The 52,190-nt window shown below is 52.7% G+C and overlaps 2 protein-coding genes across 5 annotated transcripts; one reads left to right on the forward strand and one right to left on the reverse strand.

Annotated features, from left to right (window-relative positions):
- The first annotated feature begins 2,808 nt into the window (after positions 1–2,808).
- ERRFI1 (ERBB receptor feedback inhibitor 1) lies at positions 2,809–8,968 on the forward strand. Its single transcript, XM_029949731.1, has 3 exons — positions 2,809–5,197; positions 5,517–5,593; positions 6,402–8,968. The coding sequence occupies exons 1-3, from the start codon at positions 4,944–4,946 to the stop codon at positions 7,562–7,564; spliced, it is 1,494 nt and encodes a 497-aa protein (XP_029805591.1). The 5' UTR covers positions 2,809–4,943; the 3' UTR covers positions 7,565–8,968.
- On the reverse strand, positions 8,870–46,688 carry PARK7 (Parkinsonism associated deglycase). 4 transcript variants are annotated; one of them, XM_029949735.1, is made up of 7 exons: positions 46,207–46,342; positions 45,276–45,377; positions 43,407–43,508; positions 41,276–41,335; positions 39,209–39,278; positions 35,205–35,291; positions 8,870–9,099 (listed from the first exon to the last, which is right to left on the reverse strand). In XM_029949735.1, the coding sequence occupies exons 2-7, from the start codon at positions 45,363–45,365 to the stop codon at positions 9,038–9,040; spliced, it is 471 nt and encodes a 156-aa protein (XP_029805595.1). In that variant the 5' UTR covers positions 45,366–45,377; positions 46,207–46,342; the 3' UTR covers positions 8,870–9,037. The 4 variants fall into 4 exon arrangements, with proteins under 4 accessions (XP_029805595.1, XP_029805593.1, XP_029805594.1 ...); XM_029949733.1 differs by lacking the exons at positions 8,870–9,099; positions 46,207–46,342 and adding exons at positions 29,970–30,463; positions 46,597–46,688; XM_029949734.1 differs by lacking the exon at positions 8,870–9,099 and adding an exon at positions 29,970–30,463 and having other exon boundaries at positions 46,293–46,356.
- Between the last annotated feature and the right edge of the window lie 5,502 nt (positions 46,689–52,190).

The following is a 52,190-nucleotide window of genomic DNA, read 5'->3' on the forward strand; positions in this document are numbered from 1 at the left end:
GGGACCATTTTAATTATATTTTATGTATTAACAATATGAAAGATCTTTCGTTCTCTACACCTTTAATATGAAGCCATTCGTGCTTCTGCAGCAGCAGGGTACCCCAAAGGTGACTCCTGAGCCTCCCCTCACCCAGATCATAGTTTGTGAAAGGGAAATCTGAAAGAAGCCTGAACTAGGGCCTTTGTGAAGAGTCCTTTGCTCAGTAAGTCAACTCAGATCACACAGCACCATAGCTGCCATAAACACTGAATGTGTTCGATGAATATTAAATCAGTAAGTTTCTCATATTATTAATAAAAGTCACAATTCCTTAAAACAGCTAAACTAAATGTTCAGTGTGTCAAATGGCTTTGGACCCTGATCATAGTAAAAATGATGTCTCATTTTTCATGTTCTGAAAGGTGATTGTTTTAGGCATTTTCAGACTGGAGATAAACACGCAGATGTTGGTTTATTTGGTTGGCTTATCTAAAATCAAGGAATTTGCCATGCTCCAAAATCGTTTTTTTTCTACAAAATTTTGGCTCTAAGTGGGATTGATTATCTTCTGTCTTCCCTGGTAAGGCAGTATCTCCCTCAGTAAGGAACATGTCATGTAAGTAGTTGTTAAATAAGGTTGAAAAGACCATTTATCACCCTGAATAAACAGAAATCAGGTTCTAAAACCAGATTGAAAGAAGGAAATTACATCACACTTTTAAATAAGGAAGCACTGGGCAGAACTGGATGAGTTGTATGACAAAAATGTGCCCTCCCCCTCCCGCGGATTGCTTCTGAGATTTATTAATGAGATCTGGTGGCAAGGTAAACACATCCAGGTCACCCTCTTAAGGTAGGCTGGCGCAAAAAAAAAGTCTTCAGAGTGACTTCCTTCAAGCTAAAGGCATGTGATTTCACCTTAATAAAGCTTGTACGTGTGCTTTGTGGGGTAGCCTTGATTTGTTTTGTTTTGTTTTTTCAGGGAAAGTGACCTTAAATTTAGCAACAAAAACAGTAGGTGCAAAAAGGAAGAGTGTGGGAGAGAAGGTGAAATCCATTACTTTCAGAAAGCTCTTCCCTGGTTGCTTCAGTAAACACACAGTAACAGAAGCCAATTTAGAGAGTTACACTGTTCACCACTCTGTCTTGGAGTTTTTACCCAGTCTGCAAATGGTCCACTTCAGATTTTGGAAAGGAATTTAATGAAAATTGCTTGCCTCCTACTTCCCTGAGCTTGTTACATTGTTATCAGGAGGCTTAGTTTGTTCTTTGGTGATTTACACTCAACATGAATCTGTCCCGTCATTCCTTTTTAAAAAGCGAGACGAATCCTTTCTCAGTATCTATTTAGTAGATATTGATTAGAAATGAATGACCTCAGGATCTACCTAGGATGGAGAGGGAAAAGTCCCAAAAGATTTGGAGGATGGGCGAGGAGTCGGGGCACGACACAAAATAACCCAAGAATACGGAGACCCTGCTGTGGCTTTTCAGAAGGGAACAGGCGAGTGGAGAAGGGGGTGTGACGGATGGCCCCTAGGACAAGGTGAATTCTAACAGATTTGGGGAAGAGAGACGCCAGAGCTTGGAAAAGGTGGGTCAGAGTCTGCCTTGTTTCAGAGGCCTTAACCTGAAGAGCTTTTATTTAGAAGCCTTTGGAGTTTTTTGAGCGGTGGAAGCCGGGAATCTGCTCTAGTCTAGGGATATCGGTCTGGCCCTGGTGTGCAGGGTGGGTTAGGGGTTTGCGCTCCCAGGGCCAGCCGGCACCAGTGGACGGAAGGGAGCCGGCCTGGGAAGCGGGCTGTGGAACCTGGTAGTTGAATGGGGATCTGTTGTAACTCAGGTTAAAAATGGCGCCTCTAGAAGCCTGATCCTCTGAAGATCCTCGCAGACCCTGCCCCTGGCCTGATCCGGGAAGGGGGATGTGGAGTGAAGTAAGTGACAGGGCTGTGGCCTCCAGAGCTAACAGATGCCAGAGGACCATCCGAGTGGAAAGATAATCACCAGACAATAGGAAACGCAAAGTGGAAGCCGAGCCGAGATTCCAGAGATTGAGGAACTGCTGTGGATCAAAACTGGGGGGGGGGGGGGGGGGGGGGGGGGGGGGGGGGGGGGGGGGGGGGGGGGGGGGGGGGGGGGGGGGGGGGGGGGGGGGGGATTGCGAGGAGAGAAGAGAAAGGGCTGCCGCAGGAACCAGGAAAGGGGGTATTACATTTTGTCTTGAATTTTTGAAACTGTGATGTTAATAACAAGTCCTTCCTATCTGGGATTGGTATTTAACTGATTTCCTTCATGGGTTTTAGGAAGGTTCTCACACCCAAGGTCATTTAGAGCGCTGCCTGGGTGTGCGTTCGCTTTCATGCGTCCTGTTTCGGGACAGAATGCCATCTTGTACTTAGAGACCCGGATTCGCCCACGTGCGGGCACTTCCGCAGTTCCTTTCCTAACGAGCTGTCAGGTGGACTCGTGTGACACGGGCTCCGCGGGGTTTCTTTCCCACGTGAGGTGGACCTGGCTGATTTGCCCCTCGGAGGGGTGCCTGTGGAAGACTTGGGGAGTTCCGAGAGAAGGGGGAAGAGTTGCAGGTGGCTCCCTGCCTCCAGGCCTCCCCCGGACGCACCGGAAACGCTGGCTCCCACCCTGCAGCAGGTCCCCCTTCCCGAGTCTGCAGTTGGGAAGTTATTTTCCAAAAGGGAACACGAAGCTGCATTTCCCTCCTCGCTTCTCCGAGCGAGCAAGGAGAAGCCCGGACAGTTTCATAACATGTCCCATTCACAATTCCCCATTGAAATGTGGAGTCAGGTCACCTTCCATGAATACACAAAGACACTATTGTGGACGGAAGTGAGCTGGCTCAGTGAACACAATTCTTTTTATACTAAAAAAATTTTTTGCTTAAGAAAGCTAACAAGTCGGCGATGGACACAATGAATAAAAAATAACTTTCGAGAACGTATACAAAATTTCAAGGGGCCCCTGAAATGTGCATTTAGAATTCTGAGGCCATTCCAGTAGAGGCGATAGTTACACAATCCTTCTGTTGAAAGCAAAGATTTAGGTGGCGTTAGGCGGCTGACACACAGTAATTACCAGAGCACTGGCGGCTGCAGACAGGTGGGGGCTGGGCCTCCAGAAACCCCCGCAGCGTTTTCCTGTAATCTGGATGAGTGATCTCCAAACGTGTGCTTTCAAACTACTTAAATACCATATTCTTCTTCCTATCTGGCCTTTCGGTTTTACTTCGCCCTGCACGCTTCCTCTGCGGTCTTGCCCGAGCTTGTAGGGCGCTCCGGGACGCCACATACCGACGGGCCGGGGGGCCCCGGGAGCGCCAAGCAGGGTTTTCTAAAAATGGGCTTCACATTTTGGGGGGTCGATTTCCTTAATCCAGGTGAAGTAAGAACACATGGATTTGATTTCAATCCTCTAGAGATCAAAAATGAAAAATCAGAAGATTATCTGCCAGTAAGTTAGATTTCTTAAAAATTAGAGCCCCCCCTCGTTCTTAATCCTGTATCTCTGAGTGACTGATCCAGAAAAAGGATGCTTGACTCTTTGAAATAATATTTGAAACCTATTTAAGTCTCTGCCTAATGTACAAGCAGCCGGCTCTAGGAGGGTAGAAAGCAGAGGACCAGTAGCCAGGACCAACCGCACTTTGTCACTGAAACATTACTGCTGGCTCTCCGTTTCTTGCTGCGTGAAAAACAAACAGTAAACATGTGCAGTGTACTTTTTTGGCTCTGTAGCTTAAAAAAAAAAAAAGACTGTGCCTTAATCATCGTATACATTGGATATTGACGATGGTAAAAATCAGCTGAGGATCAAACGGTAATTCGCCCAGCAAGCATTCACTCACTTCTTGAGCGCTTCCGATGTTCCAGGCGGTGATGGCCGGGCCCCAGCCTCCTTCCTGGACTTGAAGTCCAGCGAGGGACAGATTTGTCCACAACAAGACAAAATGGCCTGCGTCCCCCCCCGCATGGATGTGTCGCTTGCCTGAGTCCCCCCAGTTCTCGGGGGGCGGCACGTGCTTGGAGAGGGAGCAAGAAAGCCTCTCCAGGTGTCTGTGCCCGTTCCAGGAGGGCTCACAGATCGTGTCCTGGTGTGTACAAGGAAAACAAGCCTCGACTGACTGAGCAGACCGGAGTACATGAAGAACGCGGAGACGGGTGCTGATGCACACTTCCAGAAAGAGGGCGCGGGGCCTGGGGGACTGCAGACGCAGGACGTGGGACAGGGGAGGGCCCTCACACTGAGACCCTGCCGGATGGAGAAAGGCTTTACTTCTCTTCTCTAATCCTTGCCTTGCAGCAAATCCCCAGGCACTTGGTACAGAAGAATGTGAAGAATGTGCCTTTAAGTTTGTCTTTCTAGAGGGAGGAGGAAGCTGTCCAGGCCTCCGAAGCTAGTGGCCTTGCAGAACTTGATTTTTACAGAATAGTGGAAATTAGCGTGGTCCCCTGGAACTCCTTCTTTATTCTTGAACAGGCAGCAGCTGGAGAATTGGTCCTCCTGGGGCCAGGCCTGGAATCGAGCGTGCAGGCAGATGCCGGGCTGGAGGGTCACTGGGGCCGCTGTAGGATCTCGTTCTGTCGAGGTGCTGGGTTGTAGTGAACGCCCGTCCAGCAGTACTGAGCGCAGTACTCTCTGGGATTGCGTTGTTGGCTTGGGGGACAGCTGAGCTGCATGGCCACGACCTCGGCCCCTGCAAGGTCGGGTGGGGTGAGAGAACCGTGTGCTGGGGACAGGTGGGCGCGAGGGGTCAGGCAGCCGTCCGGCCGCACGTCATCACTCATTCGGCTGAAAACATTTCAAAGCTTTGGATAGGATTCCCCCCGCAAAAAAATTGTTGATTAAAGCACCATTGTGAGAAATGAGAATTAGCTTGTGCAAAACTGTCAGAATCAAGTGAACGTCTGTAACTAAGGCTTTCTGCCCAGCACCCCCCGAAATTCCCGATGCGAGCTAGCTGTGGGCGCTGCAGAGTTGTTCATGCTGTCCTCTTACCCCCCGCCCCCAGGGAACGCAAGCTGCTGGTTGGTGACAGAGCCCCAGGCGCCCCCAGCGAGGAGCCTCCGGAGAAAGGCATCATGTCCACGGCAGGAGTTGCTGCCCAGGAGATTCGAGTCCCGTTGAAAACCGGGTTTCTGCACGATGGCCGGGCCATGAGGACCGTGAGGGCCTGCTGGGGCGGCCGCAGCGAGTTTGAGGAGTAAGTGCGAGGCCAGGACGGCCTGGGCCTGTGGGCTTATTTTATTTTTTAATTTGTAGCATGTATTATTTTTGAGAAAGAGACAGTGGGGGGCGGGGGAGGGGCAGAGAGCGAGGGAGACACAGAATCTGAAGCAGGTTCCAGGCTCTGAGCTGCCAGCACGGAGCCCGACTCGGGAGATCATGACCTGAGCTGACGTCGGATGCTCAACCGACTTAGCCCCCCAGGCGCCCCTGTAAGCCGGTGATTTTAAAACGAGATCGAGAATATGATGGCTACACACTCACAACCACGGTGTTCTTCCTTCCTTCCCTTTCAGTCACTTTTTGAACATCGACCCGATAAGCATGGCCTACAGCCTCAACTCTTCGGCCCAGGAGCACCTCGCATCCCTTGGTACGTGCCCTGCACCTCCCAGGGGAGGGGCTGGGGCTTCCAGAGGGAGTGGGCGGTGGGGATGGTGCTGGCGGGTCCCCCAGGGTGACATTTAAGTGAGGACAGACCAGAACTGTTTCCAGCAGTAGCCTGACCCCTAGTGGCAGCAGGTTCTGAAGAGAACCGAGTTGGGCCCTGGGCCACCCCGCCTTCACCCCGGCGACCCGTGTGCCCTCTTTCACAATCTGTGGGTGCTGAGCCCGGCTCTGTCCCATATTTAACTTGGGGAGACCCGGGACCAGATCCCTCCCCTCTCTCACTGGTGCTGGAGGCCCGTGGCAGGGAGGTCGGGGCGGGGGCACATGTTCCCTGCTGTCCAGCGCGTGTGACCTGACACCGGGGTCCTCGGCCTCCTGTTGAGAGCGCTCAGCACATCGCGGACAGGGCGCCGTGCCCCCCTGAGGCCGGGTCGGCGCCAGCCGTGGGGACCTGGTCCTCTCTCCCTCACGCCCGGCTGCCTCGTATTGTCGAGTCTTGTAAATGGCTAGGCTGGTGTGGTGTGGTATTCCCGTAAATTACATGCTGCTCTCTTCTGCGAATTTTGCACACGTCACCAGACCTGCCCGAGCGTGTGGGTGTGCACCGTGCGCACGGCCAAGGAAGATGGGAGAGATAATTTGTTCTTTGAACCAGATCGTGTGCATTAGCAATCCTCTGGCCTCTAATTACACCCGTGGCCGTCGCCCGGGTGTCCTCAGGATTGCCGCGGCCCGGCACCCTGGCGGAGAGCCCTCAGCCCGCTCGGTAACCTCGCTCTCGTACCTTCCAGGGCGCACCACGACATCTGCGCCAAGGAGCAGCGGCCACTTGGCGGAAAACGGCCCCTCCCAGAAGCCCGGCGTGGCCCCTCTGGTCCTCCCCCCGGGCGAGGAGGAGTGCATGGCGTGCGGCTTTAAGAGACTCTCGGTGAACGGGGTGTGCGCCTCTCCCCCTCCGCTCACACCCATCAAGAGCCCCCTTTCCCCCTTCCCCTGCACGGCGCTCGGGGAGCGCGGCTCCCGGCCCCTGCCGCCGCTGCCCATCTCCGAAGACCTGGCCCTGGACGAGACTGACTGCGAGGTGGAGTTCCTGACCAGCTCGGACACGGACTTCCTCCTGGAGGACTGCGCGCTCTCTGGCTTCAGGTACGACGGTCCCGGCAGGCGGAGCTTCCGCGGGTGTGGACAGATCAACTACGCGTATTTTGATTCGCCGGCCGTCTCCGCGGCAGACCTGAGCCAGGCGCCCGACCTGGACGGACCTGTGCCCAGCTCGAATCCTCCTCCGCCTCAGAGCCACCGCAGGCTGAGAAGGTCTCATTCGGGACCAGCCGGCTCCTTCCACAAGCCGGCCATCAGGATATCCAGCTACATCCACAGGGCCTCTCCGAACTCCGACGAGGACAAACCCGAGGTGCCCCCCAGGGTCCCCATACCTCCTCGGCCCGCGAAGCCCGATTACAGAAGGTGGTCGGCGGAGGTGACGTCCAGCACCTACAGCGACGAAGACCGGCCTCCCAAAGTGCCGCCCCGGGAGCCGCTGTCACGGAGTAACTCCCGCACGCCGAGCCCCAAAAGCCTCCCGTCTTACCTCAATGGGGTCATGCCCCCCACGCAGAGCTTTGCCCCCGACCCCAAGTATGTGAGCAGCAAAGCTCTGCAGAGACAGAACAGCGAAGGGTCCGCCAGTAAGGTCCCTTGCATCCTGCCCATCATTGAGAATGGGAAGAAGGTGAGCTCCACACACTATTACCTGCTCCCTGAGAGGCCGCCGTACCTGGACAGGTTCGAGAAGTTTTTCCGGGAAGCAGAGGAGACCTCGAGCCCCCAGACCCAGCCGCTGTCCGCCGACTGCAGGACGGCCTCGGCCGCGGAAAAGCTGGACTCCAAGACGAGACTGGATGCGGGGGGCCACGGGAAGCGGAAACACTTGTCCTACGTGGTTTCCCCTTAGGCTTCGGGGTCGCGGTTCGGTGGGGACCCCGTAGGGGCAAATGGGTCCCCAGCCGCTCTCCAGGCCGGTTGAGGCTCATGGGGAGAGGTCTCGAATCGCAGAAGAAAACGGTGGAGCCCTCGTCCGTCTTGGGAAGGGTGGGGGGCGGTCGTGGGGCGAGCTCAGGCTGTGGGTCCCTGATTGTGGGGGCGTTGGAGGAAAGTCTGTCATGGTCCCTAGTGGAAAGGCGGCCGGGGACCCTTCGCCACGTGCACCCACGATGGGCCTGTGCAGAGACTCGTGCTGCCCCATAGGCCGCAGCTGCGGGTTAACCCATTAGTTGCTGCCTTAGAGTAATATATATTCAGAATGGCAAGGTGGTAATGCTAAGGGGGGAGGGGGGACTCCCGAATGAAAATTGAGCAACTGGAAGAAAACACAGTATTGTTTAGATCAGAATCATAAAAAGAAAAAAAATTTTTTTTTTTTTTGGCTTAGTAACTTTGAAACAGGCTCTCAGGCCTGCGATGGATGTTCTGCTTTAAACTGCGCAAGCAGCCTTTGTCCCCGAGGGCGGGACGCACGTCCCTGCCACAGCCCCTCCGGCCCAGCGGTAGGTCGTCCTGCCGCCACCGGGTCCTCCCTGGCTCTGTTTCCTGTCTCGTCCCAGGACGGTGCTGTACCCGGGCGTGCCCCGCCTCTCGAAAGACGAGAAGCTAACGGAACTCGTACGTCATTTTTCCCTAGGGTCCCTGCTCTCTCCTGCCCGCCACGGTGGCCCGGTCTGGCGGGTGCCTCACTCCCCCGGACCAGCGGACCGGTCGCCATGGCTCAGGGTGTCCGCCGGCAGCGAGCGTGACCCCGCTGGCCACATGACCAAGTCACGGGTGGCGGGGGTGGCATGTGTGTGTTTCTGTGTCCGTTTTTGTCGACTGTGTGAATGAACACGGACAACGCAAGCTGGCCTTGTGTTGCTGGTTCCCGTTCAGTATTTCCTGGGGGCTGTTTGCTTTCCACGTAAAACACTTCTGCCCAGTAGTGCGGTGTGTCAGTGCCACAGGCCGCGGCCGCGGCGTTCTGCCTCGGGGACTCTGCCGGTCGCCGCGTCCCTCGATCCGGCGCCGCGTGTGTGTCGTGTGGACGGGCGCGAGCGACCAGGTGCTGACTAACGGAGGTGCATTACTGCAATGTTCTCTTAACAGTTACGCTGTTTACAGTTCAAACTGCTGAATGACATTATCGAGCTATTTGGAGCTTGTACTTAGTATGAACTACATGAAGGTTAAGACACGCTTTAGAAAAATGCACTGATTTCTGCATTACGTGTACAGTGTTGGACAAAGGATTTTATTCATTTTTGTTGCATTATTTTGAATATTGTCTTTCCATTTTAATAAAGTTATAATACTATTTATGACACCGTTAGCCACGTTTCTTGCCTAAGCTCTTCTGTAAAAGTTGGCGTCTCCAGGACGTTCATGACCATGACCGTCTTTAAGCACTGGGGAAGGGGTTTTTTTGCAGCCTCATAAATGCTTGAAGTTTACAGTCCTTCCCTAAAATAAAAGCAGTTTGAGTAACGAATACTTACTGTTACACAAATGCACAGTGAAGGGAGCAGTCTCCCTGTCCACGCGAGCCCTGCCTGGGGAGGGAGGAGCACGTGGAAGGAATGAGAGTGGATGCAAACTGGATGGGACTTTGGGTTGCAGGACCTGGTCTGGGTTGAGCGGGGGGGAACCCTCAGGAGGCTCTGCTTCTTGGTGTAAAGCCACCAAAGGAACCCCGGCCTGCCCCAGCCCCTCACAAGCGCAACGGACCTTCTTGCAGCTTCTGGATGCAGGAGGAAGCTGGCCTCTGTGCTCGAGGGCCCCCTCTTCGGTGCCATGGGGCTCCAGGCCTGACTCTTCCCTCCCCTGGGCCCTGCAGCCAAAACCCAGCTGCTCTTACCACTCCCCGGGCCCCTGGGAAACGGTGAGACTCCCCATGACCTTGACTGAGCTTGGCGTCCCCCACAGTCCGGAGGGAGGCCTGGCCTCGGAGGTCAGTGAGCTGGGCTGGAAGGCCACCTCCACCTCCGTCTGTGTTGGGCAGATTCTTTGTATTTTTATTCTAATCTTTATTTTTGAGAGCTCAAGCAGGGGAAGGGCGGGGTGGGGGTGAACGCAGGATCCAAAGCGAGCTCCACTCTGACAAGAGCCCAATGTGGGGCTCGAACTCACGAACCAGATCATGATCCGAGCCAAAGTCAGACGCTTAGCCAACTGAGGCACCCAGGTGCCCCAGTGCTGGGCATTGTCTTTAAAATCTCTGTCCTGGGGTAAAATTTGGGGTGGGGGTAAGGGTCACGATACCCCATGATGGGCAAAGATCCAAGACAATTGCATGGAAGCCACAGCAGCTGGTACGCGGTGAGGGCCCCCTACGGGGATGGATTTGTGGCCATCGGTTACTCGTAGTTGCCCTGAAGGGTGTTATTTCTATCATTTTACAGATGAAATGGGCTCAGGGAGTTGGTTCAACAGACACATGTTGGGGAATACCACCCCCATGCCCGACCCTGGGGGAGAGGCCCGCCCCTGCCCCCTCGGACTTAAAGCAGTACCTGTCAACGATTTGCAGTGATGGTGACCGGCACAAAAGGCCCAACTCTCCGAGGTGATAAGAAAGGAAGTTAAGCTTCGGGAGATGGAGTGAACAGGGAGGTAGAGCCCAGGAAACAAGTGCCGTGTGAGACTCCAAGTCTGGGGAAAAGCCCAGCGTTTTCCAGAAGCCAGAAGTAGCCGCAGGAAGACGGACGCTGGGCAAGGTGGTGACCGCGCACAGGTCGGGGCAGGGGAGCGACGGGTCTGGTCGTCTGACAGTGATGGTGGCGCGGCGTTCACCGAAGCCAAGGCAAACCCAAGGCTGTGGGCAAGGGGCGGGGTCAGGACGGGAGATGGAGAAAGTGGCTTTGAGAGATCCTTCAAGGTAGAAGGGGGGTTGGACCCCTCTGATGGGAGGAGCCCAGGGGGCGCCCCAGCCCCAGCGCCCTGCTCCCCACCCCCTGAGCTCCTCCAGCCCGCAGGGGTGCGGTGCAGGGACGGTCAGGGGAGATGTGAATGTAGCACTCGGCCAGTCTTTCCCTGCATCTCATTTTTTGCTTTTGCCTCTTTTCTCCCCTCCCCCTATCACCTTTTCTTGTATTGTGGTCAAGATGATCTTTAATTAGTTTCATTATTTGCTTCCCTCTGAGCCTTCATGGTTTTCCTTGTTTTTGCAAGAATATGCTTTTTTTCCTATCTTTTCACGGCCAATCAAATGCACCTTGCCATGGCGCCAACACCATACACGACCCAACTAAATGCCGTCCGGAGCACCGGCTCAATCCTCAGGTGACGCAAGGAGCCAATGAACTCGAGGTGGGGGGTGGGGTTCTCCGGGCACAGGCCTGAGAACCCCCGCCCTGGGGGGAAACAGCTGTCAGCACGCGGTCACCAGGCAGGCACTGCCGCGTGAAGTGCTGTCCTCAAGTCAGGAAGGGTAGGCCCCGTCACCCTCCCACATCCCACCCAAGGCTCCCTTCACATCCCTGAGCCTCAGCGTCCCCTCAAACTGAGACCATGCCCCAGCGGGCACACCGCCACGCACACCGCGGGGATTTATTATTAGGGACTGTCTCGTAGCAGAGAGCAGACACCAAGGTCAAGAGGACTCATTTGTAAGTCATCTCAAAGGGTGGGTCATACCAACTGTGAGGTCTTCCCGGGCTGCAAGAATCGATCATGTGTCATCTGTTATAAATGCCACCTACGTGCTAATGGCTGTTTCATCTTGTTTATGTGTTGCTCGGGTCTCTCTAGGTCTCTAGGGATGTCTTAACTATGTTAGGAAAAGAACTATTTTTTTTTAATGTTTTATTTATTTTTGACACAGAGAGAGACAGAGCATGAGAGGGGGAGGGGCAGAGAGAGAAGGAGACACAGAACCGGAAGCAGGCTCCAGGCTCTGAGCTGTCAGCACAGGGCCCGACGCGGGGCTCGAACCCACACACGTGAGATCTGACCTGAGCCGAAGTCGGAGGCTTAACCGACTGAGCCCCCCAGGCGCCCCAGGAAAAGAACTATCTTTAAGAGGATGTCTCTTCACTGCCAGGGGCCCTGTTCCAAAAAAAGAGGCCGACAGACTCTTCTCGAGCATCTCATAGTTGGAGACAAGAGAGCTGTATCCCTCTGTCTCCTGGCTCAAGTATCAAAGTGCAGATTAAGCTGTACTCCAGTTCTTAATTTCATCACCGAATTTGTAGTTTTGAGGCACATGGAGACTTTTTCTTAAAAATAAGCTCCTAGTATGGTTATTTCATACATAGTTTGTTCACATTTTATTCTGTAGTAATTATAGACTCACGGGAAGCCTCAGACTTGTACAGAGAGATGCCCCGCACCCATACCTGGATTCCCCCAAAGATGACATCATGCAAAATTATAATCCATTATCAAAACCAGGAAATGGACATGGTCACAATATTCCCCATACGGTATTTTAGGAGTTCCTATCAAAATGGACTCAGGACCCACTTTTTAAAATTAATTTAGAAATTGATTCTGGCATTCTGTTAGGCATTTTGTGAAAAGGTAATAAAGCTTTAAAAATATGTTGCTGTGTCAATATTCATTATGCTAATAGGAATGGAGATCAAACCGATGCATGTTAACTTTCATCCGCCAAGATTTTCCGCAGGATGAGTTTGCATGTAAAGCTTCAAGCCTCGAGGATTCACGAATGGTTTCCCAGAGCCCTGAGGCGCCCCAACTCTGAAATGTGTAACAAACCAGGTGAACTGAATTCCAAGCCAGTACCAAAGCTCTGAGGTCTACTCGTCTTTAGAAAATAAGTCTGGTTCAAAGTAGGATCCACTCAGAGACATGTGTCTTTGTAGACTAGATCACTTGGCAAATGCTCTGGTCCTATTCCTCTCCATGTGCGAAGCGTACAACTTTTTTTTAATATTTACTTTTATTTTTGAGAGAGAGCGAGAGAGAGAGCATGAGCAGGGTAGGGGCAGAGAGGAGACACAGAATCTGAAGCAGGCTCCAGGCTCTGAGCTGTCAGCACAGAGCCCGACATGGGGCTCGAACTCACAAACCAGGATATCATGACCTGAGCCGAAGCCGGACACTTACTTAAACGGGCTGAGCATGAGCAGGGAGATGGGCAGAAAGAGTGAGGACAGAGGATCAGAAGCAGACTCTGCGCGGACAGCAGGGACCCTGACTCAGGGCTCAAACTCAAGAACCGTGAGATCAAGACCTGAGCCGAAGTCAGATGCTCAACTGACTGAGCCACCCTGGCACCCCTGAATCCTACAACATTCTTTTAAACATTTTTATTCATTTTTTGAGAGAGACAGAGTATGAGTGAGGGAGGGGCAGAAAGGGAGGGAGGCACAGAATCCGAAGAATGCTCCAGGCGCTGAGCTGTCAGCACAGAGCCTGATGTGGGCTTGAAATCATAAGCTGTGAGTTCCTAACCTGAGCCGAAGTCAGACGCTTCACCATTTAACCAGCTGAGCCACCAGATGTCCCCCTCCCCCCACAACTTTTAAGAGAAGTCTTTTCATCTTATTTGGGGAAAGAAGGAGGGGGGAGGCAAGGAGAACGGGAGAGAAGATTCGGATGTGCCCGAACTCCGGTTAGCCTTGCCTTTTATTCCTCTCGACTGAGAGAAATAACACGATCTAGGCATGTCTGATGCAATTCGAGGGTGTGAATTTTCACGCTTGCTTTTCATTTGAATGTATTGAACTTCAAGAACCTTCTGCCTAAGCCCCTGAGAATCTGTCGGTGGAGCGTGCTCAAACAAGTCCAGCCCTGCTCGCGCGGCGCCAGCCCGGAATCCGAGGGCAGACCTGCCCGATGTGTCGGACTCTCTGGGCCGGAGGAGACCCTTCACATCAGAGCAGCGCTGGAAGCCCTCCCTCAGCGTCCACCGCCCTGGGCAGCAGGAGTGGGCAGGGAGGGGGCGGGGAGGGGGCGGGGGGGGGGAGCTGGGGACGTCGGAAAGGGCTCTTCTGAGAGCAAGAAAAAGAGCAGCGTCAGCCTGCTGGGCTCACGTGGGTCTCCCTGGTGCTGTCAGCCCTCACCCCAGGAACCTCAGCCGGTCAATGTAGCAAGTTCACTCCAGCAGCACCAGGACCATGCCTAAAGCTGCCCCCCATCCCCCGCAGCATTCCGTGAAAAGGCCAGGGGGAGGAGGCAAGGTGTTTGGGACCTGTCTTGGGGAGTATTCCTGTGTCCGTCAACTTGACTTTGTGCCCTGATGGAGAAAGGCAGCAACTTCCTTCCTGGGAAGTAACTTTGGATCCGCGTCAAACGAACATCGCAATCACATGCTTTGTGCCTATTTCTTCCGTGTACAGTCATGAGGGCTTGGCCCCGTGCCTCCCAAGGGGCTGCCTGACTTTTCTACCCTCCCCTCTTGTGGAAGGCGGGCCGAGTCTCTTTCTGGCTTGAACCCTGAGCACCGTCCAGCACCATAGCTCCCGGGGGGCCGGGTTGGGGTGTTGCGTGATCCCCCGCGGCCCTGGTGCTCCCGCCTGACCCAGTGTCTCCGCACACCGTGCCTGTTTAGGAACCGATCAAAGTTCTTGGCTGAGCAGGGAAGCCTGGTCGGCTCCCGGGGAAGGGGCTCCCCAGCTCCAGGCCGCAGGGGGAACTCGCGCACCCACGGCAGCCCAGACGCAGGGTAAGACTGTCGGCGCATCATCCTGCCCGGGAGCCTCTAATTACACGTCTGGGGCTGGCAGGAGCCCGGGCGGCCGGGCTCCCATGAGCCCAGAACCATGGAGACGGCGCGGGCCGGGTTCTCACTGCCTGTGCCGCCGGGTGGCGGGGGCCCCTGGGCCCCTGTGTCACCTCAACACAAATTAGAATAACCGCATTCCGGCGTGCGTGTGGCCTGCAGTCCCTTCCTCCCGAAGCGTCGCCGCGGTTTTATCTCCCATCTACGTTGTCCGCTGCTCTGTCTCGACTCTCCTCCTGCCCCCTTACCTGGTCCTGCAGAAAATCACGTAGCCCCACGCCTGAACTGGCGCGCGAAAGAGCAGGGCGGCGGTCCCCACGCCGCCGCGGTTCCCTCCACACCGCGTGGCTCGGGCGCCCAGCGTGGCTCGCGTGACTTGCCCGCGGAGGGTCCTTCGCCCCCTGGACCGCCCCGGGTTGTCAGACACCTGTCACGGGCCAGGCACGGTGCTGGGCACACCGAGTGTGGTTTTGCGACCTCACCAGAGTCAGCCTTGGAAAACACGCCTGTCCAGAGCCAAGCGAGAAAGTCACTGTCGCCGGGGTGGGGGCGGGGGGTGCCGGGCGGCGGCTGAGCAGAGCGGGCTGAGCACGGGGAGTAACAGCCCGGTGGGTGATGTCGATCCTGCAGCGTGTGGCAGGACCTGGAGGGCCCCGGGCAGAAGTCTGTTTTTGTTTTCAAAGGCACATTCTTTCTTTCCTTCAGAGCTTTGTGGGTGCTGAATCGGTCCAAATGGCCCTTATTCGACAATCCGCAGCTTTGAACAATGATAAATAGACTGTCATTTGTCATCCGGGTATTTGGTGAGGACCTCCTACAGGGGCCGAGTTACCAAACGGAGAAGCTTGCTCAAAACGTTTTTCCCGGGGCGCCTGAGGCGTCCGTCGTCAGCTCAGGTCATGATCGCGTGGTTCCAGGGTTCGAGCCCCTCATCAGGCTCTGTGCTGACAGCTAGCTCAGACTCTGAGCCTGCTTCCGTTTCTGTGTCTCCCTCTCTCTCTCTGACCCTCCCCTGCTCACGTACTCTTTCTCTCTCTCTCTCTCTCAAAAATTAAAACATTAAAAAAAAGTTCTTCTCTAAAATCTTCTCTGTCTTTAGCCAACATTTCTTCATATCATGGCTTTTTTTTCCTTAAATCATATTCCTAAGGATTCGACGTATCCATTAATGACAAAAAGTTTTCAGGGGCTCCTGGGTTGCTCCATCGTTTAAGAGTCCAACGTCAGCTCAGGTCACGATCTTACAGTTCGTGGGTTCGAGCCCCGCGTTGGGCTCTGTGCTGATAGCTCAGAGCCTGGAGCCTGCTTCCGATTCTGTGTCTCCTTTCTCTGCTTCTTCCCCACTCGTGCTCTGTCTCTCTCTGTCTCTCAAAAATAAATAAATGTTAAAAAATACTTTAAGTTTTCTGGATACAGTCTTCTCCGAACAGCCTCAGTGCAGGCAGAACGAGGTGTCACCACCCATGGGCATGCATTATAATTCTGTCCTGGCTTAATCCCCACCCAAATGCCCATTTCCATCTACACAAACTCATATTATTCTTTCTGAATCACACCTCAGCGCCACACCCTGCGTTGCACATAAAACGCTGCCATGTTATTTACATGCCAGGGCGCACTGCCGCAGCTGGGCCGGGCTTAGAAGTCTGCTCCCATTTGTCTGGAACTATTGATCACCGAGCTCCAGGTGGGAACTTCCCCGAAAGACTTTCTTCCCAAATTTCACAGCCTAAAGTTGAGGATACACTTTCAACTCCTCGCCCGGTTGTCAACTCCGATGCTGGCCGGCCGCTCTCCTCTAAGCCGGAAGGTCACCGAGCACGACACGCTCATTATGCAGAGTGGGGCCGCATCCTCAGCTACAGCCTACGGCCAGGAAGGCACTGCAATCGGATGTCAGAGACTCAGTCCCTCGCCGGACGCCTGGGGGCCCCTGCCGTCCCGCTAAGCATCACCTGAAACCGCCTGGAATTCAGGCTCAGTCTGTAAGTAAAAAACAAAACTCTCGGGGCACCCATGTGGCTCTGTCGGGTAAGCCTCTGACCCTTGGTCTCCGCTGAGGTCATGATCTCCCGGTTTCGTGAGTTTGAGCCCTGCGTGGGGCTCTGCACTGACCGTTCAGAACCTGCTGGGGATTCTCTCTCTCCCTCCCTCTCTGCCCCTCCCCCACTCATGCTGTCTCTGTCTCTCTCAGAGTAAATAAACCTAGAAACAACCAAACCTCTCCACTGACATACCTGACTGCTGCAGGAATTCATGAAAGATCCAGAGCAGACAGGTGTGGCACGAGGGAGAAATAGCATCACAGGAAAAAGAAAGGCTAAACTAGGCATAGACACGACTCCTGTGAAGCTCCAGGAGCTCTGGGGAAAGTGTGCATTAACTGGACACAGAACAGGGAGGGGCCCTGGGGCGGTCGTCATGGTGATTATCTGGGGAACCCCCTCGAGGGTACCCCCAGCCAGCTTCTCCGCCCTCCCCGCCGTGCGCAGCTGCTTTAGTGAGTGTGAGTCTCCGCGAGCGGGAGCGTCGGTGACAGTCACACGTCACATGTCAAGGCCCCAGGTAACAAGAAATGTCTTTGGCTCAGGTCATGATCTCCTGGTTTGTGAGTTCAAGCCCCATGTGGGGCTGTGCTGACAGCTCAGAGCCTGGAGCCTGCTTCAGAATCTGTGTCTGCCTCTCTCTCTCTGCCCTTCTCCCATTCACGATCTCTCTCGCAAAAATAAATAAGATGTAAAAATATTTTTTAAAAGAACAAAATTCAAGAAAAAGAGCCCAGCACCCATATGAACATTTCACTAAGCAAACAGATGCTAAAATAACCCTCAGAGATTAGACAGAATCGTACATCCACGGAAACAGGCTATTGTGAAAAAGAGCCAAGGAACAGAAAATCCGAGGGGGCGTTAAGAGGCATTTAGGATCTGAGAAGACAAGAAGAGAGAGTGACATAGAATAAATACTTAGAGCACACTATACTGTCACGTGTGTGACTGTCAGTCAGATCACTGTGCTGTGCACGTGAAACTGACAGATGTGGTGTGTCAACTATACTTCAACTAAAAATTAAAAAAAAAAAGGAAGAGCAGGCGCCTCATGGCTCAGTCAATTGAGCATCCGACTTCGGCTCAGGTCATGGGTTCAGACCCTGCGTCGGGCTCTGTGCTGACAGCTCAGGACCTGGAGCCTGCTTCCGATTCTGTGTCTCCTTCTCTCTCTGCCCCTCCCCCACTTGCACTCTGTCTCTCTCTCTCAAAAATAAACATTAAAAAATTTAAAAATAATAATATGAAAAAATTTCCCAGATCTGAAGAAAGACACAGGTCTTCATATGGAAAGGACCCTCTGATGTCAAATGATTTACCCCAAAATAAGACACACCCAGACACATTTCCCAAAACTGAAGGATACTGAGGTTGGAAACAAAACACAAAAACAGACATGTTCTGAAGGGAAAAACAAGCGGGAAGTTACCCAGAACAGAGCAGGCATTCTGTGAGCCCCAGCCACACAGGAACCTGAAGAAAACGGAGCCTTGTTATCAAGAGTCTACAAAAAAGTGATTCTGAACACACAGTCTTGCACTCGGCCAAATCAGCATTCAAGAGAAAGGTCAGAATGAACTGTCGGGGGCATACCAACCTTGGAATGTCCATCCCTCTCAGATTGGCTTTCCGGAAGCATCTCTCAAGGACCGCAACTCAGCAAGACAAAAAGAATTCCAGGAGGAGGCAGATGTGCCCAGTGGGCAATGGAGAGAAGAGAAGACATTATAACCTATCATGTTTAAATAAAGTTTTCTGCATCGTTAAAGAATTACTAATGACAGAGAACTAAGATCCCAGGTTAATTCCAGGAGGAAGAGAATGAGGAAGACACTGAAGACAGACTAATGCCTTGGTCTTTTGGGAGGAGAGGGTAGAATGGATTAATTCTGGAAATTATTGACCACTATTAAATGTACATTAAAAATTGGGGCGGTAAGTTCCCCTTCAGGTAATGGCAGAAAAACTTGCACCAGATGGACCATCCTGCCTATGACAATTATAAACCCAGGATAAAATAACAACAAAAAACCCCCAGCCATGTGGGGGCAGCGGAGAGCGGCCAGTGCCCGGGAAAACAAGGACACGAACATATGCAGATCCATGTGTAAGCAGCGCTCCCGCTGGACCGTTCCTTACATCTCTCAGCGTAGAAGAAGTGGAGTTCAGGGGCGCCTGGGGGGCGACATTCCTTAAGCTCCGACTCGGCTCAGGTCATGATCTCACAGTTCATGAGTTCAACCCCCGCATCGGGCTCCGTGCTGATGTGCGGAGCCTGCGTGGGATTCTGTCTCTCCTTCCCTCTGCCCCTCCCCGACTCGTGCTCTCTCTCTCTCTCTCTCAAATAAATAAATAAACTGAAATAATTTTTTTTTTAAGAAATAGAATTCAAACAGCAAGGAAGGGGCAGTCTTACTGGGCTGAACAGACAGAAGTTCAATTTCAGGGTTTCCTGCCAGAGTGGTTGGGAACAGAGGGAGGGCGGGTCGTGGAGCGGGGGAAGCCCCCAGATCTGTCCACAGCGTGCCCCGAATCCTTGGCTGAGCTCTGAACGGCGCGTGTGCAGGTAGGTACACGCGCTTCTCCAAGGAATGCGGTGGGAGGCAGCAGCCACAAGGCCAGAGGAACTGAGCGGACTTCCCACAGCCGCTCAGCTACGGAGACAGAGTTTGGATGTCAGTCAAGTCCAGCCAACTTCCAGGTACTTGGTAAACCCACTGGGCAGTTGGAAGCGAGGACCACATCCCAGACTGAGGTAAACACCCTAAAAACGCCTATAACCAACCCACCGCACGATCAAGGTTATCTGCTGGGAATTTAATTGTCTTCTAAAACCAAACTTACCACTTTTCAGAGGACGATGACAGAAACTATGTGTTCAGTATATGATACAAATTTACGAGACGTGAAAAGAAGCAGAATGCATGTTGAAAGAGGGAGGAAAAAGCAGTCAATAGAAGCAGACCCATAGATAACCTGATGCTGAATTACTAAAGCTAATAAAATAATTATCATAAAAATAAAGATTTTCTAGGAAATGAGGGATAGAATGGATGAAGATTTAGGGAATTTTTAGGAGTAATGTAGAAAATATAAAAAAAGAGCCAAATGGAAATCTTAGACCTGAAAAATGCTGGATCTAAAAATAAAATGGTTTTTGTTTCAGAGGATTGATAGCAGATTGGATCAAAGAAAGGATCATAACATGAACATAAAGACAAAGACAGACAAGTAGAAAGTCTTCAAAAGAAAAAGCAATCAGAAAATTGCCTCAGTTGAGAATACTAAAAATTGGATGTACCACTTCTAAACCATTTGAAGAAAAAGAAAATGAAACTTTAAAAAATGATCAGTCTTGGGGCACATGGATGGCACTGTTGGTTAAGTGTCTTGGCTCAGGTCATGATCTCATGGTTCATGGGTTTGAGCCCTGTGTTGGGTTCTGTGCTGAGTGTGGGGCCTTCTTGGGATTCTCTCCCCCACCCCCCCGGCCCCTCCACTCGTGTGTGTGTGTGTGTGTGTGTGTGTGTGTGTGTGTGTGTGCGTGTGCGTGCGTGCGCGTGCTCTCTCTCTCTCTCTCTTCCCTCAAATAAATAAACTTAAAAAAAAAATCAATCCAACAAATGGGAACAAAAAAGGGGAAATTTAATGTTAAAAAAATCATGGTACGGGCACCTGGCTGGCCCAGTCAGGAAAGCATACTACTCTTGATCTCAAGGTTGTGAGTTCGAGCCTCATGTTGGGGGTTGAGGTGACTTAAAACTAAAATCTTAAAAACAAAAAATCACGGTAAAAAGTAAACAAAATAAGGTCACAGGAATAAGTCAAAACATAACAGCAATCACAAAAGAAGAGTGGACTGAATCCCCATTTTAGAATACAGACTTTCAGACTTAGCTAACAACAGAATCTCCGTGTTATTCGCGGAAGACACACGTAAAAAGAAAGCTGTGTACCAGTTAGGGCTACTTCTGAGTACAAATAACAGAAACACCACCTAACAACAGCCAGCAACGTGGGTTTATTTTTCTTCTAGAAGTCTGGGGGTGTGTGGCTGCTGGTCTTCGTTCAGTAGTAGAGGGATGGTTTCCCAGCCTGTCTCTTTACCTTTTCTTCATGGTCACAGAAAGGCTGCCAAGACTCCAGCCTTCACATCCACACGGAAAAGAAGCAAAACTAGTCACTCTGTTTCCCTTTTCAGGGAAAGGAAACACCTTCCAGAATTCCCAGCTTCTGCTTGTGTTTCATGAAGCAAAACTGTTGTCACCTGACAAAAGAAGATAGTCCCCTCCTGCCTTGGTGGTAAAAGTAAACAAGAGAGAAGGGAATTACAAGTGAGTGCTCAGCAGCCAGCGAACAGCGTCTCCCCCAGGATTAAAATAAGGGGAGGGAAAAGACACACTAGCAAAGGTGGACCAAAGGCGAACATGAACTGAGCCGCTGGGGGGTTCTGTGCTGAACGGGATCAAAGGATCCAGAACACACGCCCAACTCGCCCGGCAGAGGCTAGTATTAAAAAAAAAAAAAGTCTCATTGCTGAGGCTCTTTTGCAGCTAAGTTCTAGATGTGGTTTAGGTTTGGCCTAAAGATCTTGAGATAGAAAAGAAGTTAGCACAGACTATAAACACAAACACTGACAAATTGTACTGTATGAAAAGTAAGAATTCCTGGGGGTGCCTGGCTGGCTCGGTCAGTTAAGGGACCGACTCGTGATCTCAGCTCAGGTCTTGACTTCAAGGTCCTGATTTCAAGCCCCTTACTTGGTTCCACGCTGGGCATAGAGCCTACTTTAATTAGTTAATTAACTAATTAAACTTTTTGTAATTAAAAAAGAAAATTGAGTATTTCTGTCTATTACAGAAACCGTAAAGAATAAAAAAGGCAAACCACAATCCGGAAGATTATATACTTGTGACATATATAAATAATAGGGGTTTTTTTTTGCTTTTTCTTTATTATTTATTTAAACAAAAAACAGTTCACTCATCTCTCCCCATTTCTCCTCATATGAAGAATTTGTACAAATCAAAGAGGTAACAGCAAAAACCCAACAGAAAAATGAGCAAAAGGTAATCATGACACAGAAGAAAAAACCCTATGAAAAGATGCTTCATGAATAATCAGAAAAATGCAAATTAAAATCTCCAGGAGGGGAGGGGCAGAGAGAGAGGGAGACCAGACTCCAGAGCAGGCTCCAAGCTCTGAGCTCCAAGCTCCAACCTCGAGGCTGTCAGCACAGAGCCCGACACGGGCTTCGAACTCACGAAACGTGAGATCATGACCTGAGCCAACGTTTAAAAGACTGAACCACCCAGGCGCCCCTTAAGATTGTATTTTTGAGTAATCTCTCTACCCAAGTTGGGCCTGGAACTTACAAACCAAGATCAAGGGTCAAACATGCTCCACGTACTAAGTCAGCCAGGTGCCCTGGGAAGAATCATCTAGTAAAACACTGGTGAGGATCCTTTTCTTATTTTGGGTGGTAGGTGAACAGCCATTCACTTAAAACTCACAGGAATCCAGACGGCAGTCATTCCCTGGGCATGGAGTATAAAGCCCCATAACCACTTGGGAGATGGTCTAGCATTTCTTGGGGTGAGGGTTCCTAACCTGGGGCACACAGATGGAACTCGGGGCCCTGTATGCTTCAACAGAGAAAAAAAAACTGCATTTCCCTAATATCTAACTGCAACTTGGTATTTTCCTCTATTAGGAATCAAACCAAAGTAGCATTACTCATGGCTGTGACTTCCACCAAACACAGATTATCATATCATGTTAAACTTGTTGCTGGTATCTCAAAATATCATTTGTGCTCATCACGACTGCAAAATGTGGGTAGTTATGGGGCACTCACGTGGCGCAGTTGGTTAAGTGCCAGACTTCAGCTCATGTTATGATCTCACGGTTCATGGGTTCAAGCCCCGCATCGGGCTCTGTGCTGACAGCTCAGAGCCTGGGGCCTGCTTCTGATTCTGTGTCTCCCTCTCTCTGCAACCTCCCTCCCCGCCACTCGCCCTCTGTCTCTCTCTCAAATATAAACAAACATAAAAAAATTAGAGTAGTAATTAGACTGATTACTAAGTATTACCACGTGATAGATAGTAGGAGGGCATACATTTTATCACAAATTTGTTTTAATATTTTGAAAACGATATTCCAATACAGTTTTCTTTATGATCCTATATATTTTACGTACTTTAAAATGTTATTCTAAGAAGGTGTCCGAAGGCTTCTCTAGTGTGGGAAAGGGGTCCGTGGAACAAAAGCAGTTAAGACCCCTCTCACTCCTACGACCAAACATGACCCGAGTGGCCCACAGCAGTGTCTGCCCTGGGAAAGCTCGATCACCAGAGTCACGTGCACCGCATCGGAAGCGACCTGAATGTTCACCAGTGCAAAATGGACGAATGGGGGGTATTCATGCAGTGGATGCACAGCAGTGGTTGCCTCTGGGTGTTAGGTTGGGAGTCTTGACTGGGGAGAATCATCCAGTGAAACACTGGTGAGGCTCCTTTTCCTAACTTGGGTGGTAGGTGAACAGCCATTCACTTAAAACTGTGTATCTGCATTTTCATCCGATCTTTGTATGTTTTTTTATTTCACAACAAATATTTTAAAATAAAAAGATGGTGGGGCGCCTGGGGGGCTCAGTCGGTTAAGCGTCCGACTTCAGCTCAGGTCATGATCTCGTGGTTCGTGGGTTCAAGCCCTGTGTCAGGCTCTGTGCTGACAGCTTGGAGCCTGGAGCCTGCTTCAGATCATGTGACTCCTCCTCTTTCTGACCCTCCCCTGCTCGTGCTGTCCCTCTCTCTTTCTCAAAAATAAATAAAAACATTTAAAAACAATTTTAAAATAATAAATAAATAAATAAATAAATAAATAAATAAATAAATAAATAAATTTTTAAAAATATGGAGGGGCGCCTGGGTGGCTCAGCTGGTTAAGCATCTGACTTTGGCTCAGGTCATGATCTCACGGTTCATGGGTTCAAGCCCCGCGTTGGGCTCTGTGCTGATGGCTCGGAGCCTGGAGCCTGCTTCAGATTCTGTGTGTGTGTCTCTCTGTCTGCCCCTCCCTTACTCATACTCTGTCTCTCTATATATCAAAAATAAATAAAAACAAAAAAATTTTTAAATAATAAAACATAAAAAACTCTTTAGAAATATTCATACTTGCACAAAGATGTACACACAAATTTGTCTCCTAAAATATTTTTTCTTTACTTTTGTGAATTGTTTTTTAATTTTAAAAAAGTTTATTTATTTATTTTGAGAGAAAGGGAGAGAGAGAGAGTGGAGGAGGGGCAGTAAGAGGGAGGGAGAGAGAGAGAAGCCCAAGCAGACTTGCCCCGCCAGCCCAGAGCCCGATGCAGGGCTCAAACCCAGCAAGCATGAGATCATGACCTGAGCCTGAGCTGAAACCAAGAGTTGCTGGCTTAACCAAATGAGCACCCAGGCACCCCTTTAATGTTTGTTTTAATTTTAGAGAGAGGGAGCGCACATGTACAAGCAGGGGAGAGGGGCAGAGAGCGAGTGAGCATCCCATGCAGGCTCTGAGCTCGGCGTGGAGCCCGACATGGGACTTGATCCTATAACCCTGGGATCATGACCCGCGCCAAAATCAAGAGTTGAATGGTCAACCAACTGAGCCACCAGGCACCCCTGCAATATTTTCTTAAATGTTGAATAATTGTCAAAAAACCCTTAAAAATCCATTATTACTGACAAATAAACTAAACAACCTGATTCAAAATGGACAAGAGACTAGACATATCTCTAAAGCAGACATACTCATGTCCGTTAAGCACAAGAAAAGACACTCAACATCGCTAATCATTAAGGAAGCATAAATCAAAACCACAATGAGTTACCACCTTGCATCCATTAAAATAGCTACTATCTTTTTTAATTTATTTAATGCTAATTTATTTTTGAGAGAGAGAGAGAGAGAGAGAGAGAGAGAGAGAGAGAGAGAGACACAAAGCGTGAGCTGGGGAGGGGCAGAATCGGGAGCAGGCTCCCGGCTCCCAGCTGTTAGCACAGAGCCCCAGGCGGGGCTTGAACTCACAAACCATGAGATTATGACCTGAGCTGAAGTGGATACTTAACCAATTGGGCCACCCCAGGCGCCCCTCTTTTTAAAAATTAATCTAAGTTTTTGAAGTTTATTTATTTATTTTGAGAGAGAGAGAATCCCAAACAGGCTCCACACTGTCAGCGCAGAGGCCGACGTGGGGCTCGAACTCACAAACTGGGAGATCATGACCTGAGCCAAAATCAAGAGTCAGATGCTCAATCGACTGGGACACCCAGGGGCACCAAGATTTTAAGTAATCTCTACACCCAACATGGGGCTTGAACTCACAACCCCAAGATCAAGAGTCACACGCTTTTCCAAATGAGCTAGCCAGGTGCCATGCTCTACCTTTTTGGAAAAAAAAAAAAAAAAAAAAAGCAAAGACTAAGTGTTGGGGAGGACGTAGAGAAACCGGAGCGCCGTGACTGCTGGTGGGAACGTGAAGATGTGCAGCCACCGTGGAAAATAATTTCTCAGTCCCTCGAAAAATCAGAAGTGGGTTTAACATATGATCCAGTGACTCCATGTCTGGGCATTTACCCGAAGACTGAGCGCAGGCTCTCTGAGAGGAATCCGCACACCCACGTGGATAGCAGCATCGTTCAGAGAGGCCCAGATGTGGAAGCTGCCGGAGTGTCCATCGACAGATGAATGGGTGAGCAAAACAGTACAAACCATGCACAGAATATTACGCAGCCCGAAAAAAGGAAGGAGATTCTGACACGTGCTACAACTTGGATGAACCTTGAGGACATTGCAGGAAATGACATGAGTCAGTCACAGACAGACACTGACTCCACTCACATGAGGTCCCGAGAATGGTCAAATTCACAGAGACAGAAGAATGGCAGCGGCAGGGGCTGGTTTAGTGGGGACAGTGTTTCAGCTTTGCGGGGTGAAGAGAGTTCCAGAATTGGACAATGATGACGGTCCGCACGACAGTGTGAACGTACTTAATGCCAAGCAACTGGATATATGGTTTTCAAGTTTATTTTTTATTTTGAGTGAGAGAGAGAGAGAGCATTAGCAGCAGAAGGACAGAAAGAGAGAGAGAGAGAGAGAGAGAGAGAGAGAGAGAGAGAGAGAGACAGAGAGAGAGAGAATCCCAAGCAGGCTCCTTGCTGTCAGGGCAGAGCCCAATGTGGGGCTCGATCCTATAAACCATGAGAACATGACCTGACCCGAAATGAAGAGTGCGACCCTTAACCGACTGAGCCCCCCAGGCGCCCCTATTTATTCCAAAATACTTGTTAAAGCTCGAATGTGCAGATCGAGGTGTATGCACACGTAACGTGTGCGTGGTCATGTGTCTTATTATATGTCTGTAAGTTCATAGAAACTGCTGGAAAAGGGACCCCAAAGCGGGTCTTTTGGGAAAGAGGGGGAGGCCGGGGCGAGGGCGGGCAGGAAAGAGCACGATTCCAGTCCTGCTCTGTGTATTCAGGTGCCATCTGGCCTTTTCCAACCGCAGGTATTGGCATGTCCGTTGTATAATTAGGTTTTTTAAGTGTTTTAAGACCCAGGTGGCACCGAGCTAGAAGCCTCGTGGACTAATGACACAGTATTATCCCCAACCGGGAGACTATTTACTCTGCCCTACGGACGCGGAGTGACTGTCGTTCCTGCACGAGGGACGTGGAAGCAGAACCAGGTGTTAGAAAAGAGGGGGAGCTCATTCCTGCCTGTGAACCTGCACAGTTCATTCTCGCGTTGATTCACAGCTTAAAGCGAATCCAAAGGTAAGGTCTCCGGCTCTGAGGCAGGACTGTGGGCTGATGTCTCAGCCTCTGTGTGCCTCTCACCTGTCACCCTTAACAAGCCTGCCACCCGCCCACCCTCCATCCCCGGGGCCGGTCATTCAGCGGCGCAGATGGAGAGAAGTCTGCTTTTTGTAAAAGTGCCGGCCCACCGTGTTAGGGCGCAGAGGCTCACGGGGCGCGGGCAGGGCCCAGGGCCTCCCCCCACGGCCCGGCTGGAGGGACAGATCCTCAGGACACAGGGATTCAGGATGGACATGGGCTACACTCCATCCGGTCGTAAAAACTTAGTACAGCTCCCTCCTCAGTGAACTTTGTGGAATTATTCTCCCTTTGAAAGAAGAGACCTCAGCCAAGCATATTTTTTATGGCACACCTACCTCTTTGGGCTTATGTATTTATTTTATTTTTTTAAGATTATGTAGAAATCTTTTTTTTTAATGTTTATTTTTTTGAGAGAGAGAGAAAGAGACAGGGAAGGGGCAGAGAGAGAGGCAAGACACAGAATCAGAAGCAGTTTCCAGGCTCTCAGCTGGCAGCACAGAGCCTGATGCGGGGCTCGAAGTCACAAACTGTGAGATCATGACCTGAAGTTGGAACCTCCACTGACTGAGCCAGCCAGGCGCCCCTCTAACATTATTTTGAAGCCAGGTAAAGATTTCCAAGAGCTTGCTGAAGTCAAAAACAAGATACTTTTTTAAAAAGAGGAGACCCGCAGTCACGGTCCCACGCAGCGCTGAAGTCGCGAAGTAGAGTGGCAGCTGGGCGCCCAGGTGCCGAGATCTCATCCGGCCTGTGGGTCACCGCCGCCGGCCCAGGGCTGGTCCGGGAACCTGAACCCACCCCTTCGGGCTTCGGGAAGCAGAGAGGAGGGAGGTGACAGGGGTGACAGTGATATGGGCGCACAGGGAAGCCCCAGGCCTGGGTGCCTCAGGCTAGAGCCAGGATGAGGCAAGGGCCCAGCTCCCGAAGGACCCCTCGCTCGGAGCTACGGGGTGCGTCCGGGCCAGATGCAAACAGGATTTCCTGTGGCCCCGCCTGCACAGCTCACCGCCGGCCCCACAGGCTCGGGCTGGCGGCTCGCTGGTGTGACTCAGGGCAAAGACAGGGAATTTCCTAAAAATAAAACCCCTGAGATTATTCTGCAGGTAAATTTGGTGTTCGCGTTCCTTAGGGAACCAACATCCTAGAACAGAGAACACACAACCAGACTCTGAGCTGGGACAGTCGGCTACACTAAAAATAATACTTTACATTTAGCGTTTCAGTTTAAGGAAGGTACTTCCCTTTTATTGTGGCCTTTGATCCTCTGACAATCCCACAGCGCAGGTCCTGACCTCTAGAGAGACAAGGGTTTTCTCCTTTTTATCACGGGTGACAGCTTCAGCCCCTCGTGACACGCTGCTGGCACCGAGGATCGGGCTGGATGGCGCAGCGTGTGAATCTCTCCGCGCTGGGGGCACAAGTCTCCCGGGGACACTGTGTCAAGGGGAGGGGCAGAATGGGGACATACAGCGCGGGCCCTTTTGTATTAAGTGTGAAAAACCCGAGTCACCCAGCTCAGTGACCGGTATACAGTGGGCGCTCAACAAGTATGGCTCCTCCCATGTCCTACTCTCCAGCACCTGGGGACGGAAGGAAGCCCTTCCTAAGCCACACGGAGACAGGTGCCGACGCCCACTTCGGAAGGGCAGGCTGGCGGCTGCCTCTCTGGACGGGCCCCAGGACCGGAGCCCGGCCGCCTCCCGCCCAGCACCCAGAACTTTCTCCTTTCTCAAGGGGCCTGAGCTCCAGGGTCAAGCTTGGTTTCTGGAGCCCATGTCCTCCCTCGCCCTCCGGGGGCCACGCAGACCCCGGGAGCTCTCACAGCTACTGTCGTTGAGGCTGAGTGGGCCAGGTGGCACCGAAGTCCCTCCAAGTTTGACCTCCGGTGACCCCAGGCGCAGGAGGGGCCGTCCAGTCAGCTGGACGGGCCACGCTCAACTCTGATGCCCCCCGCTCCCACCCCAACTTCGGTTCCCAGGCTTGGTTTGCCTCCTGAACCTCCCGCCACCCCTTCCCCTGCCTCCCAGCTTCCTGAAGGAGGAGCAGCTGGAGAGAGGGTGGAGGTCCCGCCTATCAATGTGCCTGAGGCGCGGTCATTCCTGCTCCAGCCAGAAGAGGCCCCAGGGCTTAGACAAGGTGCCTCCTGCAGCCGGGCCCCAAACCCTTTCTGGGGGAAACTTCACTGGACACCTGAGCTCTGATAAAGGTTCCCCCAGAAAGGCTCTTTCCATTGCTGGCCATTCTAGACCCACCTTTTCCGGCTGCCCTACAGGCATGAAAATGCAGATTGTTTCCCTTCCTCTAGATCCCTGCAGAATTCCAGGGGGTTATTTGGAGCTGGGGTGGGGGCGCGGCTGGTAAAAACCCCAGTAACTTGGGAGAGTTCACAAATGCTCGCTAGTAATTTTTTCAGGTCAGTAACTTGTGACTTTGGTCTCTGGGTTTTCAGTCCGGGACATCTCTAAATTCATCCTACCCAACCCCAAGTGCCCTCTCCGGCTCCTGATACAGAATCTCCAGTTGACCGTGTGCTCAAGATGTGGCAATTGTCCCAAGGGCCTCTTGTCTCCCCCCCAACAGCTCCCAGCCACTGCCTCCCATTCCTGGGCCTCGAGCCTCCCGTCTGGGGCCTGCAGCAGGCCTTCTCAGGGCCTTTGAGCCAAGGACTGGGTCCCTCCTCCACGGCTCCCTGAGTCAGGTCCAGGCCTTGCCTCCCCAGCCTCACCTCCAACTCCCCCCTCAACTGGCCCCCTTGCTGTCCCTCCACGTGCTCCTGCCTCAGGGCCTTTGCATGTCCAGCTTCTCTTTCCTGGAATGCTAACAGACCTGCCTCACCCACACCCAAGTCTGCAGATTTCCAAGGCGGGCGGGTGGGAGGCGCCGGGCACGGCCCTGGGGCTGAGAGGGCTTCTGGGACACGCTGCGGAAGATGGCCCCTCGTTCCCTCCTGACCCTACTCTTCTCAGAACACGGGTCTCTCTTGTCTCTCCCCTAGCAGTCTCTTTATAGCTTCATCATTTCCCCAAATGTGTTACAGACCTGCACTTACAACAGTTACCTGCCCGGTCTCCTAGCGCGGGGTCGGCAAGCGGCGGCCCGAGGGCCCACTGCCCACTGCCGCCTGGGTCACAACCAGGACCGTCGCCTAACGTGTCTGCTGTTTTGGGGCCACAAGGCCGGTGAGGGGTTGCCACGAGGCTCTGTGACCCCATGTTTAAAACAGTTACCAGCGGCCTTTCCAGACGCTCGCTGACATCTGTTCTTGGCCAGAGCGGGGGCGGGAAGGAACAGGACGGAGGAAGGAAGCAAAAGCACCACGCCATGGCACGGCGTGGAGCCCGGGCCTGGGCCGCTGCCCCGGCCACAGCAGCACAGCTGGCAGTGGGGACAGGAGAGAGCAAGGAGAGAGCCAGGGGACGGAGCGGCTCCTGCTCAGGGACGCTAGACCTGCATGCCTGGGGGCTCTCCTCGGGGACAGGGTGCCGCTGGCGGGCCCAGGTTCCCTGCGTGTCCTCCTGGCAGCGGGGAGAGAAGGCCGCCAGCAGGCACGGCCGAGGTGCGGGCTGGAGGCGCCCTGGCGGCAGGGCCGGTCATGGAGGGGCTGGGAAGGGAGGGAGGGAGGACCGCAGGGAGAGCAGAGGCGGGGCCAGCCTCCTAGGTCCTCACTTGCACAACGCGGAAAGGAAGCGCGCTACAAAAATCCACTGCTACAGCGACTTCCTTGGGATCTTTTAATAGCACGTTAACGATGCACAACTCACACGAGAGGAGTTCACAGCCTCCTAAATCCCTGCCGGGCTGTGACAGACGTGCTCACTATCCGCTCACCCCTCGGGGGCGCATCGACAGCGAACGGGCGAGGCTGCCCGTGAACGCGATTTCGCCAACAGCGGAGGGGAAAGCAGTGGCGAAGGAAAACCACCAGCAGTTCGCTCAGTGCCATCTGTGGACAGGCAGGGTCAGGACCGCGGGGCCAGGGCGCAGGCGCGGGGGGCCGGCCCCGGGAGCAGGCTCCGCTGCTCCGACGACTGCGTTCTCGAAGCTGCGGCTCTAATCCGCGAGCACGAGCGGCGCCCTCACCTGGGCGGCCACGTCCTTGCCGCTCAGCGCCTCCACGATGGCGAGCGCGAACTCGAAGCTGGTCCCGGGCCCGCGGCTCGTGAGGATCAGGCCGTCCTTCTCCACGCGGTTCTCCGAGTAGCTGTACCGGCCTGGCGGGCGAGAGGGGCGGCGGTCACCTCCGAGCGGGCTCCGCGGGCCACCCGCCGCCTGCCCGCGAGCCGCGTCCCTGGTCCCACAGACGACGGTCTCACGCACGTTATTTTTTTTTATTTGGTGTAACCAACTGTGGGTATTTGACTTTATTTTTTTTATTTAAATAGTTTACTTTCTCCTGGACATTAAAAAAAAAACCCAGACCAAACCCACGAGGCGGCTGGCGAGCTCGGCCCAGCGTGGCGATATCGCAGGAGGTGCCACCGTGTGTGCGGCGGAGGGGAGAGGCGCTGGCAGCCGGCGGAACGGCACAGAGGACCACGGCGGCGCTGACGTCGTGTGAGGCGCCGCAGGGAAGGCCGCTCTCGCGCTTCCGTCATCGACAAAGGCTCGGGTCCGCCCTGTGCACTGAGGGAAGAGCCGCCCCGAAATGGGCCGCTTCGCAGCAGTGACCGCTTGGGGCTGAAGGCAGCGCACGAGCGGCGCCGGCAGGGACCCCCACCGCACCCCGCCTGGGGACGGGGCCTCCTACGGGACCTCGGCTGTCCTGTCCCCTCCGGGAGTCCCGGGAGTCCATCGCCCAGGGAGGAGGGCTCCTGTCCCAGGAGAGGAGACCGGAAGTGGACACCAGACGGACTTCGTCACAAACGGTCACACTTCCCATCTGTTCTCCCAGGGCCCCTCCCTCTGTCCTGAAGACCATTCATTCCCTCCCGAGAGGCCTGCGTCTCTGTGCCCGTTTCCAACAGCCTGTCAGTCCCACGGACCCCTGTCCCACGGACCCCTGTCCCACGGACTGCCTGCGTCACGCACACACTGCCTCAGAAACAAACTAGCCAAACAAAGGCAGAGCCAGGGAGGGGAGCCGTGTGGAGGGAGGAACAGCAGCCACGTCTCAGGAACCACTTCCCTTCTGCGTCCCCAACTGGCATCTGGGGGGAAAATACAGTAAAACAAGCACATCCTCCTCCCATATCCGAATTCGGGGAATGACCACAGGACACGTGGGCAAACCAGAGCCACGAAGCCGGGAATCCGCAGCGCCAGCTCGCCGCGGCCTCCCCCTGCGCACGGAGGTCACCAGCCCTCCCAGAGCCCGGCCGCCTGCCCCGCCCCTGCTGCCCAGAGAGCCGTCCCCCCGCCAGCGACGCCCCTCACAGCAGGCCTGGTGACAGCTCCCTAGATCAGGCCCCGCGGTGGCACTGGGGCAGACAGGACCCGCGCTGACAGCGCTGATGGACGGGAGAGCGGCCCGTCCGCGCTGGGCCCTCATCGGCTTGAAGGGGACCACGGAGCGGCTCCCAAGCACCAGGTGACAGAGGAGCGTCCCTGGTTCCCACAGCATCACCGCGTCCCGGCCCCGCCTTCCGCCCGTCCTTCCCTCCACTCTGCGCTCAGCGCCACAAGGAAGGTCCCCCTCCCGGAGTGCATGTCCGGGGCGTATCCAGCTCTGCCCAAGGGCCTGCCCCGGCCCCTTCCAGTACCCAGGGGGGCCTGCCCCGGCCCCCTCCGGCACCCAGGAGGACCTGCCCCGGCCCCCTCCGGCACCCAGGGGGGCCTGCCCCGGCCCCCTCCGGCACCCAGGGGGGCCTGCCCCGGCCCCCTCCGGCACCCAGGAGGGCCTGCTCTGCGCGGTGGCGGGCGCGTCCCGGGTCTGACCTGCGCCAAGACTGGACGGGAAGGAACCACAGTGGAGACGGAAAAGCACCTGCCATCCAGGTGGGACCCTGTGAGGCCGGGGCCACGGACGCCTTGGGGCGTGAGGCCGAGGACGGACACTGAGGTTGGTGGAGGGGGAGCCCGGCCCCAGAGATGGGGCGCTTCGCTGCGCACCGACGTGCCGGGGGTCTGCAGATGCTCTTGAGAACAACGGACAGACAGGAGCCCAAGAAGACCATTAAAGTAACCATTTCTTCACTTAAAAACTGAGAGGAGGGAAGACTATGTCCTTCTGACCGGAGTGCTTATGGGAGCAGGTTCCCCCTGACCCTCTCTGTGCACGCTGCGGACGAAGAGGACCAGAGACACCCAGGAGGGGGACAGCCTCGCTTCTCAGACGCTCTGAGGACCGACATTTGTAACATCCTCGTCCCGTGGGAGGACGGACTGCTGAGCCCGATGCCTCGGAATGTCCGTGGGCAGGAGCGTCACGGGAGAGGCCGCCTGAGCTCTGGCCCGAGCCCGGGCAAGGCGCCTGGCCTCCCGGGGCCGGTCCCCTCTCCCGGGAAGCCCCAGGCCCTGGCGGGGTTCCGTGCACATGACATGTGTGTGTGCCCCCGACAAATGCTGACGGTTAACATCTACTCGCCTCTGTTCTGAGTCCAGCTCCGCGCTCTGGAGGCACCGCAGGCCAACAGACACAACAGATCCAGCCGCAGATAAAGGAGGAACGTGGCCTCCTGGACGCCCCCGCCCAACATGTTGCAACTGCCAGAGGAAGCCTGATTCCGATCTCTCTGACTCCAGAACCTCTCCATCAGCCCCGGGCACGGTATATTTTTATGTTACCAAATGCCCAGGAGCCAGAGCCTTCTGCCAAAAAACATCCACTTTTCACAGATGGTTTAATCGACAACTTAGTATCTTTGTAGCAACTACAAAAACGTAGTAGGTGTTTGAGAAGATGCTTCCTTGGATCAACCTTGAGGATATTCTGAACGCCCAACACCAAGAGCAAACCCTGCTGTAGACAGATCGGAGGCAGTGATGCCACGTGGATCTGCTGTGGCACAGGGAGACTGCGCGTGCGTGCGTGGGCAGGGGCGGGGGGGGGGGGCGCACGTCCCGTTGCGTTCTGCCGGGAGCCTCGCGCTGCTCTAGAACGCAGTGTCTCTTCGTTAAAAGAAAACGCAACCCAGGGCGGCCGCGCCACACGACCTGGCCGCGGGAAGACGACGGAAGACACGTCACCGGCCTCCTTAGCGCAGGAGCTCAGAACGGGCGCCGAGCGCGGCTGAGACCCGGGACCAACCCCGACCGGGCACAGCCGTGTCTGAGTCCGCTGCCGCCATTACCGTTCCGTCCTCCGGTTTGCTCGCGGGCATCGGGCTGGCGACGCTGTCCCAGAGCCGGCCGCTCCGGGCCCCTGGGGGCTCAGTGCCCGCCGAACCCCCCCCACCCCCCGGCTTCTGACTGGGAAGTGCAGACGCTCCTGCCCTCATCGGCACTAGTGTGGCGTTCTCTTCCTCTCTGCAAGCCCCGGGGCCCCTGTCTCTCTGGGGCGTGTGCTCCAGGGACAGGTGGCAGGGGAGACGCCACCCGCCTGACGGGGTTGTGACTGTCAGGCTGAGAGGCAGGGCACGGCTCACAGGTGCACGTGCACACGCGGGGTTCCGCCGCGCCCCTAATTAACCTGCTCCAGGACTAACGTATTACTAACAATACTCCTCTCCGAATTACCCTGCGCTCCTTCTAGTTCTCAACTTGACGTGTGTGTCCTGTGTCCGCGAGCTGTCCTCCTGGAGGACGGAGGTGACGGCAGGGCCCGATCCAGGGCTCGAGGTCATGAACCGTGAGCTCAGGACCTGAGCTGAGATCAAGACTCCTACGTTTACCAATAAACTGTACCCAAAAAACAGCGATGCGTTTTGCAGACTGAGCCCCACGGCAGGCGTCTGTCACGGCCCCCGAGCAAGCGGCCCTGCAAAGGAGGAAATACTTGGCCTGGCCGCTCGCCGGCCTCCGGCCACGCGAGGGTACAATCTGGGGTTTAAAACGCAGGCTGCGGGGGCGCCTGGGGGGCTCAGTCAGCTGCGCATCCAACGCGGGATTCCTGCTCAGGTTGTGATCCCAAGGTCATGGGCCTGGGCCCCGTGTCGGGCCCCAAGCGGGGCACGGAGCCTGAGATTCTCTACCGCCCCGGCCCCCCAGCCCCCCGCCCCGCCCCGGCCTCCGCCCCGGCACCCGCCCCGGCCCCATTTCCACTCCGTCTCTAAGTAAGTAAATAACTAAGTAAGTGTTGCAGGACAATACACTCCGCAGACTCCAAGTGAATGAAACTATTAAACTACAGAGGACGGCGAGTCCGTGCGGAGAAAACCCCAGTCACGCAGGACGCGTCCTAACAGAGCAGGGAGAGGGTGAGGACACACGGGAAAAGGGTTTTTATTTCACCCCCTTTTGTACTGTTTGCACTTTTTACCACGGACAGAAATTGTTTTGATAAAAATAAATTAATAAAACCTAACAGTCCCGCTGCCATTTATGAAAGAAACACGTCACCCGAAATAACAGACCCGCCGCCCAGGAGAGAACAACGCCCACCTCCCTCTGGACTGCGGGCAAAGGGCACTTTCTGCAACCACGCTCATCCGGGACGCACCTGTCGGGGCGCAGGGGGGCGGGCACCCCCTCCCCACCGCCCGCCCCCCTGCGGCCGCTACACTCGCGCAGGAAGTGAGGCACACAGCGCCCCTCGCCCCGCGGAGAGGGTCTCTGCGTCAGGTTAGCAGGTGGGACGCAAAGCCGAATCCCAGCTGTCGGAGGCCTTTTCGCTCATTAAAATATAAGCACGGGGCGCCTGGGCGGCTCAGTCGGTTAAGCGTCTGACTCCTGATTTCAGCTCGGGCCGTGATCTCCCAGTTCATGGGTTTGAATCCCGTGTCGGGCTCTGCACTGCTGGTGTGGAGCCTGCTTGGGATTCTGTCTCTCCCTCTCTGCCCCTCTCCCGCTCACTCTCTCTCTCTCTCTCAAACTTAAAAAAAATTGTTTTTAAATAAAATATAAGCATATACTTACTCCCATTCATCATTTTGTCTTTAGCAAGCGGGTGTGTCGTAACTTTGCTTCCAAAACCTATTTCATGAGCCAGAAGAGCCGTAGGACCTGAAAAGATTAATAAAAACACTTACTTACTTAAGTATAGACATAAAAAACTCCTGGTTTAAAACCGCAACGGAAGTATTTTTCAAAGCCAGGAGGCTGTTACCTAAAATACCCTGATGATTCTGAAAGTGAACACTTTTTCGCACGAGACGTGCGGCCGTGTGTCACACACCCTCTCCTGAGCACACCCGGCAGCAGTGCGCAGACTCCAGTACCCGATCACCACTGGATCAGGGGGTCCGGAGCCGCCTCCAGACACACAGAGCGTGGTCCCTCATGGAACTGCAGGCAAGTGCGCCGGGGGGACAAGGACGGGAGGCCACCAAGGCCTCACTCTGAGCACCTGAGTCAGTCACACGTTGAAGGCAGCTGGTGCGCGCCAAACCTCTGGCCTTGACCCCTATTTACAGCCTCATTCCGGTTTTCTACTAGAAAGTGAGAACGAGCGCCCGCTCAGCCACCCAGCCCCGCGAGCACCCCGGGCGGACGGCCTGTTATCGGGACGAGGACACTGTCCAGCCCGCAAGGAAACGCGCCCGCGGAAGGCCCCGAAACCTGACGCCGGCGCCGGCCCTTCCGTGTCCGTGACCACGAACGCCCCCGCGCAGGTGTCCTTTCTGATCCTCAACATGTGCAGTTGCTAATGTGAGATTTTTGCTCCAAAGGAGTCACTGACAATGGTCAACTTCACTGAGAATCACTACCATATTTTGGATGTAACGTTCCTCAGGTAAGGACTGAAACAAAAATACTTTATGACTTTGTTATATTACCTTGAAACTTAAAAAAAAAGTATTCTACCTTTTCCTCTAAGCTTCACGTCACACCTAGAAACACATGCTGCAGAACAGCAGTAAGACCCTCAAAACAGGTTAGGACACGGGGCGCCTGGAGGCTCAGTCGGCTGAGCGTCCGACTTCAGCTCAGGTCAGGATCTCACGGTCCATGGATTCGAGCCCCGCGTTGGGCTCTGTGCTGACAGCTCAGAGCCCGGAGCTGCTTCGGATTCTGTCTCCCTCTCTCTGCCCCTCTCCCACGCGCACTCCATCTTTCTCTCTCTCTCTCAAAAATAAACATTAAAAAAATTAATTTTAAAAAGTAAAAAAAGAAACAACAGGTTAGGACGTGACGCGGAGGCTGAGACCGCAGGGCGGGGCCCGAGTGCTACAGCTCAGCCCCTGGCACCCTGCTCTCACTGACCTTTCGCTTTTCAACACGGATCCAAGGAAAAGGGGGCTGCGGACGACCCGGGAAGATCCACAAACACTACGGAATCACGGGAGCCTTCCACCTGACTCAGGCCGGCCCCAAACCAAAGTCCTCAAACAGACCTGACGTGTCTCCGCACTGTTCGGACAGCTCTGCACGGCAGCAAGCTTTAAGTCTGTAAAGACTGAATTAATTATCACTCAATTTTTATGTGAATGGACTCATCAATTACCCTTATTACTTTGTGAGATGTGAAGAGACAGATAATTACCTACGTGACCTTGTATTTTCTGAAAGCACACCTCCAGAGCTGACCGTACAGTGAGGAGAAGGATCGTTGGGTGCGTTAGGAATCTTTAGGCTGCTCCCTTCCGTTGATGAAACTGCTGCCTACAGTAGTGTTAGTAAATTCGCATTTCTGTAGGACCTTAGCGAGGCCTTGCTCACCCTGATAAGCCCATAATTACTGCTTTCTGGAGCTTAAGAATCCTGCCTGGAGAATTTGAGAAGAAATACTGAACTCCCGTTACTTGAAATGCTGGCACATGAAACCACTGCTGCGTGTGCGCAGGGGCCCGGCTCTGAGCAGGGAGCAGCGGCAGCCAAGACACGACGGCCAACAGCGCCACCGTGTGGTGACTCCCACGGCCGGCACCCCGTCTCCCCAGCTCCTCCACGCCCTGGAGCTCCAACCTAGACCTTCTCCCTCCAGCCCCCCCCCTCCGTGAATCTCATTTTACTTTCTTTTTTTTTAACTTTTTAAAATGGTTTTTTATTTTTGAGACAGAGAGAAACAGTGCTAGCAGGGGAGGGTCAGAGAGAGAGGGAGACACAGAATCTGAGGCAGGCTCCAGGCTCTGAGCGAGCTGTCAGCACAGAGCCCGACGCGGGGCTCGAACCCACGAACCGTGAGATCATGACCTGAGCTGAAGACCGACGCTTAACCGACTGAGCCCCCCAGGCGCCCCTTTACTTTCTCATCAAGATAGTCTGCCCTCCAGTCTGTGCCAAGCCCTCAATACTAGGGGCCAAGCCTGGGCCCCTGACCCGGACACTTTAGAACCACCTTCCCTTTCACCGCACTTCCTGCTCTCCGCAGAGCCAGAAGGGCGGGCAGCACAGGACAGTCAACCACACACGCGCCACGCCGCGTCAGAGCTCTTTCTGTCTAACAGCGATTTAATGGTTCTCAAGTCTACGCTCCTCTGCGTGTGGCCAACCCTCCAGCCACCTCAGTGATACAGAAGGACAAACCGACAGGCGGCTCTTCCGCTCAGCAGACTCAGAAGGGAACGAATCGGGCCCAACCCCGTCCTTGGGTTAGAGAACCTACGAGGGAGGCCGTGGCCAGGGCTGCGAGCGGCCGCCCCAAGGCCCGGCCCGTCGAGGGGGACCTGGGACTCGCACGCAGGGACAGGTGCGTGCGCGGGCGGCAGGGGCCACAGGGACCCCCCGAAGGCAGGTCCAGGGGCTGGGGCGGACCAGAGCCCACGGACAGGGCCCGCCCGGGGAGCCGCCTCTGCGGTCCCGCCCAGGCTCCAACGCTCGGGTCTCGGGAGCCCCTGAGCTCTTACGTGAGTTACATCGATCTGTAACTGCCACGTCAGAAATGGAAACCGGGACATTTTTATGACACAAGAATGAGCACACGTGCCCCAGCGGTGGCATCGCGACACTCTCACGAGCACCTCAAGGAAGAGGGCAAATAACACCACTATCTCTGCAAGAGCTCTGACAAGGTCTGCCGTCCTGCAGAGTCCCCAGGGTCCCCGTCGTACAGCTTCCTAACAGGTCCACGGCGCTGCACAAAACACCATGTCACTTCATCAAAACACCCGTCTATTCGCTGATTTACTTGCTCTTTTGACAAACGTTTCATAAAGGCCTGTGACAAGGAATAACGCAAGACGGCAGAATATCCTGGCACTGGAGAATTAAGAATGGATTTCATGGGGGGTGGGGGGCTGTCGGGTAAGTGTCGACTTCAGCTCAGGTCATGATCTCACGGTTCGTGGGTTTGAGCCCTGCGTCGGGTCCTGCTCTGACAACTCAGAGCCTGGAGCCTGCTTCAGACTCTGTGTCTCCCCCCCTCCTTCTCTCTCTGCCCCTCCCCCACTCACTCTCTCTCAAAATTAAAAAAAAAATGGATTTCACAGTACTTCCAGAAAACAAAGTATTACTAACTTACTAACTCTCAAAGATGCGGGGACCTCCAGGAAGCACCAACAACTGTCCTCTATCTTACGTGACAGCAGGCACAGTGCCTGAGACCGAACGCTCCACACGGAGGGCCAGGCGGGAAGCACCCGCGCCCCGAATCAGCGGGGCAGGCGCAGGACGGGGCGGTCCTGTTGACAGCCGACTGATTCTTGCTGACTGGGTGCTGGCAGACCTACTTCCTGGCACAGAGATTTGCTGTCACAAGCTGTTTACTGAATCCCAGAGGTCAACCAAAGACGGAAAACGTCAAGTGTCACAGAACGCAGACCAAAAAAGCACAGAGAAGCAGAAAAGAGAACCGTACTCATTTCTGAAATGACACCGACTTCGCGTCGCCCAAACTAAACATGCCCGCGCCGCGGCCCCGCGCGCTCTGTGAAGGGACGGACGCGTGCGGAACAAAATCTTCTAATTAACGACTAGCCCGTCAGGTAGTTTGGGAAGAACTGCGGCGACACCCTGTAACGCGGGGCGCTTCTGCGCGTTACCTGCACAGATGGCAGCAATGAGGCCCTTCCTCTTCTCCTGCTCCTTCAGGATCTCCTTCACGGCGGCAGACTGTGCAAAGAAGCCCAGACATGTCAGTCATCATCAGGCCGCAGCCGGCCACCGGCAGACACAGAGGGAGACTCCACTTCCAGTTTAAAACACAAGATCTGGGGCGCCTGGGGGCTCAGTCGGTTGAGCGTCTGACTTTGGCTCAAGTCATGATCTCATGGTTCATGGGTTCGAGCCCCGTGTCGGGCTCTGTGCTGACCGCTAGCTCAGAGCCTGGAGCCTGTCTTCAGATCCTGTGCCTCCTTCTCTCTCTGACCCTCCTCTTCTCATGCTGTCTCTCTCTCTCTCTCTCAAAAATAAATTAAAACATTAAAAAATTTTGAAAAAAAAACACAAGATCTCCCATCAATTTTTTTTTTTTTTTCAGAGAACACAATAATGATCTTTATTTGCCTGTTGTGGGGAGGACTTTTTAAAGCTTTTTACCTGAGACATTCTCATCAAAAACCGTAATGTGCATTTTCCCCCAGGAGCTTCTTCAAAATGAGAAAAATGTTTATTTTTTCCAGATTTTAAATAGTTAAACTGATAAAGTTCCGGACACATTTTACAGTTCGTCTTGGGGGGTCGTGCATCTAATGGTACGGCTCAAGTTCTCAGGATTTAGCCAGTGTAGACGAAGATCACAGGACAAACGAGGGCCGACGCCGGACTGCAGGGGTCACAGCGATAAGCCACTAACGTAACTCACTAGGACCTAGTCACAGAACAGGACTGTGGTTCTCTCGTTTCCTTGGCAACCATCTAGCACAGGAAGTATTTCTTCAGCATCAAAGGGCATATACCACACCTGGAAACCTTTTGAAATGCGAATGTTAAGTCTTTCCCTGTTTTTCAAGACCTGGACACTTCGGAGGAGCAAGTGAGGATTCTGGTGCGAGTCTGCCAGTTTGGGTTTTCACGGGACGGCACGTGTGGGCCCGCGCCGGTCTCAGTGCGGCGCACTGCGGGGCAGGATGCAAGGTCTCCTCGCTGCTGCACGGTGTGTCTTATCCCCGGCTAAGGTGGGATCCGCCAGGCCCCCGCTGTGAAGCTACCATTCTTCCCTCTGTATGTAGCGCTCTCCTGGGAGAGGTACTTTGGGGCTATGTGAACGCCGCAGACTGGAGGCGACTGCAGGAAGCGGCACAACTAAAGGCAGGGCGGGGTCCTGGATTAGACCCGTGGGGGCTGCGGAGCTCTCGTGGTGGCTGTCGGGGGGACGCGATGACGGCGTCCTCGCGAGAGAAGCCGCCCCGTCAATTTTCTAGTATCTTGAAATCATTAACAGAACAAGTCTCAAACTCCTACTGCTTCTCCACTGTTACACCCGATCGAGGCATCTGTTACGAGGGACGGGCGTCCTTTCCTTAAAAGTGTTTGAAGATGGGACGGGAAAAGCGGTCTCCCTCGGGTGCTTGGACCCCTGCTGCTCGGCGCCCCCGGGGGGGGAAAAGCCGGAAGAGGGCAGCCACATGGCACCTGGGCTGTTCCCGGGGGGGCAGAGCCAGGAACAGGGTCCAGCAGGGTCCCAAATGTCTCTGACACGACCTGCCTTCAGTCCCTGGACCCCCTCCCCCCTTCTGGCAGGTGGCCTCTTACAGAAGAGACTTCGATGAAGAAGCAGGGTCTCCTCTGACGCCACTTTCACCCCAGCTGGCAGCTCCAGGCTCCGCAGCCCCCCGCCCGCACCCCGGTGTTGAGCGGCCAGCCAGTCCCCTAGCTGTCTACGCTTAAACCTCCATGAGACACACAATTAGGTTCATTTTCCTACTGGGGGTGGGGGGAGGCTTCCGTTCCGACTGTACTCACAGAATCTGCACCCAAACAAGTGCCCCAATTCCGCACCCGCACGGGAAACGTCAGTAGGGACGTTTTTCCTAATGAAGCCGAACACCATTTTGTTCATTTCCCCTGTTTCGAGTTGACCCCCAGCCTTCTTCCTGAAATATTTTAGTAACAACAAAACGCACAGAACACAGGCATGGGCCCAAATACTTCCGTTGTGCGGTTTTTACCTCCGATAAATTCTGTGCGCCCAGGTTACCTCCCGGCAGCACCACCACGTCGTAAGGTCCCTGCAGTTTAAAAACAAAACAAAAAAAGCAAAACCTTTTCATCTGAGATGTGCAATGGAGTGATAGGCCAAAAACATTTTCAAATTTTAAATGTGGGTCATGGCAAAAAACATAGCACGGAAAAAAAAAACACAGCAAAAAAGTTTGGCTCAGCTAAATCAATTGCCGTACGTATCTCTACGATGAAACGTTGTTATAACTCGCAGAAAATCTGAAGAGTGACAGGAAAGGATGTCTGTGTTGCAGGATCAGAGGTGCGATCATCTCATTCTTGTAAAAAGGGAGGAAAAGGGGGGGGCGCCTGGCCGGCTCCGTCGGCGGAGTGGGGGCCCCGGGCTGAGCGTAGAGCTTACTTAAAACAGATGTAGACACGTGTGTGTGTGTCCCCGACACACAGGAGACAGCTCGGCGGCTGATGGGGCGTGACGTGGGACGCTGGGGAGAGGACCACGAGAACGGGGACATTTCACACTGTGGCTCTCGGTAGGTGCACACTGTCCAGGAGGTAGTTTTTCAACAATAACGTGCACAGTAATAAAAATAGTTAAAGGAACAATTTTAAGTAAAAGGCACAGAAAGAAGTTCTTTACCCCTACAAGAGCTGGAACTTAGGGGAGAAAAATGGTACGGTGCCTTAGTATCCCAAACACCTAATCGGCTGATTCCAAACCTGATTCCACTCACGAAGTGGAATGTGGGGTAACAACACATTAAGATGTTTAAAAAGATTTTTAAAAATGTAGCCAAGAGCAATTTATAAAGTGAAAACGCAGCACCTGCTCAGTGCAACACCAACTACTCAGGGTCGCTCTCCCAAAGTACGAACAGTCTGCTGCTGTTTCCAAACCAAGAGAAACTACCGACCAAACCAAGTGTGTGAAGGGCAGAACCGAGAGTCTGAACAAGCGGACGCAGAAGGAACCACGGCTCTAAAGCCCGGGCGCCACGGGACGAAGGGGACGGAGGAGAGCGAGCGGTTACTTCTGCTCGGCTCCTGGAAGCATGTGATTTAGACTGTTTCCACCACTTTTACATAAATACCAACATTCCCACTACACGATCTGGCCCTGAAATACGTGAATTTATCAGGAAGGAACACACTTCTCTGTGTGTCTGAGCCTGGGAAATCACGCTCTGGGCTCCTCCGCGGGGCGCAGCGGCCGTCCGCGAGCTGCCTCCACTTTTTCTGGAACATCTACGCCCCAAGAGCACAGGGCCCACACCCCTATCACACTGGCCAGGAAGCAGTGAACTACATGACAGGGTGTGTGACGCCATCTACGCACGTGGGGGTGAGCCTGCTTCTGCGGGGAGGGGCCGCGGCTCCGGCAGGCTCCCCCGTGGGAGCTGCCGTCGAAGGCAGCCGTCAGGTAACGGCACGACGGACAAGGGTCCTTCCTGCTCCCCGACTCCCGCCGCTCGTCACTGCAAGCTGTCCCACACAGAATGAGTCACACCACCGAGTCTGGGACACCGGAGATGGAAAGGCAAAGAGCAGCTTTCAAATAAAGGATATAAACTAAGGGGCACCGGCGGGGGCGCTCAGTCGGTTGTGCATCCAACCGGCTTTGGCTCAGGTCACGATCTCAGGGTTCACGGGCCTGAGCCCCGCGTCGGGCTCTGAGCTGTCAGCTCGGAGCCTGGAGCCTGCTTCCGATTCTGTGTCTCCCTCTCTCTCTGACCCGCCTCTGCAGACACCCTGTCTCTATCTCTCAAAAATAAACATTAAAATATTTTAATAAACATGAAACAAAAGAAAAAGAAACGAGCAGGAAACGTGGCAGCTGACTCCCTCCATCAGGTACGATGTTAGAACAGGAGGCGGAGCTGCCGGCGAGGTCAGCAGAGCCCCAAGGGAGGCCCCGCACCGCGCAGCCAGCAGCCAGTCCCGCAGACACACAACCGCAGCGCCCTCCGCGTCCCAGGGCTTACTACAGCGGGAAGGACATCCGTGCGAAGTAACTTTCTGAAAACAAGTCTGTGCTCACAGCCTCCGATGTAATCAAAAGACACTGCAAGACACTGACAAAGGCAGCCCAGGAAGGAGCAGTTCCGGGTGCGGAGAACAAACCTCTTTTTTTGCGTCCTCCAGACTGGCATCCGGGCAAATGAGAACATCTCGGCTGCACTGCACTGGCTCCTTCCCAGCCAGCCCCGCAATGGTGACTTTAATCTAGGAGAAAGACATCATCACATCTGACCCTGAAACATAAGTCTAGAGTAACATTTTCGCAGCTGCTGTGTTTTAAAATAACTTGGCAGGAAACACTGTGACAAAACGAGGCTGCGCTGCAGCTGCTAAGTTAGCGAGCGAGATGGACTTCCAACCGGCCCTGTCCCCGTTCGCCTGAGACAGTCCTGATTCACAGACGCTGTCCCGCGACCCCGTCTAGTTAGTGTCCTTTCTCCCACCAGGGTTCTGGTGCGGATGGTAATTACATGATCATCCTGGTATCAATCCATCTTGCAAAGTGACTGCTGTCATTTAAATGTCACAGTAGGGGCGCCTGGGTGGCGCAGTCGGTTAAGCGGCCGGCTTCAGCTCAGGTCATGATCTCACGGTTCATGAGTTCAAGCCCCGCGTCGGGCTCTGTGCTGACAGCTCAGAGCCTGGAGCCTGCTTCAGATTCTGTGTCTCCTTCTCTCTCTGACCCTCCCCTGCTCACACTATCTCTGTCTCTCAAAAATAAATAAAAATCATTAAAAAATTAAATGTCACAGTAGTTTAAGACAGAGGACAAGTTAAAACAATGAAATTCTACTTTAGCTTGCAAAAATTTACGAGGTTGACCTAAGCAAGAGCTGGCATAGTGGAAAAGCGGGGATTTTCCTACACGGCCGGCAGGCCCACACGATGGTACTTTGGGGCGCTGGCAAAAGCCGGTAAGGTTACCATGGGCTGTCCTCTGGCCTAGCCATTCCACTCTCCATCAGAACACCAGTTTGCGTACGGAAACCTGGGGGAGAATATCACTGCACTGAAATGCTGTGACGGCGGCGCGTTCACACAGCAGAACGCTAAGTAGCAACTTTAAATAAACAAACTGTATCTGTGTGTCGTCTTCATTTATGGGAACCAGAGAAAGGAAGGGTTAACAGACTCCGGGGCCAGACTGCTAGGGCCTGAGTCCCGGCTCTTCTCCTTACTAAGTCTACAACGTGGACACCCCTGTGCCTCAGTTTCTCCAACTGTACAATGAGGCTGGCGATAACTCACAGGGTTGTCGGAAGAGTTCAAGTTTATGTGAAGTACTTAGAATGACCCCAGTAAATAAATTAATACATCAATAAATGCCTTTTAAGTACTCACTATGGATGGAGAGAGAGACAGAGAGAGGTGCAAAATGCAACCGCAGTTTGCTGCTCCTCTGAAGATGTGCATGGAATGCACACACATCGATGAGAGGACAGAGCTACCTCTGGGGCCAGAAGAAGGGAAATAGTAGCATTGGGAAAATCTACAAAGAGGGCTGGGTAATGCTTTATTTCCTTTAAGCATCTGTTCCTCCGGGGGCGCCTGGGTGGTTCAGTCAGTCGAGAGTCTGACTCTTGATTTCAGCTCAGGTCATGATCTCACGGTTTGTGGGTTCAATGCCCCACACTGGGCTTTGCGCTGACAGCACATGGAGGCTGTTTGGAATTCTCTCTCTCCTCCCTCCCTCCCTGCTTGCAACATGCACTTTCTCGCTCTCTCTCTCTCTCAAAATAAATAAACCAAAAAATTTTTTAAAGCATCTATTCCTCAGAAGTGGGTCTAATACAACAAAATACTAACAAGTATTAAATGTGGACAGTGAATACACAGGTAATTATTATTAAACAGTCATCTGTATTTCTGTTGGAAATATTTCATAAAGGACACTGAATATTTTATTCAAAATGACTTTAAAACCCAAAAATTTTGAAAAGGGGGAAGGCTAGAGGACATTAGGGGACTTACTCCAGCTCGCCTCATGACGTCGACAGGAATGACTGTCTCCATCTCCTCTGCTCCTTTGGCCAGGATGACCAGAGCTCTTTTCGCAGACATTTTTATGTCGTACTTTTTAAAAAGACGTAATTAAAAGAAGAAAAAGAATTAAAAAAACTTCCACTGCAACCCTAAAACAGCCAAAAACTTTAAGCTTAGTATTAAGCAGAGTAGCCAAGGAAACAGTTCTGATAAACATAGTAGGTTAATAGCAGTTTACACAGAATTTCAACGGCTGGATTTTTGAGAGAACACAGTATGGTTGCTAACACGTGTTAGTACTGTATGGATTTCCTTCACCATATTAAAAAAAATCCAATATACAGTAACACATCACCCTTGCATTTTTTTTTTGTTAGTACTATTTCAGAGAAACGACTAAACTTAATTTCATGGGCAAAAAATTGCACACAGTCTTTAGCAACTAGCCGGTGAGATTTTTGGAGGGGATTTTTTTTTTTAGGTTCCAATAACTGTACAAAATATTCTGTAAAGTTAACAGTGTTAAATATTTTATCACACTTTTTGATGACGTGGAAAGATGGGAATCCCCACTACACTCAACCCAACTGGACTTTCTTTGCACTTGGGCTTCTCGTTGTAAACGGCAGCTGCCAAGCGAGGGGTGGACGGTTTATAGCCTGTTCTTTCTCTGCAGTTTGTGGTCCATGCAAATCAGAAGCTAAGAAAAGCACTTCCACAAACACCGCCTTGGCCAGGTCCAAACTGCTGGGCGCCCTGCACACACGCCTGGAGCGTCCCCGGCCGCCCCGTGCGCTCCTGGCCGAAGGCCGTCCGCTCCGCAGGCGCGGCAGGACCTCGTCCCTCGAGTCCCCTTCCGGGGCCCGCGCCGGGATGCCCGTGGCCCCCTCGCTCCCCTCAGCGCTCCCCAGACCCCGACCTGAATCTCAACTCGGCCCAACTCCGCGCCGGGGACGACCGAACAGAACCAGAACGGGACTAAACGGGTCGCACGCAAACACGTACGCACGTCGCCGGGGTTCAGGCCCTCGTCTCCGCACTGCGCAGACGCACGCCGCCCCGCCCCCCGGCTCACGTCCTGCCCCGCCTCCCCGGTACTGCGCAGACGCCCGCCGCGCAGACTCCTCCACGTCTCTCCTCCGCCCCCACCCAGCCCTATGATGCGCAGTCGCACGGCGCCCGGCTTCTCATTCTGCCCCGCCCCCCGCTACTGCGCAGACGCCCGCCGCCCGACCCCACTTCCTCCTCAACGCTGAGCTGCCTGGACTCGCGCTGCTCGTTCCCTTACGTCACATCCGGCCGAGCCCACCTTGGACCGCTGCAGGGTGCGGGCCGACTTTCCGCGTCCTGGCTCTGCGTCTACGGACCTTCTCCAGTCGGACCTCCCAGCGCCCCGAGAATCCCGTGCGCTCGCGCGTGCTCACGAAATCTCCCCCGCCCCGAGTGACGCGGTCCGGCCTGCCCCCGGTGGCCGCCGGAATTAACTCGCTTTTCCCCACGGGCCGGAGGCGAGGGGTCCGCTCGGGAGCTTGGCGGTTTGCTTTAAACGTTCGTTTTCCTGGAGTGGAGTTGTACTTCCACGGGCACTCGGTCTTCTGTTCTTGGAGCTCCCGCCCGTGTCCCCCCCCCCCATTCCCAACCTTGTCTCCCCAGGTCGGGCTGCCTGTTGTCAACTGCTTGCGACTTCGCATTTATAAGCATGCGTTAATTTCACCTGTGTGAGTTTCTCAAAGTTCTTTTTTTCCCAAACATCCCAGTGCGCAGCACTGCTGAGCGCAGTGATCTGACCAGCACATTATTGAATACTGATCCTTTTTTTTTTTTTTTTAAGTTTTTATTTTGAGAGAGAATCCCAAGGAGTCTCTGCACGGTCAGGCAGAGGCCTGGGCGGGACTCGAACTCGTAAACCATGGGATTATGACAAGAACCTGACCTAAGAGACAGATGCTTCACTGACAGCCACCCAGGCGCCCCTGAATGCTGATAGTTTAACCCATTTCAAAAACGAGGTCGATAAAAGTTACATTGAGCAGATGGACTCCCAACGTTGTCCCTGTCCAGTTCCATCCTCTCTGCTGCCTGGAGGTGATGTTATATCAGTTTCTTGGGCATCTTTCCAGTGTTTCTTTATGCGACCATAAGCAAATACGCTGTTTTACTTCTCAGAAATGTAGCAGATTGTTCTGTCCTTTATCGCGCACTGCCACCAGCTTATTAAATTAATCTGTTGGAGATGTTTCCTTATCAAAAAGAACTTCCTTTTTTTTTTTCCAGCTAGTTTGCCATTGTGCATGTCCCATGGTTTATTTGCCAATGTTTTACTGATAAGACTTAGGTTATTTCCAGTTTTTTGTACCGATAGCGCTGCACTGAATAACCTTATTCAGATGTCCTACTTGTATAGGTAAAACCAGAGAGTAAGTTCCCAGAAGTGGTAAATACACTGGAGACACTCCATGCAAGGGGAGTGAGTCACTTAGCCCTCTCACCAGTATTATGTGAGATCAAACAGTATGTTAAGTATGTCAGGTTTTTGAAGTTTCAGTTTAAATATTAAAAGCATGTTTATTTTCAAGAAATAACTTATATTCCTTGGTTAGTTTACAAAGCACTTGAATATATTTCATGAGATTCTACAGTGGTGGTGAGAGTGGTTTTCATTTAATTTTAAGGATTATAGGGGCGCCTGGGTGGCTCCAGTGGTTAAGCGTCCAACTTCAGCTCAGGTCCTGTTCTCACGGTCAGCGAGTTCGAGCCCCCTGTCAGGCTCTGTGCTGACAGCTAAAAGAAGCCGGGAGCCTGCTTCTGATTCTGTATCTCCCTCTCTCTCTGCCCCTCCCCAGCTCACGCTCTGTCTCTCTCACTCTCAAAAATGAATAAATGTTTAAAAAAATATTTTTAATTTTTAAGAATTGTTAATAGATTTATTCACGCAACACTGCCTTGTGCAAACGTTTGTAAGTGTCTTTAGTCACTTGGCATTCTAAGAAGACGTTTTGGGAGTCCTGCAATGACTTCATCTTTGGCTATTTGCCCAGGAAGCCGGCAAAAGCCGCCCCCTTTTAGTTTTGAGGATGGTGGGGAGAGAGAGGCAAGCGGTCAGAGGCGTGTTGAAAAGGAGGGCTTTTAGGTCGTTGGAGGAAGACCCAAGAGAAGACAGGCTAATGCGTTCCAGTCACCGTAGTAAACTCTTGTAAGGAGACAACCTGCTGGTGACTTGCTGCAGCACGAGATAGGACAGAAAACCGGCAAGGCAGATGGTTTTTAGTTAAAGGGAAAGAGAATGAACCTGACCGAACACTCCTGAGACGTCTGCATCCCCATCAGGACCCGAACTGAACCTGAGCCAGCATCAGTTTTATCAAATGAATACATCGCACACAGTGTGCACAACTATGGCATTACTTACGGTAGACTGGATGATCTTTGAGAAATGGTCACGCTTTCCTCTTTCATCTGCATGAGTGGCGGTACTCCCTGCCCCTTGACTTTGCGTTTGCCCTCTTTTTAGCTAATAGAATGTTAACAGACGAGGCCCGATCAAAGTTTTGAAAAGCAGTGACCTGTGGATCAGGCATGCTGTCCTATAGTTTAGCTTTGCCACGGGAAGAGCTTCCCTCCTGGGCCGCCGCCGCCCTTTCAACCTGGGTTTCAGAATGAACTCAGGTGACGCAGAGCCGCCTCCGCCAACCTATACCTGTACCCGAAAGAGTCACCGGAGCCAGATCGATACCCAATAGCTCAGGTCTGTTACTACCTCCGTGGTTCAGCGACACAGCTTTAAAAGGCTCATAGTGAAAAACAGCCGTCTTCTGACTCAGTCCTTCCTACCCCTGACCCCTGCTTTCTAGAGGCAAATATTTTCAACTCCTTAAATTATTTCTTCTAGTTATTTCAATACCGGTGACCCTTGAACAGCATGGGCTTGAACTGCATAGGTCTGCTCATGCACAGATTTTTTTCAGTGAGCACAATTCAGCGCTCCAAACATTTTCTCTTATGATTTTCTTGACATTTTCTATTCTCTAGCTTACTTTATTACAAGAATACAGTATATTTAAATACAACAAAGTATGTGTTAATAGCCTATATTATTGGTTAGACTTCATCAACAGTAGGCTATTAATAGTTAAGTTTTGAGGGGTCAAAAGTTACGTGTAGATTTCTGACAGCACGAGAGGGTGGGGTGTGTTGATGCCCCTAACCCTTGTATTATTCCAAAAGCCAACTGTATTTTTAAATAAGATGCTAATACTGTCGTTTCTCCTTATTGGTTTTAGACTTTACATATTGACTTCCTGGAAAACGTACTTTCCATTTCACAGATGCAGAAGTTGAGGGTCCGGAGGGGTGAAATGAGTATAAAAGGCCCTGCCAGATCTTGGTCAACTTTTGCTACCAGATTTCACACTCTGCTCACCATAAACTCTATCAGTACTACTTAATGAGTCCATAACACTCATGGCACTCAACTTTCTAGTTCATACCTATTTATCTTCACACATTTGCAGAATAAAGCAGCAAGAATTAAACTATTCACACACAAAAATACTGCTCTATCACTGGTAGCGAAGACCCCTCCTAGTTCAGTCCTTTATTTCCAGGCAGAAAAACCTCATTCTATTCACTCTTTTATTCCATAATCGACACGTCTTGATGCATAAATACAAACTAGAAGATTGGCTGTTTTCAAGGAGCTTAAAATCAGTTTCTAACAGCAGTTGCCACATTTAATTAAAAGATATTGTTCTGCCTTGCTGAGCTCAAAATCCAACAATGGAGAAATGATGTTGATAGTGACGGAGTTCAGGACCTGCTACCTCCAAATATGTCACTTTGGCACATTGATTGTTGAGTTAAAGGCATTATTTTTTTAAAAACTTTTTTCTGGGTGCCTGGGTGGCTCGGTGGGTTAAGCATCTGGCTTCAGCTCAGGTTATGATCTCACAGTTCGTGGGTTCGAGCCCCATGTCGGGCTCTGTGTTGACAGCTAGCTCAGAACTTGGAGCCTGCTTTGGATTCTGTGTGCCTCTCTTGCTCTGACCCTCCCCTGTTCGTGCTGTCTCTCTCTATCAAAAATAAATAAAAAACATTTTTAAAAAACCTTTTTTCTTTTGAGAGGGAGAGAGAGAGTGCTGGAAGACAAGCAGGGGAGGGGCAGAGGAGAAGAAGAGAGAATTCCAAGCAGGCTCCAGTGTCAGTTTAATCCCACAAACCACGAAACCATGACATGAGCCAAAATCAAGAGTCAGACACTTAACTGAACCACCCAGGTGCACCGGGTTACAGGCCTTGTTTTTAAACAACAGGTGCAAGAAAGGTGCTCAGCTTCCCAGTTTTTCATCCCGAAAGCAGACGGTGAAACTAAGGTGAGCACTGTCCTCCCAGCACCAGGAGGAAAGAAACATCACCAGAGCGGAACTTGAGTCTGGAAGAATTTGCGCACAGAGACCTGAAAATAACTCTTCCTCTAGTCTCCCTGTTTTATTTTCACCACTTTCCACAATTGCCACTTTGTTCCACCCCGTATACAAACATTTAGCTGTTGCCACTTCTTTGTGTCATTTTCTTTTTTTCTAATTTTTTAAAAACTTTTATTCAGTTTTGAGAGACAGAGCGTGTGAACAGGGGAGGGGCAAAGAGACGGGAAGACAGAATCCCAAGCAGGCTCCAGGCTCTGAGCTGTCAGCACAGAGCCCGACGTGGGGCTCAATTTCACAAACGTGACTATGACTTGAGCAGATGTCAGCCACTTAACTGAGTCACCCAGGTGCCCAGGTGTCGTTTTCTTATGAAAGCTTCTGGGTCATGTAAAACTTACATTAAATAAATTCGTTTACTTTTGTCCTGTTTAACCTTTGTTGTCAATTTAATTCTCAGGCTCTGCCAGAGACCCTAAGGAGGGAAAACTTTCCCCTGCCCAACATTAACAATGACCACCAGTGGCCCCTCTGATCCTGATACCAAAAAAAAAAAAAGAACAACCCTCCCCCAAATTAGGCCGAGCACCCTAAATAGCAAAGAAACTGCGGCCAGGTTGTTTTTTCATGCCTCACTTATATTTCACATCTCGTCTCAGTAAATGTTCATTTCCTATTAATGTGAATCTATCTTTTATCTCATTGATAGTGCCTCTTCAGCATTTTGCCTTTTGTTTACTTATTATCTGTGTCCCTCTGATCCTGTGAACTCCATAGGACCTTCCTGTCTTGGTCACTGCTGACTCCATAGCGTCTATCACAGTCCCTGGCACACAGCCGGTGCTCAATACTTGCTAAGAATCCTCTTCAGTTCACCCTAAGGATGTTCCTTGCTTTGACTATCGCTGTAGATTAATACTTTGCTTCTGTAAGACACTATAGTTTACCATGGGGCTCCAACCAATTTCTTATTCCTATTTTAATCTTAATTGCCACGTCTAATTCGTTTCAACCAGACAGCGACTAAGAAAGGTTACGTGGATACGGTCACTTGATTTCCATCCGTTTCCCGGGCTCACTACCAAGGGCGAGGGGGCTAAACTGCAGTTATTAGGTAGAAGGGAGCCATTTGTGGAATTAAGTGAATGTATTTTTCAACATCCACTAAAGGATGGGTCAGACAGGTCTGGCCGAAACGGCGAATTTCCCCTCCGAGCCCCCGAAAGGTTAGGTCGGCGAAACAGGAGAAGAGTGGGCGAGCCCTGACATTTGAGGCGACGCTGGCGCACGGGGGAAATTCTGACACCGACGGCTGTGAGGGGCCCGGGGGGTGGCTTCGCCTCTGCTCCCACCCGGCGCGAGAGCCCCCCGGGCGTGGGCCACCCGGCACCCCTCCCACTCCGGCCGGGAGCCGGAGGTCAGCAGGCCACCCGCAGTGACGTCAGGCCCGCTTCCGGCGGCCGGGGCGGGCGGCGCCCGGGAT

The sequence above is a fragment of the Suricata suricatta genome, chromosome 8 (genome assembly GCF_006229205.1).
Source record: "Suricata suricatta isolate VVHF042 chromosome 8, meerkat_22Aug2017_6uvM2_HiC, whole genome shotgun sequence".
Classification (NCBI taxonomy): domain Eukaryota; kingdom Metazoa; phylum Chordata; class Mammalia; order Carnivora; family Herpestidae; genus Suricata; species Suricata suricatta.

Coding starts and splice junctions, on each gene's coding strand:
- ERRFI1 (XM_029949731.1), top strand. CDS start 4,944: ATGCGAGCTAGCTGTGGGCGCTGCAGAGTTGTTCATGCTGTCCTCTTA. Junction 5,198..5,516: donor GGCCGCAGCGAGTTTGAGGA/GTAAGTGCGAGG, acceptor CTTCCCTTTCAG/TCACTTTTTGAACATCGACC. Junction 5,594..6,401: donor GGAGCACCTCGCATCCCTTG/GTACGTGCCCTG, acceptor CGTACCTTCCAG/GGCGCACCACGACATCTGCG.
- PARK7 (XM_029949733.1), bottom strand. CDS start 45,365: ATGTCTGCGAAAAGAGCTCTGGTCATCCTGGCCAAAGGAGCAGAGGAG. Junction 43,509..45,275: donor ACGTCATGAGGCGAGCTGGA/GTAAGTCCCCTA, acceptor TCTTTCTCCTAG/ATTAAAGTCACCATTGCGGG. Junction 35,292..39,208: donor CATTGCTGCCATCTGTGCAG/GTAACGCGCAGA, acceptor TAATCTTTTCAG/GTCCTACGGCTCTTCTGGCT.